The 60,977-nt window shown below is 42.7% G+C and overlaps 3 protein-coding genes across 3 annotated transcripts; 1 reads left to right on the top strand and 2 right to left on the bottom strand.

Annotated features, from left to right (window-relative positions):
• The first annotated feature begins 307 nt into the window (after positions 1-307).
• Positions 308-36,142, top strand: radil2a (Ras association and DIL domains 2a). The gene is made up of 17 exons (XM_061845088.1): positions 308-784; positions 3,433-3,744; positions 4,990-5,225; positions 8,728-9,047; positions 13,405-13,725; positions 16,233-16,547; positions 17,108-17,145; positions 17,296-17,450; positions 17,533-17,648; positions 21,363-21,582; positions 22,531-22,703; positions 27,278-27,422; positions 29,844-30,010; positions 31,219-31,495; positions 34,756-34,868; positions 34,942-35,081; positions 35,906-36,142. Exons 1-17 carry the CDS (start codon positions 642-644, stop codon positions 35,997-35,999), a joined length of 3,285 nt encoding a protein of 1,094 aa, XP_061701072.1. The 5' UTR covers positions 308-641; the 3' UTR covers positions 36,000-36,142.
• Positions 36,143-36,256: 114 nt separating this feature from the next.
• On the bottom strand, positions 36,257-43,657 carry LOC133513962 (uncharacterized). The gene is made up of 8 exons (XM_061845089.1): positions 43,588-43,657; positions 43,135-43,249; positions 39,237-41,122; positions 39,052-39,145; positions 37,306-37,400; positions 37,101-37,219; positions 36,911-37,011; positions 36,257-36,828 (listed from the first exon to the last, which is right to left on the bottom strand). The coding sequence occupies exons 3-6, from the start codon at positions 41,118-41,120 to the stop codon at positions 37,181-37,183; spliced, it is 2,112 nt and encodes a 703-aa protein (XP_061701073.1). The 5' UTR covers positions 41,121-41,122; positions 43,135-43,249; positions 43,588-43,657; the 3' UTR covers positions 36,257-36,828; positions 36,911-37,011; positions 37,101-37,180.
• Positions 43,658-44,782: 1,125 nt separating this feature from the next.
• On the bottom strand, positions 44,783-59,539 carry LOC133513960 (myosin phosphatase Rho-interacting protein-like). The gene is made up of 20 exons (XM_061845087.1): positions 59,283-59,539; positions 57,275-57,352; positions 57,051-57,116; positions 56,548-56,699; positions 55,725-55,809; positions 55,477-55,627; positions 54,801-54,930; positions 54,594-54,711; positions 53,824-53,880; positions 52,812-52,880; positions 52,619-52,708; positions 52,432-52,535; positions 51,403-51,835; positions 49,206-49,304; positions 47,364-49,124; positions 46,413-46,560; positions 45,870-45,987; positions 45,621-45,780; positions 45,279-45,371; positions 44,783-45,070 (listed from the first exon to the last, which is right to left on the bottom strand). The coding sequence occupies exons 1-20, from the start codon at positions 59,451-59,453 to the stop codon at positions 44,957-44,959; spliced, it is 4,197 nt and encodes a 1,398-aa protein (XP_061701071.1). The 5' UTR covers positions 59,454-59,539; the 3' UTR covers positions 44,783-44,956.
• Positions 59,540-60,977: the final 1,438 nt, after the last annotated feature.

Genomic DNA, 60,977 nt, shown 5'->3' with positions numbered 1-60,977 from the left:
CGAGATGTCTCTGTGACACAGTGTGATGGTCCAACAGTTCTTTTTTTTTTTTTTTTTCCTGAATTGAACAACTTGTTGACCAGGTAAAAACAAGTCTTGCATTGACTTGAAGATAAATAAAAAAATCTTAAATTGATTTGAGGATGAATCCAACGTGATGCGTTGATTTGAAGACAACCTATCCCTTTTAAGTCTGAAACTGACTTAAAGCTAAATGAAAAACTATTCAAAGATTTTAGAATACAGCGGTGGGGTTGACCGCTGTGCGCGCGCTCGTCGTCGATATTATTCCCGCCTCCTCGTGCTCGTGGCCTCCATGTGACGTATCAAGGGAAGGGTGAACCCATTAGTGGGTTGCAGGGGCGGCGGCAGGTTCACCAACTCTTCACTCAGTCATTTCGTCCTCCTTCCCTGCCTTTGGACAACTTTGTCTTGGGGAGAAGCTGGAATTCCGTTCACCTACAAGGCTAACTTTCTATAAGTATCTAACTAACTAACTAACTGAACAGGCGGCACTCACATGGACGCCAAGTGGACGGACCGTCCCAACGAGGGTCTTTTTAGACTTTCTCCTCCAGCGTGGACCTGATGGCGATAGTGATGATGTGATATTGATGTCGACGATGGTGGCGTGCTGATGTATGAAGAAGAATAAGAAGATGATTAGCGACGAGAGAAGTCTCCACGTTGGTAATAAACAGTCGGCGGTGGTGGGCTTGTTGATCCGCTCCCCCAAGAAGAGACTCGCCCAGCTTGGCCGGAAAGCCAGCAATGGCTCAACACAGTAACTATCCTCACCTTACACTCCACTTTACTTTATTCATTATTCATCTCTTACTCATATGATGTATGGCTACTAAGATAACGGACAGAAAATACTGTCCAATGTCGAGATGTCACAATCAATTCAACGAGGGTTGATCAGAGAAAATATTCTTTTGATGTAGTCCTCCATGAAAGTAAACTGATTATCTTTGCCTCGAATCAAAACGAGACCTTTGCAGACATCTGCTTATACTTTAACATTATTTTTTTACGTTTTACCTATACTTTTTATTTTGTAGATTTTGTTGATCGAAAATGTAACCCATTCCGAAACTAATCTTAATAATCTATAGCTATTCCCTGATTAAAAAAAAAATCAAAAGAAATTCTATAGAAATCTATAGAATTCTATAGAATTTGTACAGAACAACTTGTTCTATAGAACTTTGGTTGTGATTTTCTATTGAATTTCTACAGAACAATAGAATTTCTATAGAACTTTAGGACCCAAGTCCCATAGATTCCTATCTTGGGTCCTAAAGTTCTATAGTTTTTTAGAAATTCTTTAAAAATGTTCTATAGAAAATTTTTAGCAGGGTTATCTATCTAGTAAAGTGGACATCGGAACACCAGAGACATGAAACTGAACTTAGGTGAAAATCAGAATCAGAATCAAATTTATTGGCCAAATATGTAACAACACATAAAGTTGTTGTATGTTAAAATAACTATCCAATGTTCATTTAATTTTGTTTTGTTTGTATTTGTTGTGGTGGAATGGTGGAATAACTGTTGAGAGCGTTTGCCTCACAGTTCCGACGACCGGGGTTGAAATCCCTGCCCCGCCTGTGTGGAGTTTGCATGTTCTCCCCGCGCCTGTGTGACTTTTCTCCGGGCATTCCGGTTTCCTCCCTCATCCTAAAAACATGCAACATTAATTGCTCACTCTAAATTGCCCCTAGGCGTGATTCTGAGTGCGACCATTGTCTGTCTCGTTGTGCCCTGCGATTGCCTGGCATCCAGTTCAGGGTGTATCCTGCCTCCTGCCCGATGATAGCTGAGGTCGGCTGGAGAACCCCCATGACACTTTTGAGGATAAGTGGCTTAGAAATGTATTTCTTGTGTTTATTTTGTATCATACTTTAAAAGCAGCCCCCCTCTTTATTAAAAAAACAACAAAACAAAACAAATGAATACCTTGTGCCTTTATGACATGAGCCTCAGGGTTTTTGATTGCTTTTTCCCTTTGATGTAAAAAGGGCATCCCCGGATCTTGCACTCATTGGCAACAACGTTTTTCACGAGGGACGCAAAGAGCCTGATTTGTGAAGAACCCGTGAAAGAACTACTGCTCACATGTACTGAACTAAAGTAATTTAAACTTTGCTTGAAATGTTAACAGTTCATATCACAATGCGTCTGATTCCTGACGTATTGTTTAGATATCTGGAGAAAGTACAAAGTATTTGCTGTACTTGAGCTGCACTTTCACTGTACTGCACTGGTATCCCAAGTTGCTGTTTTTTTAACTTAGGTCAAAGTAATAATGTATATATATTTTTGCCATAAGTTTCGGGTATCTTGGATTTAATGTAATATGTTGAAGTGAGTTGAAGAATGTTTAGACAAAAATAGTTCTTTTTTGCCATCTTGAGATGTTTGGTGTCAAGGAACTATGTTGAAGGGAGTATAAGACGTTCATGTAGACAAAACAGTATTTTGCTGCCATTTTGTGGCATCTTGGTGTCAACGAACCATTTGAAGTGAGTTTAGGAGTTTCCTTTAGACAAAACAATGGTACTTTGCTGCCATATTTTGAAGTAGTTTGCGTCAAAGAACTATGTTGATTTGAGTTGAGCTTTATTTCGAGAAAAAATATTTTGCAGTGTTGTCACTTTCAGAATGATCACATTTAAATCGCCTATTGACTTGCACTAGTATTATCACATTACTAGCATAGTTTTTCATTGCTCAATGACTTTCCGTACTTGTGTTTTTATGGCCTAAATTTATATTTAGTCACAGTGGCTTGTTTGTTGTTGTACTAGAGTGGCTCCAATTTACCATAGGCCCCTTTAAAAAAAAAAAGATGATTTTGGTACCAAGGAACTATGTTGATTTGAGTTGAGGAGTTTAATTTAGACATAAATAGTGCTTTGCCATCATCTTGCGGCATTTGGGTCCCATCCTCTCAATTATAAATCTTTATGAGGGCTATTGCAATTGCTGGCAGATTCATGATTGACAAGTATTTTCATTATCCATCCCTTTACCAATTGTCTATCCATCCATCCATTTTCTTAGCTGTTTATCCTCATGAGGGTGTCGAGAGTGCTGGACCCTAGCCCAGTTATCAACAGGTAGGACCCATGGTACACCCTGAACTGGTACACCCTCAATTGGTTGCCAGCCAATCACAGGGCACATCGAGAGAGCCGCACTACACACCTTGGGACAATGTCGAGTGTCCAATTAATGTTGTGGGAGGAAACCGGAGTGCCTGGAGAAAACGCACACAGGCACGGGGAGAACCTGCAAACTCCACACAGGCGGGGATGGGATTGAACCCGGGTCCTCAGAACTGTGAGGCCAATGCTTTACCAGCTACGCCACCGGGCCGCTATATTCCTTATTTGAATGTTAAATGTGGTATCTTGTGTGGGCCAGGTCCAACAGTTCGACCGGCTTGGTCCGCTTGGCCGAGAGCTCGGGTGTCAGGCAGCCTGCCAAGTCCAAAATCCGGCGTCACAACAACAACAACAACAACAAGCGTCTGTCGGGCGTGTTTAACCACAGCCCCAACCTACGTCGGGGCGGACCCTCCACAGAAGATGACCCGGCCGAGTTGTCTTGCCAGCTGTCAGTGCCCGGCATTCTTAAGATCTTTGGAAGCGACATATGCCAGGGTGCCAACTACAAGAGTGTCCTGGCCACTACGCAGTCCAGCGCCAAGGAGCTCCTCAAAGAAGCTTTGGACAGGTCAGGATCACAATCCGAATAGAGAACGTATTCAATCATATGTTACTGTGCAAGAAAGTAATTTTATCCATTAAATTGACTGGCAGCCATTTTCAAAGCAGAGTTCCCCATATTGTCAACTGTTTTAGAGCTGTTTGACTTATCTTTCAATACCTGCAAAATATTAATAACATAAGCAAATACAATCTATTCTTGAACCAGAAAAAAGCTTGTTTCCAGCTTTTCCCACTTACTGTTTTCACAGCAGGAGAAGATGGGTTTCTTTCATCCAAAAAAGTGGTCTCTGACTAAAATGCAGACAAACTACTTTTTGTGATATAAGAAACATGTCACGCAGTCCAGTGACTTTGAGGCTAATGTTTTATGCTTTTGTGAAAACAATGTTAAAACAAAAAAAAAAAAGAGTGGGAAAGGGCTTTTTTTTATGACGAAATAGTCATTTATTTATTGATACACAGCGAAGAAATGTGGCGTGGGTGACGGTGACTCACTGCACTGCTCGAATTGAATGTCTGGGTTTTTTTACGTGAGCTACATCATCTTTTCTAATGATTATTACACACGTTCTATTACGGCGACTCGGACTCTGTTTATACAATGCGTATACATACTCTGATCCACTGTCAGGTGCTTAAACTTGTCTGACATACAAAATTGTGACAGTTCTCTCCTTTATAAGTGATATGACAAGCCAAGATTCTAGTCAAAAGCTGTGCTGGTCTCAGATCCAGTGCAGCCATATACAGGAATATGTTGGTCATTCCAGTTGTTTACAAAGCTGAATTTCACAGACAGGTCAGCAAGACTCTCTTCCACGCTTTCCCACTGAAAACATGCTTGACTAATGTATTTGTTAGTGGGGTGTGTGAACCATTTCATAATACCTTTAATGTAATTAGCATTTAAAATGTATTAATTGACCTTGATTCTGTTGTTTTACCAAAAGGGACACTTTTTTTTACTCCCGAGGAAATGCCCAAGTTAACCTGACCTCAAAAGAATCATTATTTTTGTGGCGGTTTTTTCAAATTAATGCTGGAAGAAAAGCTTTTAAAAACTTGTTTGGTTTCAGGAAATATAAAACAAATACTATAGGCAAAAAGACCTCAAAAACAAAACTTGAGTGATGTCATTGTGATTTACTCTTTCTGTAAGCAAAGGGGAAATAATTAATGTCTGAATGTTCATTTTTGTGAACAAATTCTTGAAGGCTTGCTTTAACTGAGGTTGTTTGACCCTGTTCAGGTACAGTCTGGCAAAAGAGGATGCAAGCGCCTACGTGCTGTGCGACGTGATCGGCCAGACCAGCCCAGGCAGCCAGTGGCGGCGGGAATGTTTCCGCGTGGTGGGCGACCACGAGAAGCCGCTGGTGCTGCAGTCGCTGTGGAAACCCAAAGAAGGATTCTCACGACGCTTCGAGATCCAGCTGAGGGTCTGCCTGGAGGAGCAGAGCCTCAAGGAGAGAGACACAGTCACGGCAGGTACGCACGACACACTGGACACACCATTTAGACACAGAAAGTGCACTCCCGCTTGTAGGGGGTGAATAAATATTTCGTATATTTGATATCCATCTTAAGGTCCATATATTTGTATGTTCTTTGGATTCAGTAGTAAGACAATTCATTGCACTATTAGGTTTTTAGGTCAGTGCTGTGTTCTCCTGTCCAGACCTCTAACAAAACCACCATGCGTAACTTGGAAATGTGTGCACATCCACCAAAGAGGTGTTCCTCATTTAAGTGTGAGGCTGGTTGTATTTCCTGGAGCAGGGGGTTTTCCCGAGACGTGAAGGCCATAAAGATCTGTAAAATAAAGCATACTTTAAATCTAAAATTAACTTCCGTTATAGATTGTTATCAGATTTTACAATATTAAGGGACAATTTCATAAAACTTCAAAGTTGCAACAAAATGTTGGGAGCCATAAAGCTCCTAGCATTTGAAAAGGACTCCTCTGGCGCTGATATTTTTGACCTTCGGATGTTGGCATAGTGTGGAAGGGCACATTATGGGCATTGGTGAATGTAAATCTGTATCTTCAAGACGGGTCAGTCCCTCGAGCACCGTCACCAGCCCTACGCCGTCACCGGGCTGTTGGGGCAGAAACAAAATTTGAAACAAAGTATGAGCTCTTGTATGATGCAAGTAGTGTGAGCTATGTTAGCTTCGGCTATTTTCTTGAGGCTACGCAGAATTTGTGGCAGTTTATCAAGTCAGGCGCTGCTGGTCTCATCACAATGATGTTTTGGTAATGACAGAATTTTAGACTAGCACTGAAGATACAATTTTGGGCCATTTTTGACAGGCAAAATTTCATGGTGACTTAGAAATTTGCATTGGTTCGAGTGGTCCAGTGTACCGGTGGCCCATCACAGTAGTGTAGTGGCCCGGGGCCACCAGGCCACTTTGAATGTTCCTTGGTTTGAGATGAAAGAGGACGTCTGGGGTCTAGATGTTGTAATCACAGTGTGCCTGATGTCACTCTGTTGTCGAGTAATACGCATACACACACAGAAAGGATGTCTTCAATTCTCCATGCAGGCCCTTATATCAGAATACATTATTTGAATGCTCAATCAGCTGTCCGCCATAAATGTTGCATGAATGTTTACAGCTACCAATGTATGTAAATCTATTTCTCGTGATGAAAAGTATTGAAATACACATTTTTAAATGATTACAGACATCATTTTAATATGTATCTATTTCCCAAATGCAGAGTTCCCCACTATCTCACGGTTCATTGTTCGCATGCCTGCTATATCATGTTTCTTTTCCTAAGCATTCTTTTATTTATTTATTTTTTTACAGTATACTTTCTTACTGTAATGTTTATTCATCTGGGAAAACAGAATCACATTCTCCAATGCAACACCATGAGAACATCACACCACCAGGCCTCGCCTCTTAAAGGCACACGCATGCACACAGGCACTTTGTTCGTTTACAATGTGTGAGCAGGGGATTTAAATACGTTTAAGTGTGTGTTTAAGTGTGTTTTAATGGACTTGCATTAGTTTCCAAGCATATGTCCCACATCCATAATGGCTTACTCGCTGATATATTGCAGCAATGGGCCAACCCACAAGATGAGGCATCTAATGTATGTTTTTACTCTACGTTGTTGCTGCTCACTTTTCCATCCGCAGCAATTGTGGTGTAGCGGAGGGATTTAGGGGAGAGGCAAGGTCAGCCCTTTATTGGCTCGTCCATTGTCCTCCATCTTATCTGCGGCCCTCGTGGAACGGGGCCACGAGAGACCAAAGCTGTTCTTATCTTTGTTTACGACACTGAGGCATCCAAAAGCCATCGAGAACCACTGTATGTTCAAGTGATAACCACTATCTGTCACTGTGCCGCTATCGCCACACTTCCTGTGCTCAGGGGAAGTGGGCTTCAAGTCCTGCAAATCGTTGGATTAACTGCCATGCCACTTTTGGCCATTGTATTTTGTATTGCATTGTATAGGCAAGAGGATAAGCAAACGTTTGTGCTTAAACGCCACCTGATTTTTAAAAAGGTGGGTGGTATTAGGTTAAAAAAAAAGATAGATGTGAAATAGTTTTATCTTAAATTAAATTGAATGAAATAGAAATTATTCTCATTTCCTCATTTCAGCATTTGTAATTCGTATTTTATATTCTTGATTTATATTTTGGATTTTATTTTCATTTTAAATTATAAATAATGCAATTATTTAATTCATTAATCAATTGTTCATTCAGTCAATGTAAAAAAAAAAATTAAAGTAAAATTAGAATCATTGGAGTTTTCCATTTGTATTTCTTAATTGATTTTCAAATAATTATTCATAAATTAATAACATACACTGTTAAAAAAAGGGCGGCAAGGTGGAGCACCTGGAAAGCATTGGCCTCACAGTTCTGTGGACCAGGGTTCAATCCTGGCCCCACCTTTGTGGAGTTTGCATGTTCTCGCTGTGCTTGTGTGGGTTTTCTCCGGGTACTCTGGTTTCCTCCCACATCCCAAAAACATGCAGTAATTGGACACTCTAAATTGTGATTGTGAGTGTGACTATTGCCTGTCTCCATGTGCCCTGTGATTGGCTAGCAACCAGTTCAGGGTGTACCCCGCCTCCTGCCCGTTGACAGCTGGGATAGGCTCCAGCGATCTCGCGACCCTCATAAGGAAAAGCGGCTAAGAAAATGGATGGATGGTTAGATGGATGGATGGCTGTGTGTTCAATAAAGGGCGGCACAGCGGAGCAGCTAAAAAGTGTTGACCTCACAGTTCTGAGGACCGGGGTTCAAATCTTGGCCCTGACTGTGTCGAGTTTGCATGTTCTCCCCGTGCCTGCGTGGGTTTTATCCAGGCACTCTGGTTTCCTCCTACATCCCCAAAAACATGCATTAATTGGATACTCTAAATTGCTCCTAGGTGTGATTGTGAGTGGGACTGTTGTCTGTCTCCATGTGCCCTGCAATTGGCTGGTAACCACTTCAGGGTATACCCTCCCTTCTGCCCGATGACAGCTGGGATTGGCTCCAGCACTCCCACGGCACTCGTGAGCCTTAGCGGCTCAGAAAATATATGGATGGATGTAAATAATGCAATTAAATAACCATATAGTTTGTAAATTAAATAAACAATTTTAGATGTGTATGTGAGGTAATTCTAAAAATAGTCATTCTCATGAATTGTAACAGATATCATTAATTTATTTCCAGGGAAATGTATTATAAATAATACAATTATTTGAATGAATAGTTAAGCAATCATTTTATAAAATACAGTTAACTGAATTTTCATCACACTAATAATTTATTGCAGTAAATTTTAAATAAATAAGAATACATCATTTACAAAAAGCCCAATTTATGCAACAAACATTCCAGAACTGTTGATAATCCAAGTATTTTTTAGACTAGATTAAATAATAGAATAGGCACTTCCTTGGTCTCTCTAGGGTAGATCTTCATCTTCATTTTCTTGATCATCTGGTCTGGTCTGTCGTGTCCAGGTATCAACGCCCAGGCCCGTAAACTTCAGAGGAACCGCTCCAGAGCTACGTCGCTATTCATGGAGAACAGCACAACTGAAGATGCAGACGGGCCAGACTTCTGGAGGAGCCTAAGTGAGATGGACCTAAGCGCCATGAGCAAAGAGGTCCGTGGGGCACCCCGTGTCAGGGACCAGGACGAGGATAAGGATGCTCTGAGGCTCGGCGTGCAAGAGAAGGAGGAGACGGAGAGCAGCGATGACAACGCCACACAGTACTCCATACATCCACCCTTTGACTTCCCCTACTTCCTGCTTCTGCAGGGATACAACCATAGACAGGTGACAATGCCATTCGCTACACTCTACTTGTACTGTGTACTTAGACATGTTCACACTCTTTCAGGATTGGCATCTATTTTGGTGCATAAATGTGATTAAAAATACATTTTAGTATATTTACAGGTATGGAGGGTATGGGTATGGAAAGTGTTCAGACCCCCTTAAACTCTTCAGTCAGTCTTTGTTATATTTGCAGCCATTTGCTCAAGTAATTTAAATTCAGTTTTTACACATTAATGTACACATGTTGCTCGTTTTTACAGAAAATGGATTTGTTGATTTTTTTTTTGCAGATTTTTTTGTTCTTAAATAAATCAGCAAAAATTTCAAAGAATTTCAAATAAAACAGAATTGTTGAGATTTTTGCAGATTTTTTTGTTTTTTAACACATCAAAAAAATGTCAACAATTCTGTTTTTTTTTTCAATACGGGATGCTCTGTGTACATTGAGAAAAGTGAACCTAAATTATTTTATCAAATGGCTGCAATGTAATAAAGCGTAGTGTCACTGATGGTGTAGTTGTCCACATGCCTGACTTTGGTGCAGGCAGCGTGGGATTGATTCCCGCTCAGTGATGGTGTTGATATCTACCCTGCGACTGAGTGGCGACCAGTTCAAGGGGGAGTCTGCCTTTTGCCTGAAGCTGGCTGGGTTATGCTCCAGCTCTCCCGTGACCCTTGTGAGGATAGCAGCTTGGATAATTGATAAATGCATAATAAAAAGTAAAAAATCTAAGGGGATCTGAATTCTTTTCGTACCCACTTTATAATGCAATTAATTAAATCTATCCCATTTTTCTAAGCCGGTTATTCTCACAGGGGTTGCGGGAGGTCTGGAGCCCATCTCAGCTATCATCAGGGAGGAGGCGGGGTGCACCCTGAACTGGTTGCCAGCCAATTGCTGGGCATATGGAGACAGACAACAGTCACTCACAATCACATCACAATTGAGGCAATTTAGTCTCTAATTAATGCATGGTTTTGGGATGTGGGAGGAAACTGGACTGCCTGGAGAAAACCCATGCAGGCAAGGGGAGAACATGGAAACGCCACACAGGCTGGGTTGGGATTTTAACCCCGGTCCACAGAACTGTTAAGGCCAACGCCCTAACCAGTTGCACTACCGTGCCCAATACATTTGTAAATTATTTAAAATAATAAACTGAAGAGAATTGAACAGGATCATCAATATATAGCTAAACTGACAATTTCCATTAAATTATTCCCTTTTGAAATATACTGCAAAATATCATATCGAACCGATCCAGATTCAGTTTCATTATATATTCAGTCAACACAACAATATAAAGAGTTGCAACAATATCACAAAAGGTTAAAACGTTAAACATTGAAAAGGTGGCGCAGGTAGCTATTGATTGATTGATTCGGGTTAATTATACCACAGAAACACACAATGTGTGCCTGTGTGAGACATTGAAGCTCTCACCTTAAGTAAAACTCAAGAGTGAAGTAAGCGTGTGACAGACAGAAAGTCCCTTTGTTGGCACATGGAGACTGACACATGCAGGCATGCACACAAATGCACGCACACACACACACACACACACACACACATACAGATACAGATAAACCTGATTATGGGTACAGTAGTTGAGTTATTCTGAGAGGGTGTGAGAGTTGGGGGAGAGGCCATCCTATCATGAGACACCTCCCCTCCAGTAAACTTAAGCACTTCCTCTTGTGGGAGGATGTTACATATTGTACGTGCAAGTCATGTAGGTATTCTTTTGTTTACTTTTAACTTTAAAGCAATCCCCAAGTCCTAAAATTGGGTTAGGTAGTAAAGTCAGGTGACCACTGTGACATGCCCCTAACCCCCACCCAACCATGGTTGGAGTTGATGATGACATCACTGACGTCTGGCTAGTAAGAGTTTTCATTTCTGTCTCGTGTGCCACCTGACGCTCTTGATGCGCCACCTTAACCAGCTGAGCCGCTCAAAGTCTCACGTTGCACTCATGTCGCCTAATCCCTCAAAACACTCAGCAGGAAATGTACGTTCCTATAATGCGACCAATCGGAAAATTTTTCCACTGACGACTTAAATGTTTCCGCAGACCTCAATAATCTCCGCAGATGATTGTTCGTTTCCACTCCCCCTGCCCCAAAGGGGCATGCTGGTCAGTAAGTGGATTAAAGAAATACAATTAGAATGATAATAATAATAGTAAGAATGCATTCAATTTGTTTGTACAATGATTATGATGTTTAGATATCCACTGTTGAGATACACTTGTCATCCACCACACACGTTCGAGAACCTTGCGTGTCTGCCTCCATCTACACCGATCATATTCACCAAAATTATGTTACATCCCCACACCACAAATTAGACATGGTATGAGCAGGCAGCCCTTAGTATTCCGAGATTATTTTTTAGTCTCTAAACGGCAACGGAAGGAAATCCCGGGTACAACCCAGGACATCCTGGAGGGATTACGTCTCGTGGCATGCCTGGGAAGGTGTTGGGATCCCCCCCGATGAGCTGGATGAAGTGGCTGGGGAAAGGGAAATCTGGTCATCCCTGCTAAAGCTACTGCCCCTACGATTTGACCTCAGATAAGCAATAGAAAATGGATGGATGGAAGGATAAACACCTGTATAACCTTTGTCGTTGTTAGTGATCCCAGCACAAGTAATTCAAGCCTATAGTATATCCATCGAATTTATTCGTGAATGAACACCACTGCCATGCATGTTTGTCAACTGGTCTACGGAGTTGCTGAGGCAATGAGGAAGGACGAGTCTGCAAGCCTGTCCAGCAGGGGACCAAACCAGTAGGATGCCAGAGACCACCCAGGAAGTCCCGAGCCTCACCGAAGTGCCCCGACCAGTCCCAATGAGAGGCGCACGGGCACCGGGCCAGAAAATGGCCTGACTGAGACGGGAGGCGCTGACACCCACGTCAACCCCATGACTCCAAAGTCAACCCGGGACCCTGCACAGCTTGAAGGAGAGGTGGGCGACGATCACAATGGCGCACCTCTGGGAGAGGGAAGAGGGGGTCACAGGCAGCAACGCATCCCTAAGCCCCCACCCGGAGACCAGGACGAGAGCAGCACTCAATGACGGAGAGCAGCCCCATGTTTGCCATCTACCAGGAGGACAACATGGATACAACCATACTGAAGAGTAGGAGGAAAAAACAGGGCAAACCCTGCAGACCCAGAGGGATAGGATAGATTTTTTTTTGTTTGTTTGTTTTAGAGAGAAATCACGTTCAATGGAAGTCCACAAAGACATGTTTTCAAATATAAACAACATATGCAAAGGGCCTTACAGAAAGAAATATTATTCACTTTTTTCACTTAAATGACCAGATTTGATTTACTGATAATGTGTTTTATGTTTTACGGTACTTCTACTTCTACCGTAAGTGGTGTTTGTGTACTTGCTTGTGTATGGTGTCCAAGAGTGCAAGATTATAGCACAGACCCAAAAACTTGCATGTTTTATTTGCATATTTTTTACCATAAAATACGGCTAACGTTGCCATATGCGCAACTAAAAGAACAAAAACATTTAAAACTTACCTCCAAGGTGTTTTCTTAATATTTTTTTTCTAATATGTAAATATGGGCAGTACGGTGGATCAGCTGGTAAAGCATGTTCTCCCCGTGCTCCTGGATGTGATTGTGAGTGTGACTGTTGTCTGTCTCCATGTGCCCTGCGATTGGCTGGCAACCAGTTCGGGGTGTACCCTACCTCCTCCCCGTTTACATCTGGGATAGGCTCCAGCACTACCTGCGACCCTTGTGAGGATAAGCGACTAAAAAAATGGATGGATGGATGTAAATATGAGTCTTGTGTGGCTGTTTTTTTTTTTTTTCAATACCGGTCAATTTTATAGGGCCACGAATCCCAATAGAAGACTGTGTACAGTCATGCCGTTGCCTTGTGCATCATTCTAGTATTCATTGTTCTGCACAAATACAAAAGTCTGATGCATTAAAACTTCTCTGACAAGTACAATTTGCCCAAAAAGTAACTTGGTAAATGTAACAGAGTTAATGTAGCGCATCCCTACCCACCTCTACTGGTTTACTAGTTGTACTATTAGTGCATGAATGTCAACTAGTGCAGTTTTACCTCAGTAGTAACATGGAGTTGGTTTACTAGTCCAGCTCTGATGTTTGCTGCTGCTACTGGTGCACTGAATTGTCTAAGTGAGAGCAAAGACTGTATAAGTACATGGAAAATTCTTCTCACTGGTAGCACATTTACTATCAGACATTTACATTAAAAAGATATTTGTACCGTTGGCCACTTTATTCTGAACAACGAAAAGATGCTTCAAAATACAATCTTCAACGTGATGAATTTTTCTTTTTTTCAGGATTTCGTCATCTACCTTCTTAGTGGGAGCAGCACAGTGTTGGGCTGCTGCGGCGAGCACCGCGCCGGCGAGGACGAGGAGCGTCTGAAGGTGGACATCCTGCTCTTTGCCCCCGACGTCCTCCCCCGTCACTGCTCCGTGCGGCGTCTGGACTCGGCCACCGTGATCAAGCCCCTTCACGATGCCCCCGTCACCAAGAATGGGTCTGTGCTGAAGGAGGAGGCGCAGCTGCACCCTGGCGACCTGGTGGGCTTAGGCGAGCACTACCTGTTCATGTTCAAGGACCCCACTGGTGCGGCGACGGGCCCCCCGCAGACCAAGGTTCATTATTTTTATTCTTTTTTTTTTTACTTTTTTTTCAACTTCAGTTTTAATTAGTGTGTAGAACAGGTTTGCTTTTTTTATTCTTAGTTTGAGTTTAGTTTTTATTGGTTTGTCAGATGCAGGACTAAAAATGTGGCAATAAGTATAGTTCACTAAAAACATAACAGAAGATACCATTTTCACAATATTATGACATTACTAACTACAATATAATAATACTGAAACAATATTAAAAACAATAAAATGTACATAGTGTACAGTACTACTGAGCCTTACTATATGCTTCAGTTTAAAAGGAGTTTTAATGATACCGCATGTTTTTATAACAGTATGGAAGTGGTTAATTGGAGTGTGGGAAAGATTAATGAGGTTGGGGAGGTTCATACATTTTTGAACTATGGATAATCCCCCAAAATATTTTGTCACTACTTCATATTTCACCAATAGAGCTTGTGCACCTATGTCATCAAATCACATGACTGGCCGTTCTGCCGGTCAAGCAAAGCATTGCTCAGTGCTATGTTGGTTGGAGACGACACGAAAATACATCTTATAGCACGACGCCCAGAGCTTTGTCCGATACCGTTAAACATTCAGAAGGTGATAATAAACGAAGGTACGTGCAAAAATGAGAGACACTTGGCATAAAGGATGCATATTTAATGCCGAAGTCGATGTTTTCGCCAATACGAAATTGGACTGTCAACCCGCTTCCGCTTGTCTTGGACAACTGGATCGACACGTGTATCTGGGAGTAAGTCGTAGAGATTTACACGGAAGAGTTTGAAAGCGTAGAAAAGTATGGACGCATACAAATACTTTGTTGTTGGATCTGTTCTCAATCAAGAATAAATCCCACATAGTATTGGAGCCAGTCAGATTTTTTCAATACAAATACCAATATTTAAATAAAGGGCCACTGGTTTTACACAAATTTGCATTAATTAACTATGATTGGAAAAAAGAGCGAGTCAGCTCCTCTGTACACGAAGCGTGTTGCGGGAACACGTTAAGCCTTGGTAAATTCTCCGTGACCGATGTCTTTTTTTTAAATATGCACTGTTCTTAAACGATCCAACTTGGCATGATAAATACTTCTTGGGAATTTGAGATTGAGAAGAATGATTCCTACCTGAAGTGAAGTGATCGCAACACAGTCGTGTGTATTTGGTTGGGTACCATCCATCACATTTAATTGCTGAAATCCATCGATGTTTTCTCATCTTTTCAGCTGGTATTTGATAGAATGATCTCTTTGAATATCTGTCTCGTCTGTTGTAACAACCAACAGCACAACAAGTCTCCGGCATTGTGTATATTCTGCTCCGGTTCAATGTGTCCCCCACACTGTCAAGGAGCTCTTTTTGACCGGCAATATGATGCCGTGAAAATGGTGACATCACGTGCTGTATTGCAGGGGTGGTCTGAAACCTAAACCCTGCAATAAAGGAGGGGCTTTTAAAACTGCAGTGTATAATATTGTTTCTAAAATTAGATGCAGATAGTATGCCTAGTCAAAATCACAGGAGTGATCACAGTACGTTATAACAATATCAATGAATAAGATGATACAATAGGTCAGCCATCTACGTCCAAGTCTGCAGTCTGACTGACCCTCCAAACCAGACAAAAGTCCTCAAATCCTTCACAAAAGTAAATGACTGTGGTTACATCTTTAAACTCTTTCTCAAAAGTCTTAAACTATGAGTGAGGCAGAAGATAAAACAATGAGCTGACTGGGTGGAAATGAATCTGTGCTCACTTAGTTTGTGGCTGACCAGCTTCTTCTGCACCAAAGCATTCCAGCAAATTATTTTAAACAAAGCAGGCCTACTCAAATGTATCTAAGATAGCTACTTTAACTTGTTTCTGTCTGAAAAAACATCCAGAATTTCAATCTTTACAGGACATAATGCCAAATACTCCCACAGAGTAAGGGAAGAGTTGGGATTTTACAACACGTTATAATTCCAGTCCTCAAAAGAGTCTATAGATATTACGTTCAACACTTTCAGTTTGTTAATAATGCCTATAACAGGTGATGTGAATACAGGCTAGTATCAATTTGTGAAAAAATAGGAAGCTGACCATATTTGGACAAGTCAGGTTTCAGGTATGTGCTTCGTTATAATACGTTTCAATGATGTAGCCTCTCGTCTGACAATGGACACAAAAATAAATTCTGTCTCTAATTCAGCTTTTCAAGAATGTACTTTATATGTCCAATACTGTCACGTCACTTTGGCTTTTGTTCCCTGTGCTGCTTGGCCTGGATTTAGCTTGACTTTTTTAGGATTTTATGCAAAGAAGGAAACATGTCCAGGTGTTCTAGGTTAGTCTTCTTGGGGCAACTTCTCAAGCAGATTTCAAGATTTTTTTCCCCCTGAGAAGTATTCCTCATGTACTTGCACTAAATTTTATCTGCCATTGTCAGTGAAATGTCAAAAAGACTGGCGCTTTCTCACAACTCACATCTTTTTGTTTTAATAATAATGTTTCTCCAGACGCCTCCCTGGATGAGCCGACTTTTTCCTGCTTCTGAGATGCCGCCCATCTGTCAGTCATGCAGCTGGCATCCTGCCGTCGGCAAGGACAATGTAGCAGAAGATGACCAAGCGATGCTGAGCTACGATCTGGAGCGGGAGGACCAGGTCCTGCAGGAGATCATGGACATGTCAGAGTCCGACGGCGCCAGACCCAAGTTGACAGTCGCCTTCCTGCTCAGCCTCTGCATTCAGTACTCAGCCGCTTTGCAAGACCTCCACCACTTCAGACGCCTCTTGCTAAAGATTGCGGGGACCGTACAGAAAGCTGTCTGGGTACACAATTGATACAAAACTTCTGCACAACTCAACTTGTTTTTCCAAACAAACTTTGTTTGACACAACTCCACATGAATTTAAACACAACACAACCTATCCTGTGCCACATACAGTATGTTCTAAACAGTCATCTTCTGCACATTGAAACTTGTGCTCCAAAACCTTTATATGACTATTTTTTTCTGCACAACTTAGCCCCTCTTCTTCACAACTTAACTCTTGTTCTACACATTGCAACTTCTCATTTGCACAACTCAACACCACTTGTCTTCTACAGAACTCTTACTTGTCCTCTACACAACTTGATGTGTTTTCTACAAAACTAATTCTGCAAAACTCGATTTAACTCACCTTTCTTTTACACAACTCGTCTCCTGCACAACACATGTTCTAAATTATTTAACTCATCCTTTTGTGTCCATAACTTGTCATCTATCCAACTTCTTCTCCACAGCAATATTCTCCACAACCTGTACCTACACTTGCACAACTTGTCTTTGAAACAACTTCTTGTCCACACAACTGTAACCCAACTTTTTTTTTTTAATGTGTGATAGGACAAGACAAAAGCACTTGCGTCAATGCAGACAGATAGGTGAGTGGACTGAAGCAGCACTTTTCACATTTGAAATGCACTACAAGTTGTTTTTGAACTTTCCAACTTCCTATTGAACATTCCTTCTGTTAGTCCACACACAAAAGAAGTTCAAATACATTAAGTTGTTTTGTTCAATTTCCTGACTAGCGTGGTGGAAGGGAGCCTCCCACTGCAGACGCAAGACATTATTTCAGGTCTGCGTCCTCTGGCTGCGTGGATGGCCAACACCATCGAGCTTCTGCACTTCATCCAGCAGCGGGTCCCTCAGTTGATGGCCGCCAGGCAGGACTCCCAAAAGACAGGTGAGCCACAGTGGCATGATGCAAACACCCGTCTGTCTGACATTCTGTCAATCTGTCACTCACGCAAGTATAATGTTGACAGGTCTGATGGACAAACAGGAGTTGGCGTCCACTCGTGAGTCCTGCGAGGAGGCCATGACGGTGCTGGAGGAGGTCATCATGTTCACCTTCCAGCAGTCTGTTTACTATCTCACTAAGGTCACTCACATACACACGTATTCGAACACTGAAATGCCACACACTCTCATTCAAACACTCTCACTATTCACAAACACGCTCACAAGTGCACATACATTCACACACGGACACGCACACACACACACAATGTGTTGAGGAAAGCAGACAGTGTAAACATGGGCACACAATGGAAAGCTCACCTCACCTTATCTGCAGCTTTCACGTTGGAAAGGCCTGACAGATAGCTGTCTTTTCCGTGCGAATGGAAACACAGCAGGCACCATCTCACAGCACTTAAACACATTTTCTGATCTAATCTCTGGAAAGAATGAAAAGAAGCAGCATGCAGTTGTTACCGTTGTTCTAAAGGTTGTTGGAGTGCAACTGTGGGAATGTTTGTCCAATTAACTCCTCCAAATGTGTCTTCATGGACTATTCAACTTCCATCCTTCCATCCATTTTTTTGCCGCTTATCCTCACGAGGGTCACGGGGAGTGCTGGAGCCTATCCCAGCTGTCAACGGGTAGGAGGCGGAGTGTACACCCTGAACTGGTTGCTAGCCAATCCCATGGCAGTTGGAGACAAACAGCCACACTCACAATCACATCTAGGGGCAAGTTAGCGTGGCCAATTAATGTTGCATGTTTTTATGATGTGGGAGGAAACCGGAGTGCCTGGAGGAAATCCACGCAGGCACAGAGAGAACATACAAACTCTACACAGGCAGGTCCGGGATTTAACCCAGGACCTCAGAACTGTGAGGCCAACGCTTTACCAGCTGAGCTACCATGCCGCCCCGTTCAACTTCCTTAAAGCTAAAAACACTTGTAAAACATGTCTTGAAAAGTTTATATTTTTTATTAATTTAAACTTTATCATTGCATGTCGTAAGTACCAATCAACCAAATGCAAATCATATCTAACCAGAAGTGCGTTAGCAGCATGCACACCAAAAAAACTCTTGACTCCCACTGACAATCTCCCACTCCCACCGCAAACAAAACTTGACTCACACAAAGTCTTCTCATTTATACCAATACACTAACTACCCCCCACCCGCCCCACACGAAAAAAAATAATCTCACTCGGAAAAAACTACCCAAAAAAACTCAGCAAAACCAATAAACACATCACATACTATCTAAAAACTCTCACTCAGGGGAAAAAAAGTATGTACGTTTATTTGTTGTGTGCGGGGGTTTTTTGAATGTGAGATGATTTTTGGTTGTGGAAGACAAATATAATTTACATTTTTGGCCTATACTGCATTGATTTTAAACGATCAGGATTTTTGGGACCAATCACCAATCAGCGAGTTTAAAAAACGATCTGATCACAAGAAGGAATAGGTCTATTTACGTAACTCTATATACTGTTGTACTTATTTGCTCAAAAAACACTTTTAAAATAAATAATGTGGACGACTGATTAGAGCATCTGCCTCACAGTTCTGTGGACCGGGATTCAAATCCCACCCCCGCCTGTACAGATTTTGCATGTTCTCACCTTGTTTGTGTGGGTTTTCCCCAGGGACTTCAATTTCCTCCCACATCCCAAAAATGTGTTAACTGGAGACTCTAAAATTGCCCTTAAGTGTAATTGTGAGTGCGAATGCTTGTTTGTTTCTATGTCCCCTGCGACTGGCTGGAAACCAGTTCAGGGTGTACCCCGCCTTCTCCATTTGAAGATCGTTGGGATAGGCTCCAGCACTCCCGCAACCCTCGTGAGGATAAGCGACTACGATAATGAATGGATGGATAAATAAAGTATATTTGTTCATCTGTTTATGGCAGTGAGGAATAGTCACAGAAAGATCACGTGTTCAACAGCACAGCAGCATGTTTACACACAACCATGAGTGCTATCACTAGCTTGCTAGGCTGGTTAACATTTGGTTGCCTGCTTGCGAGGCATATCATATTTAAAGTAAGTGAACATACCTCAAGCAAGCCTTATACGAATGTCCTCTCTTGCCCTAAGAACCGGTGACCACCAACACTCGTTTTTCTCCCAATTTTCTCATTATAATACAGTTGGGGGAATCTACGCGTTGTCATCTCCACAGTAACAAGTGTATGCAGTCGCATTTGAGATGACAAGATCAAGCCCAATGATTGTAAAAAAAAAAATAAACCTGCTTTTGTTTTGAAATATACTGAGCACGATGGCCACGCAAAGTAAATGTCTCGTCTAAATGTCGGCGCATTGATTGGACCAGCGAATTATGACAATAAAGCCGACCAACTGATCAGAATTAAATGCTCATGACTAACTGATACTGTTCTCACCAATCAAATAACGTAAAATCTAATACTGCAACTCATCTAATTCTGATGTTAGCATTTGAAGTGACTAATAAGGGTGTGACCTAATACTTTTGTCCATACACACAGTTTTCTAAGACCACAGACATGCAAAGGCTTGTTGTGGTGTTTTCCGAAAGGAAGCGTGTGTGTGCGCGTGCGTGCGCGTGGGTGTGCGTGTCTGTGTGTGTGTGTACCAGCAGAAAGGAAGGGAAGGAGGAGTGTTTAATTTCCTGTAAAAAGTGTCGGAATGCTGAGAACAATGTCAAGGGCGACTTCTCAAGAACGTGAGCACAGAGTTGTTAGAAAGACAAAAAAAGCTAGAAAGGAGTCAAAAGTCAAGTCACTGATGCGTAAGCACACTTTCCATATTCTGCACTGGTCTTCGTGGTGACCAAGCAGCTGTTTGTGAGTCAGTGGTCTTTTTCTGTGGATGTGATGTAACGTGTGTAGAACAATGAAAAGAATAAAGATGAGAGTGACATGATGAGTCAGCGCGGTCATCAACATTCCACTCTTCGTAAAAGCTGTGACACATTTAATTCTCTTCCCGTCCTACTTCCCCACAAGTCCACAAGAAGGACCAAGGGAGTTTGAAGGTAGGACTGGATGAATAATCACTTTTAGTGCTCAGGATGATGATTTTTTTTTTCAAAGCTAATGTGCACTACTTACACTAACCACATGACTGGGGGCAGAGAGGAGCTAGTTTAAAAACAGTATTTTCGTAACTATATTTAGCTATTTTTCTTTGGTGACCCATTTTCTTAAAAGAAACAAAAACATTAAGCAATATGAATTGAGAGATTTGTTTCTAGAAACAACTTCCATGTGTGAAGATAATTGCTGGAAATATGTAAGGATTGAGAGCGATGTGGTACTTGATGGTAGCGGTGTAGCATTTAACTGTTTTCCCCCTTCTCAGTTTATGATATTATTGCCGTGGCTAAAACTGAGCCTTACTTATTGCTTACTGCTAGCATGGGCGCTTTAGAGTGACTCATTGTCTGCTGTGAGTGCGTACACATCATGTACAGAAAGACGGAAGACTGAGGAGGGGTGACAAAAACATTTAAAAAGTAAGCATTGACAGTCATTGTCATGGGATGGCCATTTTAGAGCGTCTTGTTTTCACCTGTGACTGCGCGCACGTCACACAGAGAAAGTGAAAGAGCGAGAGGGAAAAAAAATGTGACGTGACCGCTATTGTGTGGATGGCGGTCTTTGCACTGGTGTAATCTCTTGAGAGCGCCTTTGTTGCGGTGTAGAAAAGCCCCGTAATTTTTTTCTCCATTCAAACTTTTCAAGGTTGCTAACAACACTCTTCTGTGTCACATTTACAATTAATATTTATTGTCACTTTCCAGGGACTTTATGACCATTTTGCTTTGTAGCTACAGTCCAAAAAAGGTCTCCTCCTTGTTTTCTGCAGAGTATGTACTCGGCCCTGCCGGCTGTGCTGGACGGCAACCCGTTCTCGGAGAGCGGGCATCTGCGCGTGCCGGACGGTGTGAGTGGCATCCTGGAGGTCCTGAAGGAAGCGCTGCAGCTCTTCACCTCCTTCCAGGTGCACGCCGACATCTGCCTGCAGCTGTGCGCGTACCTCTTCTTCTTCATCAACGCCTCACTCTTCAATGCGCTCATAGAAAGAGGTAGCCAGTGCACACTACGCTAATCACGCTAACTCATTTGCTGTGTGAGACATTATCAGGCGGGAAATTGCCCAATTTCAGTCAGTTAGTTCCAAAATTCACATTTATTTGTAACACAATGTTTCTTCAACTATCTATGCCAGAGACATATAATGACTGACACACCAATTAAATGCCCCTCCAGTCGACAGGAGAAGGCACACTTAATTCGTTCTTCAGAGTGATAGTAGTGTTAAACTAAATGGGCTCAGATTAGTAAATCGTGAATAGATTGAGACAAGATAATCATTATTGTTAAACTAAATTTGCTCAGATTAGTAAAACGTGAATAGATTTAGACAAGATAATCATTATTTCAGTAAAAAGTGGTATCCGAAATAAAAACTGGTATCATGGATTGACTCAGGAATTTAATTTGTTCCTGACCAAATTATTCACTTAATTTAGTTGTATATGGAATCAGTTTTCCCTATTGGAAATAATTTAAACACCATTTATCTACTTAGTACCTCTAAAAACAATGTATATGTTTTAATAAAGAGCAATTACATTTCTTACTGTAGTATTCATGTTGGATGTGTGCCTTTAGGGATGTGCCCTAGTGAGCGACATCAAGAGCTGGTATATGAGTGGCAACTTGCAAGTGGTCTCATTTTGGATTTCGATCTGTTTGATTGATTGTCAGGACATTAATGTATGTTAATTATTATTCATGTACCTTACTGGTATAATTGAAACTTGTTTGAAACATGTCATAAATTTTAGCTGCATCATAAAGCAAAAAAACTGCCTGTTATGTGTCGTCATTTAAAAAAAACAGATTTATTTGCTGTTGTGGTTTTGTGCTGTCATTTTTTATAATGTTAAAAATATGCCATTCTGAATAAAAGTTGTGAAACAGTGACTTAGACATACTTGTGCCTGACTGAGCTAAGTTTTGTTATCAAGGCTCGGAGGCCGGCTTCTACCAGTGGTCCCGAGGGGTTCAGATGCGGGCCAACCTGGACCTCATGATGGACTGGCTACAGAGCATCAGTTTGGCTGACGTGGCCGCGGACTTCTTCCAGAAACTCTCAGCCGCCGTCAACCTGCTAGCCACACCCAAAGAAACTCTGCAGCAGGTCAGACCGCCTTACCCCACACCCTTCTCGACTGCAGAACTGCAAGACCATGAAAGTAATTACACAAAATATATTTCCGTCTTCGCTAGTTCTTACACTAACAACATGGCTGCTAACAGAAAAGAGCGACTTTTTTTTTACAAAGACATGTTAACAACTTAGCCTTTTGGTTAGTGTGGTAATTAGTTTTCTTTGACTGCTGTAGCTACTATTTTCAGAAAGTGGTGAGCAATTGACCCCTCCGTACAGGGCACTTAACCACGCCGCCTGAAGTTACGTCACCCCACGTGTGCTAACCTCAGACAAACAATTAGCAAAAATGGCGGCGCAGGAAGAAAATACTAGAGCGAAATTGTCCGATTTACCAGCTGATTTCTCACTCGCATTCTTAGCGAATATTGAAATATCGTTGAAAAGCAGACAGCAGGGCTTCAAGTATTCCAGCGAGGGGTATTTCAATGGTATTTACGTGCGTATCGATGGAGAAACCATTGATATTAGCGCGAGATCTTTCCGGAGTCAGAGGAAGACCTAGAAGCCACGTAATATAATATATTATAACCCAAAGACGAATTCGTCATTGACAGTTACCTATTTTCGTGTTACCTATCACACTTGTGTGCAGAATCTGTATGTGTATCTGTATAGCCGTTTGTGAACCGCCGTATGAAGGAAAAGAAGTCGAGGCTTGATTTACGAGTTGTTTCTCTCGTTTTCTTTGTGTAACGTCACGCACTCCCCTCAATAATTATTCTTGAATTAGTGCCGAACCTAGGTAAGTCCCAGGTATTATAACCCAAAGACGAATTTGTCATTGACAGTTACCTATTTTCGTGTTACCTATCACACTTGTGTGCAGAATCTGTATGTGTATCTGTATAGCCGTTTGTGAACCGCCGTATGAAGGAAAAGAAGTCGAGGCTTGATTTACGAGTTGTTTCTCTCGTTTTCTTTGTGTAACGTCACGCACTCCCCTCAATAATTATTCTTGAATTAGTGCCGAACCTAGGTAAGTCCCGACCGAGTACGACAATCACTACTTTAGTGCCCTCAAACATCCTTCCTTCAGTCTTGGTGTCCCGGTGCACGTCGAAGGCTTTTAGGACTCGCTAGTCCGGTTTAGCTTAGCTCTCTAGCCGGCAACAAAGAGACACGTTTGTGCAGTCAGATCATGGCAAAATATCGCTCAACACAGAGTGTGTCAATCATTCACACGTAGCTGTTATGCAAGCGAAGAACTGCTAATTCATTTATATGAGACATGTATTGAAAATCAAATATAGGGCATACCTTCGTGCAAACATAGTCCGGTTTAGCTTAGCTCGGTAGCCGCCAACAGAGACACGTTTGTGCAGTCAGATCATCGCAAAATATCGGTCAACACAGATCAAGTGTGTCAATCATTCACACGTAGCTATGTTATACAAACGAAGAACTGCTAATTAATTTATATGAGACATGTATTGAAAATCAAATATAGGACTTACCTTCGTGCAAACATATCTGTTCCAGTTGATTTTAGATGGATTCACTTGATCATGCCGTCTTCCACAAAGTTTGATCCATCGAAGACATTTTTCATACTGGGTCTTCGGTTTTGGAAAGGGTACGAATTGAACTCCACCAACTAGCCTTTCAGGATACCTGTCGTCACTATTACAAAGTCCGTGACTACATCTCTTAACCATATCTATTGTTAAAGAACCCAAATACCCGATAAAACGCTAACAAAAGCTATACTGGACCACGCAACGTTGTCTGAGGTAATAGCGGACGCCAACAAGGGGCGTGGTTTATGCAGATCTCTGGCCTCCGATTGGTCAGCGACACGGATGACGCAATTTCTACGGAGGGGTCAATTAAAAAAACAGAAAAAACACAAGTCAATCATGTTCTCACTATCTTAATTTGACCAGAAGGGAGTCATGGAGTCAAAGAAATTGTGTCAATTTCGACATTACGCAAAAGCAGGCATTGTTCCCCCTCTTATTGGTAACACCTGCATTGATTGTTCTTAAAGTATTTTTTTTAGCCAATAAATTAACAGCTACATTTTGCTTAGCATGGGAAAGGTTGTATGGTTGTTTACAACAGGTGGGATTTATTCACACATAACTGGTGGGAGTGCGACAGGCACGCACATGTTTGATAAATTTTTTTTGTATGTTCACACATGCCAAATTTCTGTTCTACAAATGAATTTTGAACCTTTGTAACGTGGGCTTTCATAAATGTAGGCACAGGATTTCACAGGACTTTTGGGTGGGCTGTAGTATTGTATCCCACTAGGATAAACAGTATCCACCCTGGGACTCAGCAAGTCTCACAATTCAGAACCAAAACACTTCACAATCTTCAGTAAGATGACATCTTTAAAACATTTACTTGAAGATTATTCATGCAAGTTTGCATGTTCTCCTTGTGCCAGTGTGGCTTTTCTCAGGCACCCCTGTTTCCTCCCACATCCCAAAAACATGCAACATTAATTGGACACTCTAAATTGCCCCTGGGTGTCATTGTGAGTGTGGCTGTTTGTCTCTATGCAACCTGCCTCCTGCCCGTTGACAGCTGGGATAGGTCCAGCACTCCCCGCGACCCTGGTGACGGTAAGTGGCAAAGAAAATGGATGGAAGGATGGATTACTCATGCAAGATGTTCCCAAATCAGACCATAACATGGAATAATAAGTAAAACCATTTTTAAGTTTCCAAAATATAATTTATTTTATATACCCAGGTGTTTGGAAAATATATTGTATTAGCGTTTGAGCAGTAATACTTAATTTACATCTTTTACAACACTGGTGTCAAACTAAAGGCCCGGGGGGCAGATCTGGCCCACCACATGTTTTTATGTGGCCTGCGTAGCCAAATCTTGTCTTATCATATTGTTAAAATCTCTACCAAAACTTCCAATTGTCATATCATAAATGATGACCTTGAGTTATTGCAAACATTTTTGTGTTACGAATCATCAACAACAATTGAAAAACTCATTACCTTGATTTCTGATTCCAAACCCAGTTCATTAACATCATGTGTAAATATGATAAGTCGAATAAAGGTTTTTATGGTTTCACAGTCATAACGGCCCTCTGAGGAAAACCGTAAGTACAATGTGGCCCATGACAATAATGAGTTTGACGCCCCTGTTTTACAACATTAGAAACACAGTAATGTACACAGTAAACTAACATCAACGTAGACCTTAAACACATTGGCCATACATTTTATAACTGTTTTCTATTTTGGCTTATGTTGAAACCATGAGTCAGGATGAGGTCGCAGTGTTGGTATAAATATTTTTATTGTTGTACAAGCCCCTTGTACCCACCTCCCTTGGCAGCAGTCCACACCAAATCTCCCCCCCCCCCAACTTCATTTTCCCTCCCCTCCTCCCATTGCGAGTGCAGCATATGGATGGATGGAGCAGAGGAGGTGGATGTGGTGCAGAGCAGCGCAGTTATTCTGGGACACGGCCCTGCCACACTAAAACATAATCAATGGTCACATATTCCAGTTGTGGTGTGTGTGAGTGTGTGTTGCTGAGGTTTCTAAAATGTATTTTCTGAGTTTTTCTTCAGTGGACCACAATGATGAGCTCACCATCATGTGGCCTCCAAGCTAAATGTACATTAAAAAAATACATATTTAGATTTAACTCGGTTCGTTTAGTACAAGGATTGTAAAATCTTTACCACAACTTTTTAAGGACAGGCGTTCCTTGAGTGGTCACACCCCCTGCACCATCCAAAACACAAAACAAAAAAGCTTCTTTCTTGTTTTAGTTTCAAAAGAAAAAAGCATTTCAAAAAACAAGGCATCAAGTGTCACCATGTTACTAAAAAGTTACAAAGAAAAGTACGACGCGTAGAAATTCTGCTTGTATTTCCTTTAGATCTTTTTTGTCATAGAAAGCTGAAGTCCATTTTGGCCATGTCATTTCTATTACTTTATAGGGAAAGTGAATATTTAATATTTGGTTTAGTTTTCTGCAGTACTTGTTTGAATAATTTTATTCTAATGACAATTCTTCACAGTATCACTTTCAAATATAGAAGCTTCTACAACATGATTACTTCATGTGTCATTCAGTGGTTCCAGTACGTGGTATAACAAATAAACATTTGAACATTTCTTAAAACACAAAAATGAAAACATGAAGCACTATAATTTTGCAGGAAACACAAAACACTTTAAAATTTCGGAAAATTCGGAAAAAAAAAAAAAAGACACACTAAGATTTCAGAAAACACAAAAACTAAACACGAAACTAGAACATTTGTTTAAGCATGTTAATGTTGACTTGAAGTGTCTTCAAATGTGTTTATGTTCGTCCAGAAGCATGGAGATGTCTAAAGTTTACTTTATATGTTTCAATGCTGTTCTAGAAGCTTATACAGTAGAGCGTTTGCTTCAAGTGCGTCTAATGTGCTTCTAAGAGCTTGTCGATTAGAAGTTTTGTAGAACAGTTGCTTCACATGTCTTCAGTATCCTTGAAAAAGTTCTAAAATGTTTACTTCGTACTTGATAATTGATGCTTAAAGTGTTTCATTTTCTTGCTTGTGCTTCCAGGCATCCTGGACTTCTCTGAAATTTGAGTTTTCCGCTTTAAACGCGGCACAGCTGCAGCACATGCTGAGCCAGTATAATACCGGCAAGACCCGACCCGGAGGTTGGACTCCTGGACCGGAACACGCAGACGACGCCTGCAGGACAGGTAGGTCCATGTAGACATTCAGCCATCGTGTTCCTTGTGTCATTATACATGTTTTAACAACCATACCACATGTGTAAATAAAATGTTTATGTTACTATTTGTTTTATATAATGCCACACACACTAATGTGTCTTTTGTGTTGGTGACAAGTCCCAACACGACCCAGCAACAACACAGCTATACAGCTACATAAAATGTATAGAGTTAAGAGAGCAGACCAGGTTACAAAGAGGATTTATTTGGTTGTGTTCCAACTTGAGCAAAATCCAACTATTATTGATCATGCAACAAACAACGTGATGTCATTAACACGCAAAATGGACACCCAGTCCACCTGTTTTCTTTCTTTACAAAATCAATTGGAGTCTTTCTGGACAACTGTAAGTGAGAAAAGTTCTGAGTCATGTTCAGGTTGTACTAGATTACTCAGTCTGATGAGTAGTTGCAAACTTTGATAGATTTTTCAGGTAACTGTACTTAAGAATGATTTTTTTTCTTCCAACTTTTCACATTTCAGGTACATGTACTGTACTTTTTGAGCCTTACTTTGTCAAAATAGGCTTGTTACTTTTTCTACCGATGCTGATGAGGAGACAACATAAAAAAAGCCGTAAATAGAGAGGGAAAAAGGCAACTGCATTTCAGAACTCTAGATGTCCCATTCTGTCAGATTAAAACTATATATTTTTAATAGTCTTTAATATCCTTTTGTTGGGTTTGCAAGATAATTTGAGTTTTAATGTTAAGGATGTTCTTTTTCAAGTTATCGTAGTTGATTCTTTTCATCTGGCAGTTAATATGTGATTTTTCATTAATAAAAGACAAAATTAAGCATTGGTCTGATTGGATCGCGGTTATTCTACATTTAAATGTGGAAAACTGCTTCACGCTGATTTCTCAGTGGCAATACTGAAGTAGGATTCACCAAGTGTTGGATTTTTTTCGCCTACTACTCAACCAACCTACAACCTCACAGAAGAGAGAAGTTTTCATGAGTGTGAAGCAAAATAGATGACGAGTCCCGTTCAATTCCTTTCATATAACTGGCTCACAGTGTTTAATCTGTTGAACACATTTTGGACACAGTGACCGCAGTTACATTCAATAAGATAAATATAGTTAGGTATCTTGGTAAAATGCAACACATGTATGCTCTTATATACTGTATTTGCTTGGCTTGTGGCAGCCGGCCAGCCAGCCAGTTGGAAATGCACTTTGAGTATACGATATATATATATATATATATATATATATATATATATATATATATATATATATATATATATAGTGTACGAAAGCCCCTTTTTACAATGCCATCCTCCACAAACTGGCCACGAACACAGCACAATTCTGGTTCCAAAATGTTTCGGAATTTCTTCCGAAATAGGTTGAAGCCATTTATTCCTCAACTCCATTTGAGTTTGGCAGATGCCACAGCATTTAAGCTTTGCCCAAGACGCAGCCCTGTTGTTGTCCCAAGATGGGTGTGTGTGTGTAGCAACCATGAAAGTGGGCATGTACTTGAATAATAAGTGAACTCATTACATCTAAAATACACTCTGATATGGTCAGCCATTTTAGTAGTGTGTTGCAAAATGTATGATTTACATCTATAGCAAATATCAGTTCTATTAGTTCTACCTTCAACCTTCCCAGGGTTTATTCTGTTGTGGCTTCTACAGTAGCTCACCAGGTCATGCTGTTCACAACACTTGTTCCTGGATCCTTTATCGTTATGTTGTTCTACTGGCTCCATGTATGTGTAACTTTGTACAGCTGGACATAGATAACTGTTGTGTTTTGTCTTTCTCACTCTGTTACAACGAAAGGACTTTAAGTCTGGACTTCAGTAAAGGTTGACAACTCTTAAGACTTGTGCCTTTTCCTCTTCTTGCAAAGACTTTACTTACTTTTTGTAATAAAAACCCACAAAGAAAAGATTGCTTTCTTACTTATGCTGTCAGAAAAAAAGATTTGCCAAAACGTGGCAAAATCCAGTCATGCTGTCTTTGGCCTTCATATGTGTTTGTGGTCTTTTGCGGTTGATTAACAAACTGCGTAGATGTCAAAATTAAACCAGGTCCCAGACTCGTCTTGACTCAATGTTGCTTAAAAAAAGTACAAATAATAGGAATATGATGGCATGGGATGTTTAAAAGGAACGAGGGAGATTTTTTGGGGTCTAAAAAGGCGGGGGGGGGGGGGGGAGACGGGGTTGGGGCAGGATGGCATTGTCTTCACTTCAATATGAAGTAAATTTATTAAAAAGGGAAACCATGAGGATTGAGTTTTATTTTGTGGCAAGTTAGGAAACTGATAGGGCGGTTAATTGACAGTGAAAGAATATTTTCTCTTTTGTACATTTCAGTCTGTACTTTTTAAACTATATGCAAGCTTGTGTGTGTGTGTGTTTTCATCTAGAGGACATTTTGGAGCGCTTTGACAAGCATCCACCACTCATCCTACCTAGCAGGAGCTTCTTTTTGGAAGAAGCCCACCAGGACCCCACTCTCCTGGAGCAGCTGGTCCACCTCCAGCAGGCCATTAGACAGACCTCCCAAAAGGAAAGTCTCAGCCCACAGGAGGAGGTAATAAGTCGAAGCATCAATTCTCTCCAAAGCTCATCCTATTGATGGTCGAAAGGGGGCTGGAGCCTAGCTCAGCTGACTTCAGGCAAAAGGCAGACTCTGAACTGGTTGCCAGGGCCGTCATGTAGTTCAAAGTAAATGCTACTCGATACTAAGAAATGTATGTAAACTTTTGACCTCGAAGGAAATAATATAAAATTCTCCCAAGAAATTCTCTCACTCATTATTGTGGTATTTAACACAATTAAATAATTTTGGTGATCCTGACTGACCTGAAACAGGAGAGGTTTGATCTGCCTTCAGACAGGGAGACAAACTACCGTAATTTCAGGCCTATAAACCATGACTTTTTCCACACGCTTTCAACCCTGCGGTTTATGTGGTGATGCGGCTAATTTGTGCATTTTTTCTAACGGCTGCAAGGGGGCACTCGAGTGGAAAAGCTAAGAGTGAGACCGGTGGAATATATGTGCCCAGGAAGTCACTTTTACCGGTCCAGCCCTGTTAGCGCTACGCTAGCATGTTACTGCCGTGTCTAAGTGATTTTTACTGGTATGTTTTATGGCATCGGCCCTGTTAGCGTGGCGCTAGCATTAGCGTTAGTGTTAGCACGGCGCTAGTGTTAGCATTGCGCTAGCATTAAACTCTATGTGTACCGGCTTTCTTTGTAAATATCTGTTGTTTCAATGTGGGTTTCAATGTGGGCACCAGCGGCTTTTACACAGCTGCAGCATATGTATGTATCAAATGGTATTTATTTACAAATGTACTAGATGAGGCTTATAACCTGGTGCGTTCTGTAGGCCGGGAATTATGGTAGTAGTAGTACTTGTAAGATTTCAAAATTCTCGTAGGTAACACTTCACTAATAGTACTGGTAGTGCACAGTTTCGCCTCACTAGTAACAAAATTATTCCACAGGTATACCACAGTGGTCCCAATAGTGTGAAGAAATGTCATACAATAATGGAAATAACTAGTAGTAAGACAGTCAATCTATTCGTGTGTTGAATTGCGTATTAGAAATATGGAATAAAAGCAGCTTTATGGAAAACTGAGCATGTATTCAATAGCTTTAACAAGGTGGCTACTATTACATAACCTGCATACTAGTTGGCAGCCATCTTACTGTCCTGGTAGTGCGACCTCACACGTGTACTCTGACTCGTCGTGCGATGCAATAAATGCTCAAATCTCTCTGCATTCAGATGGTGTCTGAGGAGCGAACATCAACATCTTCCACAAGGGTATTGTCGGAGGCCCCCTCGACCCCATACTCGCAGGGTCCGGTGCCAGATTTAGGGAGCGAGCCGAGCATCGGCGAGGAGGATCTGTCCCGCAAGATGGAGAGCGTGGAGGGCCACAGCTTCCTCTCGGGAGGCAGCCAGCGAGACGTATGCGACGATAGCCTTCCTTTGGACCCCTCCTGCCTTCTCACTCCCCCCAACACCCCCCAGGAGGTCCAGGTTCACCACAATAACAATGGTAACAACCACAAGCAATCGTGCAACACACACACACTTCTGGAGGCAGTTGGTGACTCCAAAGAAAAGTGCTTAGTGCTTAATGAATTCTTCCGGCCTGTTAGCGTCTTCCAGCGCCACCTTTTGACCTTTTTTTGGTCATCAACATAAAGGTTTTCCTCTGGTCCACTTTGATGAGGTCAGGAGTGTCATTTTTTCACATAAAACAACGTTTCGGCGTTCACTCAGAATGTTCTGCAAGTGCTTGACCCCGCGTTTAGTAGAAAACAACAACAACTGCGCTAGTGAAGTTCTCCTGGATAAATTATACCATCATATTGTTGCATGATCGTATTGGAACTTGTATTTTAATGTAAGCAGCTGACACCTACTGTATATAAATTAAACATCCTTGATTTTTCATTACATTTTTAGCCAGACAGTAAGGCATAGTATTATGAAATTAATGTTCGGGAAACAAAGTCTAAAAATGTTGTGAGGAGGAAGATAGATAAAATGAAATGGAAAAATAAAACAGAATGAAACAGAAGAAAACGTGTAGTAGGTTTTTTAAAACGTTCATCGAAAAAGAGAAAAATAAGTCGTTAGTTTCTTATAAAGTTAAAGCTGCTAATTTGACCCCCCCCCTCCCAGACACACACACACACACCACACACACACACACACACACACACACGCACACACACCCCTTGCCCCTCCCACCGCCCCACACTTCCCAAACCCCCTGCAATGCTACTTTAAGATTAAGGATTGACTTGATCTGAAGCAGATGTCTTAACTCTCATTGGCTCATTTCTTACTCTGTAATTAGCTTGAGCAAAAGCACTTCTTCATTGCAGTCTTAAAATAATGATGGCATGAAAGTTTTTTTAATGTATTTTCATTTATATTACCTTTTGTAATCCCTCAAGGTGAAATCCAATTGGCACTCTGCTGTACACTGAGTCAACATTAGCGTAACGTGTAGTTGATTCCCGATTAGATCACGAATGAAAAAGCGTGTTTGTTGACAAACGTCCGGCGTGCTCCCATCATGCTCTGCGGGCTTGCCAAACGTTATTTAGAAAGTTTGCTAATCCTTTAATCGCAGCCAAGAATTACAGCGAGGCGCTGAGGTCAGGACAGAAAAGAACGGCGACGGCCATCCGTCAGGACAATTTACAGTCCACTTGCTGCCTGGAATCTTAATCGGACGTGTGCGCTTTTGTTCACGCAACCTCCACTCACTGTGTCCATCTGTGTGTGTTTGTTTGTGTGTGTTCAGCATGCTGGGAAAAGCAATGCGGGGGTGCAGCGGGAACAGGTTACTATTGTTCACGTAGACTTAACTAGCTTTAAGATGCTTAGCTGGAAAACTGCCTACGTATGTCAGAAGCGTTCAAACCTCATCACACAGATTTTTGGTCAAATTGAGACAATGCGGAGTTAAAAAAATAATAATAATAATAATATTCACTGTTTAATCAAACTTTGCCAGCAGGCTCCATTCGCACGCAATGTTTGACCATTTACAGTAAAGAGAATAAGTATTTGAAAACCCTGCTATATTGCAAATTCTCCCACTTAGAAATCATGGAGGGGTCTGAAATCTTCATCGTAGGTACATGTCCACTGTGAAAGAGATAATCTAAAAAGAAAAATCCAGAAATCACAATGTATGATTTTTTTTCACAATTTATTTGTGTGATACAGCTGCAAACAAGTATTTGCACACCTGAGAAAACCAGTGTTAATATTTGGTACAGTAGCCTTTGTTTGCAATTCCTGTAGTTGTTCACCAGGTTTGCACACCCTGCAGGAGGGGTTTTGGCCCACTCCTCCACACAGATCTTCTCTAGATCAGACAGGTTTCTGGGCTGTCGGTGAGAAACATGGAGTTTCAGCTCCCTCCAAAGATTTTCTATTGGGTTTAGGTCTGGAGACTGTTGAGGCCTTGATATGCTTCTTACGGAGCCACTCCTTGGTTTTCCTGGCTGTGTGCTTCGGGTCATTGTCATGTTGAAAGACCCAGCCACGGCCCATCTTCAGTGCTCTGCCGAGGGTAAGAGGTTGTTCCCCAAAATCTCACAATACATGGCCGCAGTCATCCTCTCCTTCATACAGTGCAGTCGTCCTGTCCCATGTGCAGACAAACACCCCCAAAGCATGATGCTACCACCTCCATGCTTCACAGTAGGGATGGTGTTCTTGGGATGGAACACATCATTTGTCTGCCTCCAAACACAGTTAGTGGAATTATGACCAAAAAGTTCAATTTTGGTCTCATTTGACCACAAAACTTCCTCCCATGACTCTGTATCATCTAAATGGTCATTGGAAAACTTAAGACGGGCCTTGACATGTGCTGGTTTAAGCAGGGGAACTTTCCGCACAATGCATGATTTCAAACCATAATGTATTACCAACAGTCACCTTTGAAACGGTGGTCCCAGCTCTTTTCAGGTCATTGAGCAAGTCCTGTTGTGTAGTCCTGGGCTGATTCCTCACCTTTCTAAGGATTATTAAGATCCCACGAGGTGATATCTTGCATGAGGCTCCACTCCAATTGAGATTGATTGTCACGTTTAGCTTCTTCCATTTTCTAATGATGGCTCCAACAGTGGACCTTTTTTCACCCAGATGCTTGGCAATTTCTCCGTAGCCCTTTCCAGCCGTGTGGAGGTGTACAATTTTGTCTCTGTGTCTTTGGAGAGGTTTTTGGTCATGGCCATGTTACAAGTTTGAGTCTCACTGATTGGATGGGTTGGACAGGTGTCTTTACCGCAGCTAACGACCTCACACAGGTGCATCTGATTCAGGATAATACATGGAGTGGATGATGACTTTTAAAGGCGGACTAACAGGTCTTTGAGGGTCAGAATTCTAGCTGATAGACAGGTCTTCAAATACTTATTTGCAGCTGTATGACACAAATAAATCAGTAAAAAATTATACATTCTGATTTCTGGATTTTCTTTTTAGATTATCTCTCTCATAGTGGACATGCACCTACGATGAAAATTTCAGACCCCTCCATGATTTCTAAGTGGGAGATCTTGCAATATAGCAGGATGTTGAAATACTTATGTTCTTCACTGTAGCTTGAAATTTTTTATTGGTATTTGTGTGACAATTTCAATGCCCAAATTGTCAGCCATTTGTGTCTATTTGGGCATTGGTTCTTGAGACATTTTTTGTGGGACTACTCATAGATGTGTCTACCGATATTCACCTTGGTCAGGGGCTGACTTCCAGAAATTTTTATGTCGCGTTTTTGTTCAGATCGTGGACATGTTGTCGAGAAAGAAGACAAAGAAGACAAGTGTGACGACGTGTTCACGGTGGAGATTCACCGAGGTCCTCATGGCCTCGGCTTGGCACTGGTGGACGGCACGGTAAGCAAAGTGATCGATCGCTTCAGATTTGCCAAGAAGCCCCCTCACTTTTTCTGGATTTTTGTGTGAGCAGAAGACATCACTCAGGATGAGCGGAATCTACGTCAAGTCGCTTGTTCCCGATTCACCCGCCGCTCGGTGCCGACGTCTCAAGACTGGAGATCGGATCCTCGCCGTCAACGGTGTCAGTCTGCTTGGATTGGATTACAGTGTGTGAGTACACCTGTACAGAAGTACAACTATGTATACCGAAACATCTGGAAGATGAAAAATTGCAGAATTTTGTTCACTATTTTTTTTCTCATTTGGTCAAAGCAGTGGTTTTCAACACGACGGTGTACGGCATAATGATGGGGGCTTGTTTCAGCCAAATTTTCAATCCCCTCTGTTTCCAATTAGTGCTATCACCTCCCCTCCCCAAAAGAGGGGTGACCCAACCCAAAATAAGATTGAAAACAATGCGTTAAAGCAAGCGTAGTGTGCAGGGTCTCACTATTGGTACACAAAAGAATTACCCAATTAACTTCAACTTGAATCCATTTTTTCAATTTATATTTCACCTTTTACATCCATGTTTCCAAACATTCTCCTTTTTAAAATGTTTTTAAGTATTATAGTTGAATTAAATTCTTGTTTGATTAAAATATTTTATTTTCTTAAGCGCAATGGTAAGGTTCAAAAGCTGTCGGGATCAAAAAAGCGGCTCAGACTCCAGAGAGCAATTCCTTGTCTATTTATTGTGTAACATATTTGTCAAGTAAAATTCTAATTGTGAAATATCATGACCGAATTTCAAAATTGTCAGCGCTGATTCCAACTACATAAAACAAACAAAAAAAAAAAGTTTGTCCCAAGCAAATAAAGTGGAATCGCCCTGCCCAGGAACATTTCAAGTATCAGTCGACACCCACGATTGGTGGGGTCTGGGAATCGGTCCCGACTGCAAGTTGCAAAAAATTGTGAGCAATGGACACTCATTATAGTTGCCGTGAAAATTCCTACATAGAAATTATACCTTCCGTCCTTTTGATGTCCAGTGGCAGAGAAGTCATCCGCTCTTCGGGCGACTCGCTGAGGCTGCTGGTGGCCAACATGGACCCCAACATGAGCTCGCAGACCACCAAGTGCTGAGCGGGAAGTTTCAAGCCTCCTTCCTGTTTCCTGTCTGCCAGGCTCTCTCGTCACTCCAAACTTTTTTTTTTTTTTGTATGTTTTCAAAGTTTTTACTGATTTATATTTATAAAAAAAAAACATCACTATTTTCTCATATTTATACAATTCTTCAACATATACACAATAAATATTTAAAATTGAAACCGTATGTGTGTGTGTGTTTGTGTGTGGGCGGGTGGCGTGTTGGGAAAGCAGCAGGGTGTGTCTGCACCACTTTTTTTTTTTTTGGTAAGTTTTATTTTTGAAATCGACTGTGACCACAAGTGTGCAGACGGGAAGTCGTCCTGGTGACTTCCTGCACAGATCCAAAACAAACATTTAGCGTTTGGTCGCCCTCTGATGGCCGAGCCAACCAGTGCAACTCAAACCCTAATAATAAACGCTAAAAATTAATAGATGAGCATTTGGTTTCCAAGGTGACAATTTTTGTGGGTTGTGCTGCTTCGTTTTATCTGAAAATGTTTTATAATTTTTAACCCGAGCAACGTTAAATATGAATGGAAATGTGAATTGTAATGAGTGTTCACAATAGATGTGAAAAAGTGTTTATGATGGGATGGTGACTACGTTGATTGCGTATCCTACCAACAGCCACAACAGCATCGATAACAAATAATGAACTTCTGAATAATGATGCAAATTTGTTTTATATACAAGCTAACTCAATCTGCTTTACACGATTGAAAGCATTTGAGTATAAAGAAAAACATTTGCAACAGGGAAAAAAAGTACAACTAAAACACTGTCGATGAACATTAAAAATTTGTGAAGCTCCTCAACGTGTCCCCTGAAACACAAACACACACAACTATTAAACACACACGTGACAAACATCATAAATGAAACCCGCACACAAGGTCGAAGTGTACCCTAATGTTAGATTGGAGTCGATAGTTGACGGATACGCATGTGCAGGCGGCCTTTCATGATGTCATAGGGTGATGGGCGTGGTCAGATAAGGCTCCGCCCCCTAAACACATTTGCATTCGGAAAAAGAAAAATAAGTTGAGAACACAAACCCGTTTTGTTTTGTTGAACTTAAGTCATCGGATTATTTACGAGAGATTTCTCCGGGGCGCCGGTGTTGGGTCGTGACGCCGTCAGTCGCGTGTCAGTGACGTGAGCGGTCCCCTCGCCTGTCACCTGACGTGACGCCGTGCCGCTCGCCAAGTTTTCCTCTGGCATCGCACAAACACCCACGTCTCACATAAATACACGCGCGGCAAACACAAAAATAACAAGGATCACAAACGTGCACACACACCTGTGTGTGTCCTTGATGTTGTTGTTGTTGTTGACACTGAGTCATGTGATGTTGTGGGCATCGGAGCGACAAGTTGTCCTCGTTTAGGACGCAACCTAAGCACACATACGCACGCATCACAAAACTTCATAAAATTAAGAACTAAGAACACACAGACAAATGTTAAACGCGCACAGGCACACACATAGATGATGATGTGCGAATAGATGTTTGACAAAAATACACAGTTGAAAACATAATTGACATCCATGACAAAAAGATTAACTTTTTTTTTTTTTTCTTGTCACTGTCGGACATGAAATCAGACTAAAATTTTTGTGTTTTAGGGTCGCCAAAACTATTTCTGTTTGCGGAATTCCAGAATACTGAAAGGACCATCTTTTAAACAACTATTAAGTAACTTCTTCAAATTCAGAGGTTTTTCATGCTTTTTCTATTTGGCACCCTTGCCTTTAAGCCATATGACATTTTGGATATCCTTCCACAAGCTTCCCACAATACTTGGCAGGAATTTGGTCCCGTTTCTCCTCCCGGAACTGCTGTAACCGCGTCATGTTTGTAGGCCGCCTTGCTCGCTCATGCCTTTTCAGGTCTGCCCATAAACGTTCAACAGAATTGACGTCAGGCCTTTCTGACGGCTTTTCCGAAACGTTGACTTTGGCCACTTTATACCCAGTTTAGCAGTATTTTTAGGAGTTTACTTGTGTGGCTTTTTTCTGGGTACTCCGGTTTCCTTCCACATCCCAAAAACACACACGTTAGGTCAACTGAAGACTAAATTGTCCATAGATGTGAATGTAAGTTTGAATGGTTCCTTATTTACAGTACATCTGCCCTGTGATTGGCCAGTGACCAGTTCAGGGTGTACCAAAGATAGCTGGGAAAGGCTCCACCATGCTTGCGAACCGAGTGAGGATAAGCGGATGGCAAATGAATCAAAGACATGTAAAACTAGTTTTTGGACCGCAGACGAGACACTTCCTTGACAACAGAAGCAAGGAACGTGGTGGTCGGGTGAGTGTGGTGGAAGAGTGAGAGCTTGTAATTTAAACTTCTGACAGAAGAAAGGAAAAAAATGTTCAAACAAAAATCCCCTTATTATTCTGGCATTTAGCAAATAATTGTGGTCATTTTTTATTGACCAAAAAGAAAAAAAGTTTAGTCTGATTCCATGATAGTGAGAAAAAAAAAAAGAATGTACCATAATTTCCGGCCTAAAATACCACAACTTTTTTCACACGCTTTCAAACCTGCGGTTTATTCAGTGATGCGCCTAATTTGTGTATTTTTTATTTTTTTTTTATAACGGCCGCAAGGGGGCACTCGAGCGGAAAAGGTAAGAGTGAGACAGGTGGAATATATGTGCCGAGGAAATGACTTTTACCGGTCCAAGCCTGTTAGCACTGCGCGAGCATGTAACTACTGTGTCTCAGTGATTTTTACCGGTATATTTTATTTTAACCAGCCCTGTTAGCGCGGCGCTAGCGTTAGCGCGAGCATTAAACTCTCTGTCTTCTGCCTGTCTTTGTAAATGTCTTGTGTTTCAATGTGGGCACTTGCGGCTTTTACACAGCTGCGGCGTGTGTATGTACCAAATGATATTTCCTTTACAAATGTACTGGGTGAGGCTTATAACCATGTGCGCTCTGTAGGCCGGGAATTACGGTATGCAAATTTCTAGTTTCAACTGTCAAAGGTAAAAACTACACAGAAACACTGACAAACGTGTACACAGACAGGTGGTACCTGAGGATAGCGCGCACGTGTAGTGAAAATATCCAGCGCATCCTTTGTGCGAACATCCCATAATAGCACCTGATCGCTGACACCAACAGCAGATCTGAAACAGGAAGTAAGCAGTCAAAGGTCAAACAGGAAGGGGTGCTCCTCGGACATAGTGACCTGATTCCGGGAGTTTGCCTTGGACTGACCGTGGCGCGCGCCAGCTGTTCCGCCTCCTCCAGCCCATACAAGTTTCCGCGGACCAGGAAGACTTGGCTGCTCCACACGGTGCAGTCCGAGTGGACCCAGCGCTCGTTAAGATGGCGCCACAGGTTCGGGAACGCGGGTTTGTCAGTGTCGTGATAGTCCGATAACTCGGCAAGCGACTGCGACGAGGGAAAGTACGGCCCGTGAAGGTCGCCGAGTCCGTTGGTGTTGGCTGCCTGACCGCAGAGGCAGCACGGTGGTTCCGCGGCATCAGCGCCGGTAGCGACGTCGGTGAGTCGACCCAGACGAAAACAGGAGGTCTTGGGGGTGACCCCGGAAGAAGAGCTGGCAGTTTTTTGTTGTTTATTGTACGTGACATCCTGCCGGTCCTGATGATTGACCACCGTGACGTCATTCTGCTCCGCATTTTCGTGCTGCCAAACTCGCACGAATGGACAAAACGTGTCCGACATTTTCTTCTTCTTCATTGGTTCCTTATCGGCGGTGCACTTTAATTTTATTTGAGGCTCGGGAGGCGAGAAAAGAGACGATGGTGGACACCACGCTCTAAGTCTACACCGTTGCCTCTTCACTGTTTTTTTGGGCGAAGATAACAACTTTTGCTTTGTCGAACTTATTTGAGCACCGGATGATTTTTTGGCGGCGCGGTGCCGGTGAGAGTTGTTCAATTTGTTTGGGGCGTGGCCTTGACAGGAGTTATCCGATTGGCTTTCGTGGTGTTGTGGAACATTGTCAGCTGTGTTCGTGGTGCGGTGCTGGTGATGGTTGTCCGACTGGTCTGCGGCAAGACCGTGGTGACCATTATCTGTTTCTCCGACTTTGTGGCGTTGGCGACTGTGACCCGATTTCTCTGCGGCAGGACGTCCGTCACCCTGGTAGGATTTGTTGCCGGGGCGGTGGTGCCACGAGTCGTCCGATTTGATTTTGCTGTGGCAATGACTAGCGTCATCGTCGCTCAAATCCCCAAAGGTGTCGTCAGAGTCGCAGCTTTCATAGTAAACGCCCACCGTATCTTTCTTTACGCTTCTTGCAAGATGGCGACGAGTGGGCCAGGGGTCCGGGGACACCCGTTTAGGGCATGCCCTGATTCTCTTGCTGCCCTTACATTCAACTGGTACAGATTTGTCCTGGCGTCTTTTTGGAGGAAATGTTGGTCTTTCGTGGGTGGTTTGGGCGATGGGGAATTCTCCCACATCGTTGTCGTCGCTCGTCATGTCCGTGCGCGAGAGCGTGGCGCAGTCGGCGTTGGAGCGGGTGCCGCGGCTACGGGTGACGCGGGTGGTGTCAAAGTGGCTGATGCCGGCGTAGTCGGCGTTGAGGTTCGCCAAGAGCACAACGGGTCTAGCGTGATGCGGTGGGATGTCCGCTGAGCTTTCCGACTCCTCCACTTCCTCCTCCTCGTCCTCCGATGACGTCTCGCTGCTCTGCGAGGTGAGATTCTGTGCCCCCTGACAGCATCCCGCTGAGGACGGTGCGGGTGACAGCTGCGCACCGTCCGCCACGAAGGAGGCGCAGAGCAGCGGCTCCTCAGCGGCCGTCAGCAGGACGATGACATCGGATCCACTGTCGCTGTCGTCTTCGCAGCTGGCGTCAGCCTGATAGAAAGAGGGACACCACAGGGCGCCGTCACGGCCGATGCCAGGCGGGAGCGTGGTGCTCACGTAGCTCGGCTCAATGCCAGTTCCCCCGTCGTAGCTTCCGGTTGTATACGATGAGTCGATGGCCAAGCCAGCCCTGTGGTACCACTCAGGCTTGGCGGCGAGGTCCGATGGAGGTGCTTGGTGGTTCCTGGTCTGGGGCGCAGCAGAGAAGCTCTTGGATAGGTCCACCGCCATGACGGACTGCTCAGACGGGACCGCCTCCATCACTAAAACACAAGTTGGGTTGTCCTTTGGTCGTGTGGTCATTCACAAAGTAGAGGGAAATATTACCGTCCCTGATAAATGATTATTTAATATCACATGTTGGAGAAGTGGCGACACGAAGAGGATAAGCGGCTCACATAATGGACGGATGGATGTTGGAAAAGTGGTTAACATGTCTGCCTCAAAATTCTGAGGTTCATGGTTCAAATCTGAGCTCTGGCCTTCTTATCTGTAAGTTTCCATTTTCTCTCAATGCCTGGGTGTGGTTTTCAGCCCTTTATAAACTAAACTCTAAAATTGTCATATCATCTGATGTCACGTGCGGTGCCGTGAAGAAGTATTCACCGCCCTTCCTCATTTCGGTTTTTTTTGCACCTATCACACACAAGGGTTCCAAATTATCAAACCGATTTTAATATCACTCAGACACAACCTGAGGAAATACAAAATGCAGTTTTCAAATGACAATTCAATTTATTAAGGCTCATAAAAAAAATCCAAACTTTTCCAACCCTGTGTGAAAAAGTAAGTGTCCCCTGAACCTCATAACAGCGTTTGCCTCTCAATAACTAAAATGAGTTGTTTGCGATAATTGGTGATGAATCTTTGACATGGCTCTGGAGGAATTTCATCCCACTCTTCTTTGCAGAATTGTTTCAACTCCGCAATATTGGACAGTTTTCTTGCATGAACTGCCCATTTAAGGTCACACCGCAGCGTCGCAACTAGATTAAATCCAGACTCTGACATGGCCAGTCCAAAACCTTCATCTTCTTTTCTTTATCTGAGCCGTAGAGCGGTGGACTTCCTGTGTCCTTTGGATCGCTGTCCTGCTGCATGATCCGAATAGTCGGACGTTCACCAGCAGCAGAATTCATTGTTCCATCAATCACAGGAAGTCGTCCAGGTCATGAAGGAAGCAACGCAGCCCCAGAGCATCACACTGCCACCACCATGCCACACCGTTGGCATAATGTTCTTTTTATTAAATGCTGTTCCATTTTTACGCCGGACGTAATGGGCAAAAATCTTCCAAAAAGTTACATTTTTTACTTGTAAGTCTACAGAAGGTTTCTCCAAAAGTCTTGAGGATCATCAATATGCTTTTATTGGCAAATTTGAGAGGAGCCTTTGTATCCTTTGCTGGCAGAAAAGGTTTTTGCCTAGGAACTCTCCCATGGATGCCATGAATACTGACATTAACTGAGGCCATAGAGGCCTGCAGGTCTTTGGATGTTTTCAGGGTTCTTTTGTGAGCCCCTGGGTGAGGTGTCGTCGCACTCCTGGTATGGTTTGCCAGTCTTTCCAGTTTTCTCGATTTGTGTACAATAACTCTGACAGTGATTAGCTGGAGCCCCAAAGGTGGCTTTGTAACCTTTTCCAGAGTGATGGATTACGATCTCTTTTTTCTCATTTCTTCTTGAATTTCTCTGGATCGTGGTTGGTGCATTGGTTCTTCAGATCTTGTAGCCTGCTTTGCATTCTCTGACAGCTCGTTTTATGTTATTTCATGATTCAACAAGTATGGTGGCAATCAGGTTTGTGTGTAGCTGGTGAAAATTTAACTCAACTGTCCCAAATTTGTGACAGTGACTCTGTGATTGAACGGAGGGGCAATTACTTTTCCACTGAGGGTCAGAAAGATTGTTTTTGTGCCTTAGTAAATTGAAATGTCGTTTTAAATAGCATTTTCTATTTCTTTGGGTTATTTCTGAGTTATATCAAAATTGGTTTGATGATTTGAAACCTTTGTGTGTGATATGCAAAAAAAAAAAAACATCAGAAAGGCGCCGAATCCTTTTCACGACACTATAATAAAAACGTATACGAGTCGGCTTAACATTTTTTAACTAACGTTTTTTTTTTTGTTTGTTTTATCGTAATTTTAGGTCCATGCTAAGAATGCTTCAACCCGCCATGTAACGTGATAGGTACACGCTACCCTCGTTTTGTAATATCAAAGACGTAGTTATTAATTGGTGAATTATGTAGTGGAAATGTTTGTCGGCATTACCAGTGGCGCCGGTGCGGTTCCAGGGGGCTCCCGGCTCGAGCGAAAGCGCTCCCCGGCCACGAAGCACTGCAGCCGGCTTGGTTGTCGAAGATCAGTAGGCCAGCCCCGCACCATGCTAGCCAGAAAGCCAGCGTTAAAAACACACGTCGTCAACGTTTTTGTTGGCTAGCCACGACAAATGCATAAAGTAGAAACTAAAATGTAATGTGAATTTTCTATTTATAATACAGCGTTTTATAAGGTTACTTATTCGAAGATATTGTTGTAACGACAACTGTCAAATTTGGATGTCAAGCTTGACTCAAAAAACACACAAACACCCCGGTGGACGGAGCGACGTTTTCAAAGTAAGAGTTCAAGGAACGAAGAAAGACGACTTTTTTTTTCTTTTTTTTTTCTTTTTTTAAGCACAAATTTGGACATAGAATGCAACAATACAAAACGCAGTTTTACTTTGTCATTATTTGTGTGGATTTTACATCTTCTCCCTTTGCTTCGTGTTTTCTCCGGGCACTCCGGTTTCCTCCTAATTGGACACTCTAATTTGACCCCTCCGTGGATATTGCGCAATCCGCGTCACTGACCAATCAGAGGCCAGAGATCTGCATAAACCGAAGCCCTTTTTTGCTCCCGCCATTTTCTCAGACATTGCATGGTCTAGTATAGGTTTTGTTAGCGTTTTATCGCGTATTTGGGTTATTTAACAAAAAATATGGTTACGAGGTGTAGTCACGGACTTTGTAATAATGACGACAGGTATCCTGAAAGGCTAGTTGGTGGAGTTCGATTCGTACCCTTTCCAAAACCGAAGACCCAGTACGAAAAATGCCTTCGATGGATCAAACTTTGTGGAAGACCGCATCATCAACTAAATCCATCTGATATCAACCGGAACAGATATGTTTGCACGAAGGTATGCCCTATATTTGATTTTCAATACATGTCTCGTATAAATGAATTCGAAGTTCTTCGCTAGCATAACACTGCTGCGTGTGAACGATTGATTCACTTATTCTTGGTTGAGCGATATTTAGCAATGATCGGACTGCACAAACGTATTGATTTCTTGCTGGCTCGCGGCCAGAAGCTTAACCAGACTGTGTTTGCACGAAGATATGCCCTAAATTTGATTTTTAATACACGTCTCGTATAAATGAATGAGACATTCTCCGCTAGCATAACATTGCTACGTGTGAATGATTGAATGAAATCAGAAGCATGGCGTCTGTCTCAGTTAACAATGTATTGTATTGTATTTGGCATTTTTTACGAATTGTCTTACGTCAGCGCACGTGGCGTGACGTCACTTCGGAAGGCGTGGTTAAGTGCCCTGTACAGAGGGGTCAATTACCCCTAGGTGTGATTATGAGTGTGGCTGTTGCCTGTCTTCATGTCTCCCGAGATTGGCTGGCGACCAGTTCAGGGTGTACCCCACCTCCCTGACGGTTGACAGCCGAGATAGGTTCCAGCACTCCTGTGACCCTTGTGAGGATCAGCGGCTCAGAAAATGGATGGATTGATGAATTGAATGTGTTCCATCGACTTTCCTTTTAAATTAGCCTCTTGTTCAAAGATGCTTTAATTTTACTTTGACACAACACAAGTTTAACTGTCTTTATTGAGAGAGACACAAGGGAAAAATGCAAATATAAAATAATAAACATAATTTCTCACATTAACTATTTACAACATCGTGGATAAAACATCATGAGCCACCTGAAAAGATATTCAAAATATTGTTAAATGATCTAAGTGCTACATGAGGGCAAAGGTGGGCAGGACAGGCTCCAACAGACTTTCCATCTTGCTAATTGCTGTGCCGTCAGTCGTTAGTCCAGTCAACTTTGAGCTTCGGCGCCACTTGCAGTTTGTCCTGGAGAGTGGCGACTTGTTGCCGCACACTCTGGAGTTCGCTCTCTTTCACACGCAGCAGCAGCTGAAACCACACCATATGATGCGTTGGGGATTATTTACTCATTCCTCACTCCTTAATTACCATTTAGGGATTTTTTTTTTTTTAGTTGTGGACCTAGACAAGTTCCCAATAAGTCTACTAAAACTCCCTACACACTATGATACATTACTCGCGAGACAGGCAAATACATACTGCAGTTGATAGGAAATGATTTCTACCATCCACTCACCTCCATCTTGTAAATGTTGGCGTCCTTATTGTTAGGAAGTACTTCCTGTTTGGTCACCCGACTTAGCTCGGACCCCAGGTGAACGCTCAGCTCCTGCAAAACATGGTCACAAAACTGAGTCTATCAAAGCTGTCCTTCAAATAGCAAAAATCGATTTACTACCCCACCCAATCGGGGGTGCAATACCCTATAGAGTGCCACAAGATGGCTGCAAAACTCTTAAAACAGAGAGGATCATAAAGCACCGATCCCATGCAGATAACATGCAATCAGCCACTCAAAAACTACATTTGTCATTCAATTATTGAAACAAACCACCTTCACGAGACTCTTGACTCTGACCTGGTTTTGTTCCATCAAATCCTGGTTCTCCTGCTGCCGCTGACTCAGCGTTTCCCTCTGAGCATCCAGCTCTTGAGTCATGTGATCAATCTCCACACACTTGAGCGTGAACCGATAGGACAGATCCTCCAGCTCCTGCTGACAGGACGCCAACTCCTCACTGCACGCACACACGCACGCACGCACACACACATTTATGGATGGGCTACATGCTAATGTGCTAACAGATTGTGGTAGGCGTGTATGTACCTGTGTTGTTTGTAGACTTCCTCCATGAGACAGTTTCCTGTGATATTGAGTGTTTGAGATCTCCTCTGCACTTCCTTTTCCAACTCCAGGCGGTGAGCGCGCTGGATGGCTTCGATGGCTGACCCCGATGCACAGGAAGGTGAACACACAGGAAGTTGATCACTCATCATTGACAAATCATATACACTAAATAGGGCGGGGCAATTTGTTCTTCAAAGAAAAGGTCCAATTTTGAATTGTAATTGTAAGAAATCTTTTCACCATTGCTCATAAAATCTGAGCGGGGATTAAACATTTATTCCATTTTTTTTTTTTGGGGTTATTGGTGGTTCATCCAGGCTTATTTAATATTTTTGGAGGATATTTTTCTTTCATTATGTAGCTGGTGTCCACTCTACATACTGTTATTTTATTATTAATAATTGCATTTAACTTTTTGGATTCATAAAAAGTATGGCACCGACCACCGTGTGTGGTGGTGCAGTGCCCGATTGCCCTATTTTGATTAGCAACTATTGTCACACACATGGATGAGCATCTCACCGGTTGCCGTAGCAACAGCCTCCTCCTTGAGCATCCGGTCTTTCTCAGCCAGGAGAAATTCAACTTCCTGGAGGTGTTTGCGGTGTACTTCCCCTGCTGCCTTCATGTGACAATCCTCCATGGCGGCCAGGCTCTGCCCATACGCTGCCTGATAACAGCGTATATCCCCCCCAAAAGTTTAATGTAGAACCACACAGACCAAAAAAAATGTCTTGTAAATTTGACATATCAGAGTAAGACTCTTGTGAACAAACCAGACAATAAATGAATTAAAAAAAAAACAAGGTTCCAAAATGCCAATTCAAATTGAGACATTCAGCTTTCAATGCTGCGGGGTGTCTCTCAATACTGAGAAACCCCGCCTCTCTGGAACTTTCACCTCTATCCATCAATTTTCTAAGCCACTTATCCTGACAAGGGTCGCAGGAGTGCTAGAACCTATCCCGCCACTCAACGGGCATGGAGGCGGGGGTATAACATGAACTGGTCACCAGCCAATCTCAGGGCACATGAAGACAGGCAACAGTCACACCTAGGGGCAATTTAGAGTGTCCCAAAAAGTTGCATGTTTTTTGGGGATGTGGGAAACCGGAGTGCCAGGAGAAAACCCACACAAGCACGGGGAGAACATGCAAACTCCACACAGGCAGGTCCGGGATTTGAACCCCGGTCATCAGAACTGCGAGACCAAAGCTCTAACCAGTTTCCGCCTTTTCAGAAACATCAGAGATGATTTCAAACAAACCTCATAGACAATTTCGTTCCTAAATTAACCTAACGAACATATTTTTGTAGAAATCAAACACCCATTCTTCAACAAACCAAATGTATAGCTATTGTAAACAAAGACAATTTTGACATCAATGAACCTTTTGTGAACAACATGAATATTCTTGCCCTGAAACCTCGTTTGTCTATGAAAAGTTGTTTACATTATTTAGCATCCACTACCTTAATGTTTTCCACCTCCTCGTCATGTTGCTTCTGATCTGCCGTCAGTTTTTGTCGCGTAGATGACAGCTGCTCCTCCAGATCTGTCACACGGCCTGTCAGTGCAGCGACTAGACCAGCTTCCTCTAGTCTCGTCACCTCGTCTCCTTCTTCCGCTTCCTGTTCCACCTGGATGCCGACGTCAACATTAGCTTCTTGCTTCTCCGCCTGGGAAAGTCGCCTTCGGAGTTTCGTATTTTCTTCCAGCAAGCCGTTGCACTTGCTGGTCATATGAAAGCAGAACGCAGCCTCAGTAGAGAATATAAAGGTGGCCCGTAAATGCTCAGCTGTCATCCTGACTTTGTCCCGCAAGCTGGACGACATCACGTTGATCCAGGACGAGATGATCTGGACGATCATCCCCAAAAATTCCACACCACTATCGTCCAGAGCGCTCAAATGCTTGGCATCGTCCGTTATCCTGCCGCTTTCAGATCTGCTGACATGTTGTGTATTCCCAAGAACATCTTGGACATTCTCCTTGCATTTCCTGTCTAAACCAGCGGAGGTCTCCTCATCTTCCTTGAAAAGCGTCCCATCCAACAACATCTGATTTTCCGGAATCATCTGTGGAATCACATCATCAAGAATCTCATTTTGTTCTTGTACATGGGAAGCGTTGGCGTTGACGTCATCCAACAACGCGCTCCAAAGCTCGTCCAGCTTCAGTTGGCAGGAAGTAACTGGGTGCCCCGCTTCCTCCTCGTTTCCCATCTTGGTCTTTACAACGTCCAGTCTGTTGACAACCTCCAGGAACCTGTCCAGAACCTTCCACCTGAGTATGGTCCACTCCACCATCTGCTGCGTTCTTTTATCCGCAGGGGCTGGCCTCAAGAAGTCTGGCTCGGTTTGCGTGGCGTTTTGTCTGTAAAGCTTCCCTGCTTCCTTCAAGGCTTCGTTCTCTGTCTGGAGCTGCCTACAGCTGATCTGTGAATGGTGGAGCTTCCTCTCAAGCTCAATGAGCTTGGCCTCGGTGGCTTGGAAGCATCGTAGCAGGAAGCAGTTGGTGCTCCCTATGCCCACTGCCTCGGCGTTCCCCACGCTAGCTTCGTCTTCCTCCTCCTCCTCCTGCTGCAGGAGAAACTCGGCATGCCTCAGTCTGTCCTTTAGGGATGTGATGAGAGTCTGTGCCTCCAGGAGCTGCTGGTCCTTCTCCAGAAGTTCCTGCTGCAAGTCCTCTATCTTTTTGGGGAAAGGTTTTGTACACCTGAGGCTGAGCTCCTCCTTGAGACGTTGGATCTCCCGGTCCGCCTCGCTCAGCTGGTTCAGCATCTCCTGGTTGCGCTGGTCGAGGGCATCCTTCTGGCCGCCAAGGATTTCCACTTCCTGGGAGAGCTTCCTGACTGCCCCTTGATCACCGCCAGCCTCGGCCAGGGGATCCGGCATGGAGGATCGGCAATCGCCGATAGAGTCCAGACACGGTGGACTGTCCTTCCTTGGAATCTCATGCCGATCCCCAATGAAATCCTCCAAGTCCAGTGGTTCGTTTTGAGCTTCACCGATGGTCTGAGGGTCTGAGCTGTGTGATGCCTCGGAAGCCAAGCTCTCACACCAGATGGGAGGTAAATCCTCATCTCTGTCACGCGTCCATGTTGCTGGCGTGTCCTTGTCGCTGTCAAGATGCTGAGGCTGCTGCTCTGGACTTCTACTTCCTGTCATTCCACCCACCAGAGTTTCACCCAGCGAGTGACCACCATCTCCAGATTTTTGCAAACATTCCAACTTTGGGAAAGAAAAGAGAGGAGGAAACGTGACTCGACGCCATTACAATGTTTAACTGATCAAATAAATGTGGACGTTTACCGTTGCAGTAGCTTCATAAGAAGACACCAAGCTGAGACGAGCCTCTAGCTCCCGTCTGCCGCGCTCAGACAATTCCAGCTGACGCTTCAGATCCTCAAACTTCAAACAGAAACAATTAAGTTTCAAATAGCTCGCTAGTAACACTAAACAACTTCATTCTCAGTTCTCAGCAAACAAGTCAGTGAGTTAGTGAATTAATGAGCTATTGATTGAGGGACTTTCCTAGTTCGTACATTTGTGAGTTAGTGACTACCTTTTTAGTTACTCAGCTGGTGACTCGGTTAGGTGGCATTTAGCCCATTTATGAGTTGGTTAGAAGCTTTAGTTTGTGAGTTAGTTAGTAAACAAGTTAGTTCATTAGTGAGTTGGTTGGTGCAATAACAAGCATTTGGGGAATTTTGTAATTGAGTCAAACTCTTAAGTCACTGGGTGAGTTGATGAATTAAGTAGTAAGTTGAATTCATAGGTGAGTTAGTTAGCAGTGAAGTATAGAGAGTGAGTGACGTAGCCAGTCACTTTGGGAGTTAATTTCCTACTTTGTTGGCACAGGTCGGTAGTAGCGCATTACTCAGTTACATTTACTGAAGTAATATTTTCCATGGACTGTACTTGTCTGAGTACTTCAAATCCATTGTACGTTTTACTGTTACTTAAAGGTCTAGTGTCATCCTAAACATTCTAAAATAGACATTGAATTGAAAAATACATGTAAGATTATTCACCTCAATGTCTACACAAAACAATAAATATGAGCGGGAGCACGTCATCCATGCACAAAGTTGCGGAAGTCTCATTCGACATCCAAGTGGTCGCCATATTGGCTGCATTTACTGTCCGTGACGTCACCCCGGTGATTCACCATTGAAAACACCCTGTGGCCCCTACTGTAGGACACGCCCCTTCAGACGCGGAAGCTCTTTTCAAAGAAAACATCTCACAACTAAGAGAAGTGTCTGGGGCAATATTACCCTATTGTTTTGAGCCATATTTAGAAGACATGCGGATCACGGCCCAACCACCTCCCTAACCCTATCCACCTGGAGGTAAAACTCATAGAAATAAACAAGTTCACTGAGAGCAGTCCTGCCATGTACGTCACTTCCCGCTTCTTCTCGAAAACAAATCCCTCGAGAGGGTTTTCATTGCAGGAGTTACAAAAAGCTGTATACGTCAAAATTATTTTTGGGATGAAAAAACGCATGGGTCCATGTCGGCTGTCGTTTTTTCATTAATAACATACTATAAATAATGCATTTCATGACAGTGGCACTTTAAGTATTTATGTGAAGAAGGATCAATATTTGTACACTGTTATAATGATCGACATGCTGTTCGCTACTTTTATTTATTCCTTCTTGCATGTGCGCGTCTATTTTCCACTTGCCCATTGGGTACCTGTTGCGCCAATCAAATGGGGTCACTAATGTCATTAGACTCTGCTTCAGCAATCAGACAACACACGCCAATCACATGTAGCCATCGCAAACCAATCAAAATGACACACTTTGAGGGGAGAAAAAAAACAGCCGCATGACTGTTTAGTTTACAGACTGCCCCCAAAACAGCTTTGTCATGCAATTCTTAAATGGTGACTGCCCAAATTTGGATATTTCAGCCTACTTCTAACTTGAAACGATCAAGGAGCTGCTTTGACTCAATAGAATCTGACTTTTTCAAAACTATTGTGAAGTCGGTGCTAGCTGATTTGCAGCAAATAATCAATTGCTTACTTCAGTCTGGCGAGTTCGTCAGTGAATTAATTCACATCAGTGTTACTTTATTATTGAGTTGCTAAGCTTGGAAGTTAATGAGCGAGCCTGAGTTAGATTGTGTTAGTGAGTAAATGAGTGAATGTGAAAGTTAATGAATGAGCTAGTGGGTGAGTGAGTTACGAGTCAGCAAGTTTGTGAGCTGTCTGGCGAGTTAGGGAAGGTGCTAAGTGATTGAGTTAGTGAGTTGATGGCGATTGGTGATTTAATTACCAATTTTATCAGTGTTACTGAGTAAGTTTGAGGGATAGTTAATAAGTTATGGACAGAGTTAGGTTGGCGATCAGTTATTGAAAAGGTGACTTAAATTCGTTTATAAATATACTTTGTTTCTTAATGAGTCTACTGTGAGTTCACTTGAGTGTTAAGAGAAAGATTTGCTTCCCTCACCGATATTATGAAATGATGAACACACGTAACATGCTCACCGCCTTCTTGTAGTCATGCACGGAGTCGGTGGCATTGTTGTCCTTATGGATGTGGAGGATCTTTGAGTTCTTCAGGGAGTTTTTCCTCTCCACCTGCTTCCAGCAAGCCTCCATTTCGTCTTTCAGACTGGCAGCACCTGCCGCGTCGCCCATCACCTCACGGCCAGGAGACAAGCCCAGTATGCTCTCGTAGCGCCTTCTCCTGGCCTCCCTCCTCCTTTTCTTCTCCAGCTCACGGCATTGAGGTGGCGGCGGAGGCGGGGACTGACCGACGTCCGCAGCCGATCTGCCTGGAGGGTGAGGGTTGGCCAAGTCGAAAGTCTTGTAACGGCCTTCCCGCCTGCGCTCCAAAATGCTCCGGGGCTTGGAATGCCGATCCAGCTCCGACCAATCCGGGGTCACATCCGGTTTGACCAAATATTCGAGATTAGGGCTGAGGACCACAAGTGTGCCTGATAAACTGTATGTCGTTCACACATGTAACACATGTGCAGGTATGTAAGATGATACATCTTATTTATTGGAAAATTGAAAAGAAGAAGTCAAAAAGTAATGCTGACTTTGGGAATTAACAACAACAAAAGTAAGGGAAACTAAAGTACTGGTAACGGTAAGCATGGTGAGCAGAGTTAAGGTGGGGTCTTGCCAATGAGTGCACCATGTTAACGTATGTAAGTTGATGTTGAATCAAACATTTAATTATAGGTAAATAAGGTAACACATTTGAGTTTGTACAGTCAAAGGTTATCAATACATTTCTTGGAAAATAAGTACCAGAAACATTTATAGTATATTTTATACATCAGTTAAATGGAAATGTATAATTCAGTAAGTTTATGTACATAAGACGTCTAGAAATGCCAAAGTTAAAGCTTCAACTCATGACTACTCACAAAAAGATTATGACATTAACCATGCATCATCTCAAGTTCATTCATTGAGCTGAACAGGACAAATTAAATAAATAATACTTTGAAAAAAAGATAACATTGTTCATAAATGAAGGTTTGAAAGTTGGGAATATGTTACCTGGTGACATCAGGAGTGGTGTGCACATTTTTCATTAGCGCTTGGACCCAGTTCCTCCGTATTCCTGCTGTCATGGCTGACAGCGTGCAGGTACCATTTGGAGTCTGGAAGACATTGAAAGAAGGTTCAAAGTTCATGCTGTCGACAAAAAAAAAGTTGAATTTAACTGTTCAATATTTAGTCTCACGTGGATCTGGAAGCCGTAGTTCTTGTGGACCTGCTGCTCTGACACTTTGAAGCACTCGCTCAGGTCCACTTCACCTTCCTGCTTCGAAGCCTGAAGGAGAAGAAAAAAAAGACGCCACAATTGAAGCAAGGAAAGAGAAGCAAACTAAAAATCCCCTCCAAAAATACATGGGGAAACGAGCTTGTTGACAAACCTCCTCAGCCAATGTGTCCTTGTAGAACTTGAGGCTGTCAGCAGACAAGACAAACCAGTACTTTCTCCACTAGAGAGAGAAAAAGACAAAGTTCAAAGGCACACACAAAAGTGGGGGGTAAAGCTCTCATTTAATTTCCTTTTGAAGGCCTCTTTATGCTCGCGTGGGATGACCGCAATGATGTCACTGCGGCTATCACGGCTTAGTTTACCTGCAGTTCTCATTCAAGTCAGAGGTGTCACTACGATTGATATTGGCAAGGACGCCACTGGGTGTAGTTTCCTCTGGACTTTTTTGTCATTTCCAGAAGCCATTTTTCCTTTCCTTTACTTTCCGTATTAATGAACAAAGAAACAATGGCGACCGTGGAACTAAAATTATGCAGCAAAAACGATCAAGAAGGCAGCGGCATAGGTTGTATGTGGACCAGAGAGGAACGGTGAGTACGCCATCACAGCACGTGACCAAAGTGGACCAATCACGAGAGATAAATTGTGCAGCTTTCTCTGCGCAGCAACTTTTTATGACGTTTTTTGGCAAGCTACACACAAGCTTTGCAGCGGTGCTACGTGGGGCAACGCGGATGAATAAAGAGGCTTTTACAGGATTTAGACACCTGAATGAGCCCATAAGTACTGCCATGTTACGATGGGGGTGGGGTGGGGGGTACACCCTGAACTGGATGCCATCCAATCGCTGGGCACATTGAGACAAACAACAGTTGCACTCACAATCACACCTCAGGGCAATTTAGAGTCTTCAATCAATGCATGTTTTTCAACCAACTTGTGGCAGCTTTCGGATATTATTCCACTCCAAGATTCCTTAACGACATTCCACAATTCATTTATATTTCTTGGTTTTGTTTCAGAAACAAGATTTTTTTATGTCATTCCACAAGTTCTCGATTCTGTGTGATGTCAATCGAGTACTTTAAATATCAAATGTATATATTTATCCCTCCCTCCTTGCACTCCTGCGTATATTTCACAGAGGTGACAACGATGTTTACCTGAGCATCGTTGTCCAGCTTCACCAGCCAACCTTTTTTGAAGTTTAATAGATCTGGCTGCATGGAAAAAAAAATTGAAATAAATTATGTTGACATGATTTCAAGTTAACTGGAACAGTTGGGATGGTTGTGTGGGGGGCTGAGCAGTCTGGATTAGCCCACCATGGGGGGTGGTGACACTGGTCCATTGGATCACTGCACCGCTGGAAGCTTTTAGGAGATTGTAATCCAAAAGCCGTTTGTGGAGTGGGTCCAAAATTGAGAACACACACCCAAGTTTCATTATAAGCAGCCTCCACAGCTAGAATGAGCCAGTAAAGCTCTACAGATGCCACCATGCAGCCCAGAGCCATCTGTACATCACTGGTTGCCAGTGAGCAGATGAGGAAGACAGTGACTGTGCTAGGTAGTGAAGTGAGTTATTGAAAAAATATGTGAGTGAATTGGTGAGTTTAGTGAATGAATAGCAGTGTGCTAGTGAAAAGGTTAGCGAGTGAGTGAGTAAATGAATGAGTGAGTGTGTGATTGCGATATTGTGTGAAGTAGTGAATGAGTGGATGACTGACAGTGAGGTAGTGAATGAGCAGAGAGTATGTTTAGTGAATGAGTGAGTTTCATGATGTCATTATGTTGCACTTGAATTAGTATTTTGCTGGGCAGTGAGTGAGTGAGTGAGTTAATATGTGAATGAATTTGTCAGTAAGTGAATAAGTCAGAAGAGGTGGATGAAAGATGAAATGAGAGAGGATCTTCCTGACGTACGCGTATACCTCTCGCTTGGAGGGGCGAGCGTCACTCCTGCCCCACCTGGACGAGTATGTCCTCTCTTCCTGTTGCATCCCGGACGCCTCCCCACTCTGCAGTCGCTTCCCTGCTGAAACGTCACATCTGCAAAACGTATAGAAAACAAACACTCCTTGATCACAATTCCACTGATTGGTTATGAGTTGTGAGCAGGATGTTGAGTGCCTGGTCACCTTAGTTGGTTCACGTCCATGTTGTTAGGGCACGTTTGGATGAACTTTGTCTCCTGTTCAGGTGGATCACAGTCTGGATGCAAACTTCCACATGTCAACTGGGTGTCAGCGACATCACAAACATGGGGGTCTGTGAAGGAACGCCGCAGAAGACAAAGTCATAAGGCGGGAAGTGACAAAACAGGAAAGACGGCAAGAAGTGAGAAGACGGGTATTGTGAGGACAGGAAGCGTGTAGAAAGGAAGAGAAAGGAAAAGATGTGAGAGGCTAGTAAGAGGAAGGAAATGTGAAGGGAGGAAGTGATGGGAAAGAAATGGTGGCAGGAAGCATAACAACAGGATATGAAAAGACAGGCAGTGAGAAGACAGGAAGTGACAGGAAAAGATGTGACAGGAAAGGAAATGAGAGGATAGGAAGTGAGAGGAAAAGACGTGACAGGACAGGAAATGATGGCAGGAAGTAATGGGAAAGAATGTTAGCAGGAAATGCAAAGACAGAATTGAGAAGAAAGAGACAGGAAGTGAAAGCCCAGGAAGAAAGAGGATGGGAACCAGGGCACAAAATGTTAAGGTAGAAAATGATAGGAAAGACAGCAGGTTGTATAAAGACAAGAACTGCAAGAAGAGCACGTGATTGGACATGAAGCGGCTATGATAAGCTGATGTTTGGACTGAACCTGTTCCAAGGGCGTGTTCAGGATCACTTCCGGTTGCAGTCCAGACATGGTTCCTCTCTTCCTGTCGGTCCTCCTGCCAATGGCTGGCACCTGCCACCAATGGCACTTGAAAGGTGGGGCCTGGGGTGGACATCTTGGCAGGAGAAGGTTCCTGAGAGCGAGAGAGAGAATGCTTGGGTTGAGCAACACTGGATGATCAGTTAACCTTTTATGACGTCATAGTTTTGACGATGATGCTCGTTTCATACCTGCACGCTGGCAGCATCCACTTTGCGTTTCTTCTTGAGGTTGTTGGCATCATCCTGCACAAACACAGCCAGCTGATCACTCCACCTAGCAAGAGAGTGCACACAAATCATCAGGAAAGGGACGATGATCGAAGGTGTGAAGACAAAGTGCTCGATTTTCATTAAGGGATCATCTCCATTGAGGCGCAAATGCTAACACATCCAGATTTTTGTGCAAGTTTGCATGCCGCACATGTTTACCGATTTGGCAGACGAGTCTGTCCAAGTTGATGTTTTGGGTCAACGAGGGTGTGTCTTTGGACGTGTGCAAAGTTATGTCTGCTTAGACCACATCGAACTTTGTTCTTTTTGACTGACTAACTCTCTGAATCATGAAAATAGTTTCATCTTGGGGAAAATTTGATCTTCTGCAATCTGCAATGTCAAAATGCGGCATTTAAAGGGAATATGAAGAGTTGCTTTGATTGAACATAGTGAAGACGGCCTGGATCACTCCCACAGTGATACGCTGGTCTGTGCTGGTCTACAAAATGACCAACGTCGGGTCTCCTCCACCACTCCACCAAAAGTTACGCCACACTTTGTGCTGGATTTAAACCAGTCACAAAAATTCCCCATAAAGTGAGAAGGAAGGAAGTAAAAGGGCAGGAGAGACAGAAGAACCTGAGGAGACTGGAAATGAGAAAACTAGAAGTGTGTTGAAAGGAAGAGGTGAGAAGATGGAGTAAGATGCTAGGAAAGACAGTAAAAGAGGGCAGGAAGTGTCAGGACAGAAAACAACATGACAATTGCTAAGAAAGGGAAGAAGTGAGAAGGTACATACCCGCTGATGGTGTCCTTGTTGTCTGCGCGGACGTAGACTTCCTTTTCTGGGGTGACGATGCACAACGAGTTCTTTTGGCCGGTGCGCACTTCCGGGTCTAAGATGGCCGTGCATGTGTTCATGTCTAACATGCCGTGGGGCAAAGTGGTCGGCTGGAAGCAGGAAAAAAAATTTGTCAAATCCTCAGAACGAATTGAGGACTTTTAACCCCACTGTCCTCCTCTGAGATGTTTTTATTGTATTTTTCCATTATTTTTAAGATTTGATTTTGCACGCATTTTGTCTGTTACAGCTTCTGGCATGAAATTTTGTCTGAAATTGTAAGTCTAAAGTTGTTGAAGTGAGCTGCAATATTTTTTATGTATTAACAGCGGCATTAAGATTGTAAATTTGAGGAGGATACAAAGGTTAAGGGTTAGGGAGGAGGGAGGAGGATGTGCATTAATGACAGGACTAATCCGAAATCCTCGTGTGTAACATCTGGAGCGACACGGCTGCCTCACCAACTCGTCCAGCGCGAACGTCACTATGCCGTCCTCGTACAGCACAAAGAAACGACGCTGCCATTTCTGGAGGGACGAGGAAGAAAACAAAGAAGTGACAACATCATCATCTTCATGATAGAAGTTGTCATCATCATCATTATTATATCATTACGGATATTCTCTTGATCATCTTCATCACTATTATCATCATCACATCATCACAACTGAACGCCACCGCTTACTCGTGATCTGTGTGCCGCTTTGTCAAAATCTGTCCCCTCGGGTGCCAAACACAGCCAGCCGGCGTGCACCGCCTTGGCCTAAGCCAGCACGGGAAAGAGTTACAAACACACAAAGATCTTATTAATCACATCATCCCACAGAACATTTTTTTAAAATCATTTAATCACTTGTCACTTTTAGGACACACATGGACAAACAAGCATTCATACACAAATTCAGATGTAAAGACAAAACATTTTTTTATGACCACACGATGCGATGGTGTTGATCCCAGCTGACTGGACACAAGGCAGACTCTACTCTGATACAGTCTGGTCTACAGCTAATGGGGCAAACATACACAGAAAATTGCCCCTCACATTTATGGACTATTTGGAATTTTCAGTGTTGACAATTTTATGTACTGAAGGGGGGGGGGGGAAATTGGGGGAGTGAGAGTGAAGATTAGAACCTTGCACCCTGATATTGTGGCCAGTGAGGAAATATCTTTGAAGAGCTGAAACATGTTTCAACTATGCAAAAATGATGTCAGACATGAACAAACGTGGAGGTTTCTTTAAAAAAAAAAACAATGAATTGACCACAAACACTAAATTAATATAAGTGACGCAGACAGAAGGGCCAGGTCGGTATTTGTTATTTATCCCCACGTGGAAATGTAATTGTTCTTTAGGTAGCACACATGCACATGAAGACGTTTCACACATCCAATACCCAAAAAAAAAGATTTGAAATAAACTTTACATCTATCTGATCTGCTTCATCGGTATTGGTCGATAATTAGCATTTCATGCCGATCGCTTGATCGTCTTAAATGTCATAATTTACCAAGCCGATCAATGATGTCTCCCATCGTTATGTTGAATCATGCTCTAACGTTTTGGTGTGTGTGAAGTAATTTAGATTCACACCTGTGACCCTTGTGAGGATAAGCCATGGTAGATAATTGATGGATGGATGGATGGATAGTACAAAGACAATTCCAAAGAAATAGGTACATTGTGTAAAATGGAAACAGACAGAATAAGATTTATTGCAAGTCGTTTACAACCTAAATTAAATTAAATACGCTCAAAAAGTTGTTTTCATTTCATAAAAACCCAGTTCATAAAAAGTGGGACAGGGGCAACCAAAGACTGAAGAAGTCGACCTCTGAGTTCCACAAGGGGCAGCCTGCATAGCACGATGCCAATGAATCGCCACCCATGTCCAAGTTCTGTTGTATTTAACTTTTAAGTCACTGCATTTTCTGTGAATCTGCATGAATAAACTTTTGAAAATAAAAAAACACTTTTATTTCAGTACATTTTTTGTTTTTGCGTGTAACATTTTGACTTAATCCTTATAAAAGTGTCAACCTTAGGGTGTTGCTTTTCTGTTTGTCATTTGAACTATTTTTCCCCTGTAACATGTTATGTAAAACATTTTTAAATGTATATTTTGAATTTGATTCTTGGAAGATTACAAGTTTTTTTTTCTTGTAATATTGCAACTTTACGAATACAACCTCTGTCACATGATAAAAAAAAAATGCAGGCGAACTATTCTTTATTTTAATATAACACTCGCTTTAGTGGTACTGAGAGAGGTCGTTTTTGGTGTGTGGTGTAAAAACTGTGTAAAAATGTTTGAAAGTTTGGGAACCGCGTTGTACTTCTATATCGAGCATCAATTTTATTGTTTCCATTTTTGTAGAATCGAAGTCCACCGAATGAGAAGGAAATGGTAATACCAGGAGTAGATAGTAAACTCTAAAATGCCGATGGGGCTGTCTAAAAACAATGTCCTTTCGCAAAAAGCCCAAGAGAACACTAATAATGTATAAAGGTGCTAAATTGAAGGTCTGAGGCATCTTTATATTTCACACCAGAGTGAACACCGAGAGGACGTCACGTAATTTAAGTGGACTTTAATGACGAAGGGCTAACCGGCATTAGCTCTGTGAAGCTAGCAATCAATTAATATTGTAAACGGTTTTCAAATGAGATATTTTAAAGGTGGACGTACGTGTTCCATTGGTGGGCGCACGGGCACGTGCAGCTCGCGTGACTTGAAGCAGTTCTGACATTTGGTTTTGTTGAAAAAGTTCGCCTGGAACTTCTCGCACGGGCCCGCCGACATCTTCTCCTTCGCGCTGTCCTGGCTGATGTTGTCGCTGTCCTCCTTGGTGCCGTTCATGCTGCCGTCTCGGTCTTTGTTCGCCTCTCGTGTCCTCCGCTCGTCTGTCACTCGCACGTCCGTTGACGCCTGACGTCACCGACATACGTCACGCCCGTGACGTCACCGGACGTACTGGGCCTAATAATAAGCAAAACAAAAAGACGGAGAAATTCCGTGTGCAGACTTTTCATGCCATGTAAAAAAATGTAGGAACATTATTTTCACCTGCCTTTTTAATTGTCATCCATTTGTAGAAGTAAAAAAGAACATTTACATTTAAAAATCAAACAAAGTTTTAATTATATTGTAAATTGAGAATTAATTTGAGTTTACATATTACACTTGGCGGCAAGATGGCGCAGCTAGTAAAGCGTTGGCCTCACACCGGACCCGCCTGTGTGGAGTTTGCATGTTCTCCTCGCACGCGCGTGGGTTTTGTCTGGGCACTCCGGTTTCCTCCCACACCCCAAAAACATGCAACAATAATTGGACACTCTAAATTGCCCATAGGTGTGATCGTGAGTGCGGCTCCTTGTCTCGATGTGCCCTGTGATTGGCTGGCAACCAGTTCAGGGTGTTCCCCGCCTCCTGCCTGTTGACAGCTGGGATAGGCTCCAGCACTCCCCGCGACCCTTGTGAGGATAAGCAGCAAAGAAAATGGATGGGTGGATATTAGGCTGTGGTGACCCCTAACGGGACAAGCTGAAAGGAAAAGAAGATTATATAGGCAAATGATAACTGTTTTTCGTTGTCGTCTCATCTACAATACTAGAAAATCTCATCTGTTTTTTTAGAAATCAAAATTTTATAGATAATATTTTCATACATTTCTTTAACATGACACTAACAACACAGCAACTTCTAAAAATATTTAGAAAAAAACATTCTTGACTTCTTCTTGTGTGTCCTTGTACCATGATGTCAGCATATGACATTGTGATCTGCAGTGCAAGCAAGTGGAGGAACAATTAGAAAGATGGAGGCACGCACTGGAAAGGAGAGCAATGAAGATCAGCCGAAGTAGAACAGAATATATGTGCGTGAATGAGAGGGGTGGAGGGCGAAGAGTTAGGCTCCAGGGAGAAGAGATAGTGAGGGTGGGGACTTTTAATACTTGGGGTCAACAGTTCAGAGCATTGGTGAGTGTGGTAACGAAATGAGGAAACGGGTCCAAGCAGGCTGGCATATGTTGGTTAGAAGGATGATGATGATGAGGATGGAGCTGCCAGGCAAGAGAGCTCGATCAAAACCAAAGAGAAAGTTGATGGATTTGGTGAGAGAAGACTTGAGTGTAGTTGCTGTGAGAGAGGAGGATGCAGAAGATGGGTGGAAAAAGATGACGCATTCCGCTAACTCCTAATGGGACATGGTGAAAGGGAAAGGAGAAGATTGACTGGCATTTGGAATTATCCCTCCATCCATCCATTTTTGAGCCGCTGATCTTCACAAGGATCACGGGAGTGCTGGAGCCTATCCCAGCTGTCGTTGGGCAGGAGGCAGGGTACACCCTGAACTGGTCGCCAGCCAATCACAGGCCACATG

Source organism: Syngnathoides biaculeatus, chromosome 16 (assembly GCF_019802595.1).
Source record: "Syngnathoides biaculeatus isolate LvHL_M chromosome 16, ASM1980259v1, whole genome shotgun sequence".
NCBI classification, from domain to species: Eukaryota; Metazoa; Chordata; class Actinopteri; order Syngnathiformes; family Syngnathidae; genus Syngnathoides; species Syngnathoides biaculeatus.
The sequence above is the reverse complement of the archived record's forward strand: the minus strand, read 5'-3'. Positions and strand labels throughout refer to the sequence as shown.

Bases quoted from the DNA above. Each gene is read 5' to 3' on its own strand.
- radil2a (XM_061845088.1), top strand. From the start codon at position 642: ATGAAGAAGAATAAGAAGATGATTAGCGACGAGAGAAGTCTCCACGTT. The intron at 785-3,432 runs GTAACTATCCTC...TGTGTGGGCCAG, and splicing joins GCCAGCAATGGCTCAACACA to GTCCAACAGTTCGACCGGCT. The intron at 35,082-35,905 runs GTGAGTACACCT...TTTGATGTCCAG, and splicing joins CTTGGATTGGATTACAGTGT to TGGCAGAGAAGTCATCCGCT.
- LOC133513960 (XM_061845087.1), bottom strand. From the start codon at position 59,453: ATGAACGGCACCAAGGAGGACAGCGACAACATCAGCCAGGACAGCGCG. The intron at 52,709-52,811 runs GTTTGTCAACAA...CTTCTCCTTCAG, and splicing joins AGGACACATTGGCTGAGGAG to GCTTCGAAGCAGGAAGGTGA. The intron at 52,536-52,618 runs GTGAGACTAAAT...AATGTCTTCCAG, and splicing joins ACTACGGCTTCCAGATCCAC to ACTCCAAATGGTACCTGCAC.
- LOC133513962 (XM_061845089.1), bottom strand. From the start codon at position 41,120: ATGGAGGCGGTCCCGTCTGAGCAGTCCGTCATGGCGGTGGACCTATCC. The intron at 39,146-39,236 runs GTCAGTCCAAGG...TTCCTGTTTCAG, and splicing joins AACAGCTGGCGCGCGCCACG to ATCTGCTGTTGGTGTCAGCG. The intron at 37,401-39,051 runs GTACCACCTGTC...ATGTGTGCTTAG, and splicing joins CACGTGCGCGCTATCCTCAG to GTTGCGTCCTAAACGAGGAC.